This window comes from Calonectris borealis, chromosome 15 (genome assembly GCF_964195595.1).
Source record: "Calonectris borealis chromosome 15, bCalBor7.hap1.2, whole genome shotgun sequence".
In the NCBI taxonomy this organism is placed as follows: Eukaryota; Metazoa; Chordata; class Aves; order Procellariiformes; family Procellariidae; genus Calonectris; species Calonectris borealis.
In genome coordinates, this window is record NC_134326.1 from 23,504,668 (window position 1) to 23,564,478 (window position 59,811).

A 59,811-nucleotide genomic window follows, 5' to 3' on the forward strand; every position below is an offset into this window, starting at 1 on the left:
AAATCATGCAGGGGGGTGATCCTGGTGAAGCCGAGCAGTTTTCCAGGCTGTAATTAAGGGTTGCCCCCCCCTGCAGGGAGGGGTACTGGGGCAGAGAGGCTGCTTGCTGCCGCATCCAGCCCCTTGGAACAGACACCACGCCCTGGAGCCGAGCACGGGGCCGAGCTCCCAGCTGCTGAGAGCACTTGAAGCATATAGGTGGTTAATGCCTTCAGCATGTATGAAATATCCCATATGCTGGGAAACAAAAGGGGCTCTGTGCTATTAAAGTTTCATTTCCCCACTCCCCTCCTCCCGCCCCTCTCCCCCCTGTTCACCCTGCCCTGCACAACGCGGCTGGAGGAGAGCAGGCAAGGAGACCCAGGCGCTGCCGGCCCCCAGCTCCTGGTACCCTGGGGTCCAGGCACGGCGGGGGGAGCACGGGCTTGACGCCCCTGGGCTCAGCTGGAGCACATGGAGAGCAGAGAGCTTTGCTTCCCCACGGGAGAAAAGGGAAGGGGATAGAGGTGAGCGTGACGAGTACGAGCATCTCTGAGCTTACCGGAGTTGCCCTGGCTCCGTGTCTGTCCCAGCGGGATGCTGGCCAGGGATGGCTCTCAGTGCCTGTGGGGACAGAGCGGTGTCACAGGACATGCTTCTCTGGCGTGAGATCGGCAAACTCCAAGATGGAGGGGCCTCCCAGAAGAGCGGAGGGTGGAGGTGGGCTTCCCTGAGACCCTGGCATGTTTTCCCCATGACGGGGGCTCTCTTGGCTCCTCAGTCCTCCTTCCGATGGGGTGTGCCCCTGCCAACATCCAGCCTGCCCTTGGCTGGGGTGGGCTGGGGATTTGGAGGGGGGAGCAGCCCTTTTCCCAGGACCCCCCGGAGCTGCTGGGGAGAGGATGAGCTGCCGTGGGACTGCGCTGGAAGGGAGAGAGAGGCGGGGGAAGAAGAGGGAAAGCAGCACCAGGCAGGGGGCTTGGTGCCAGCAGAGCCAGCCCAGGGAGGCAGCCCTGTGCCCTGGGGGGACCCAGGCACCCCATCAGTGTCCCCTCACAGGGCAGCCCTTCCTCGTCGCCGGATTCCCGGGGGGTCTGTGGGGTTTGGCTCCAGCAGCTGCCAGGGCTGCCGGCACTGGTCGCCCGGGCTACCGAATGGGTTAAGAGAGAAGAGGAAAAGCGGAGAAAGAAAACAGAGGATTGGGAGAGAGCGACTCAGTGAGGGGCTGTTTGCACTGGCTTGGATGTGTCCTCAGCGTGTTTATTCCTACTGCATAAGCACTTTTGCCAGAACGAAAGCCAGACTTCTGAGCACGCTGCACACACACACACACACTGCTTCTGTAGTTCATGCATGCACAGCCCCATCCTAAAAGGATTCCCAGTCGCACCCTTCCTCTTCCACCTCCTGCCCATTTCTCCCTGTGTTACAAATTGCACGGGGAGCCCTCCAAGTAGCAATGGCTGGTGGCTGTGCCCCAGGCTCGGCAACTCCCAGAGCCCATCTGAGCGGCAGGGCTGCTCTCCTGCCTTGCCTGCCCCCACCCTGCCTGTCCTAGCTGGGCTCGCAGCCTTGGGTGAGCCGGATGGGAGAAAACCTCGTGTCCCAAGGCCATAAGCCAGCTGTGCCACTGGGGCCAAGGCCTGGGAACGGGCATGTGCTGGATTTGGCTGCTTTCCTGGGCTGGAAAGAAAACACCCCCTCTCCGGGATGCTCTTTGTTTCCCATGGACCATTCCCGAGTGCTGCCTGTGGGGCTCGGAGGGGCCAGACCCTGCGCTCGGGTGCACTCAGTCCCTGTCTTCTCACTGCGCTGCTAAAATGTCCTTTGATCCTGATCCTGGCGGTCCCCAGGCTGTGTGCATCCCTTTCTCCTCTCAGGTCCCATCCTGCCTCTCTGGGATCAGAGCTGGGGACCAAGGGACTGGCCAGGGCTGCGGGTGCCTGAGCTGGCGGGGAGCTGGTCCCCCTCTCTTAGCAGCACAGTCCTGTTCCCCATCCACCTCCTCCAGGCTTTAGGGCTTCAGGGATGCCTGGTGGGGGTTCACAGCAGGGAGGACAGGGCTGCCGGGGCTTCGCAAACCTTGGCCGAGCCGCCGGCTCTGCCATTGACCTTGCATCTAAGCATGGGCAGGTTGCATGCCGTGATCCTGGCAGCCCCGGGTCATGGCCTCCGTTTGTCTGTTCGGGGGAGCTGGAGGGGCTGCAACAGTGGCAAACACGGCTGTGAAATCAGGCAGTGGCTCATGCTGCGCCAGCCCCTGCCATGGCCCAGGAAGCTCTGCAGCCCCTGGACCCCGGGGGGCAGAGATGCTCCAGCTGTCAGTCGTCCCAGCTCAGGCGGCCCCGAATGCACAGAGGTTGCTTAAACTGGCTTTTCGAGCCCCTGTGGGTTTTTCTGCTTAGTTAATGGGTCGTGTTTTATCTCTGCTGAGGCTGAGCTCCCTGGGGCCGACGTGGCTGCCGGATGAGTCCTAACCCCGCTGCAGGGCGAGCCCCAACACTGGTGCAGAAGGCTGCCCTGCCCTCCCCACCCGGGCAGGTTTTTGGCACAACCGCTAACAGGTGCCCCGACAGCCGGGAGTGACCTGATCCCCACTGTGCTCGCCTCCAGGAGTGGGATTTTTTTTAATTAGTGAGCATTCGTCATCACCCCCTAGCAAATGTTTGGTGGTATCGCACAGTCGTGCCAGCCCTCCCTCCAGCATCTGCTGCAGGAGCTCTGTGGGGAAATTTGGGTGTGGGACCTGTTGTGCCGGTGAGCTGGTAGCTGCACAGCCGGGTCCGTTCCCGCATGATGGATAATGAAGCTGCTTGTACCCGGCTCACCAAGCTGGCTCACTCCAGCATGGCTTGGGTCTTCTTTGCAGCAGTGGCAGTGCCAGCTGTGCGGAGAGCCGTGCTGTGCTACCAGCTGGACTGCTGGTCCCCAACCAGTGTGACCCTCCCTGGCCTGCCTCCTCCCGGGTGGCTGCCTCGGCTCCATGTGTCTCAGGGGCTGGACGGAGCCCCTGGTTCATCACGCAGCCCTGAGAGGGTTTATAGCAGCGGGGCTGGGCTTCCCCACCCGGGCTGCCACCAGCCCAGAGCTTGGTCTTGAAGGTCATCTTCTCCCTCGGACCTCCCTGTTTTTTGCATTTCGTTTGAGCTTTGAAAAGGCCGAGCTCCAGTTTCATCCCTGGCTTCCCACAGCGATCTGCTGGGGCTCCAGCTGACTGCCCTATTCCCCAAGCAGCGGTGGCCAGGGGGGTCCCTGGGGATGCCCATCCACCTCGGTGGCACCTTGGGTTTGCACTGGGCTGCAGCTGGTGGGACCTGGGGTCTGCAGCACTCAGCAAACCTGGTGCTTTGCTCCCCAAAACTGCGCCAAGAAGAGCCCAGGGCAGCTGTGGCAGCCGGGCCAGGGCTGTCCTCATCCCCAGGGACGCAGCAGCTGAAGCTGAAGTCAGGGTCCAAGATAAGCAAAGGGCAGGACAGGCTGCGACCTGCCCTGCGTGGGGCTGCGCCATGCAGCCGGGATGCAGATGGCTCCTGGGATGCTCCACATGGGACCCTCAGGTCAGACGGCCCTGTTGGAATGATGTGGGGAGGTAGATTGACTTCTGGACCTAGCCAGGAGGGCTGAGCAAGGTCAGTGTCACTCTAGTGGAGTGCACAGGCTGAAGTTCAATGGATGTAAATCCCCATGGAGCATCGGGGTTTGCTGAAGCCCCCCACCAGCCTGGGGCTGGGAGGTGGTTTGAACGGTGGGAGGAAGGGAGCAGGTTTGCTGAGTGCCGTAACGTGACAAAAAGCACACCTAAGAGCCAGGGCAGTGGAGTGGGTGCAAACACTTACCGGGCCTTGGTATGGGATGTTTGTGCTGGGGTACAAAATGCATTTCACCCCAAGTCCAGCCCAGCCTGCATTGTGCTGTCCTCCAAGGGACGGGCATCCCCCCTCAGCCCGCTGTCCTCCGCCCCAGCCCACTCTCAGCCTCCTCGGTGCCTGGGAGCAGACAGGTGAGCTGCCCAGGGTGTCCTGGAGGGACAAGCCCGGGGCCTGCGTGAGGAATCATGCAGCAGCGCAAGGGGATGCAGAGCAGCCCCTGCAGCCACGTCGAGCCCTTGCTTCCGGCATGGGGTGGAGGAGGGAGGGGACATGGTCCAACTGTTCAAGATGCCACTGTCCTCCTCTTCCCTTGCTCTGCTCACTGCTTAATAAGGACAATTCCTCTCGTGCCCTTCAGCCCCTGTGCTGTCTCCAGGCATTTCTCCTGCTGCTTCTCCCTGCCAGCTGTGGGCAGGGGATGAGGGTGCAGCTCGGCACGGGCACCCACGTGCGGGACTGGCAGCCCCATGTCCCCACAGGCAGGCTGGGGCGTTGGGGACCGCGGCGGTTACACGGGGACAGGCACTCAGGAATGTTGGTTTTTCCATCCTGGTTTCTGTCAAGGTAGTAAATCAGTACTGCAAAAGGCTTTTGTTTTCCCCAGCACGCTGCCTGCTGCTGTGCCTGCCAGCCCCTGCCTCGCCTACAGGAGCCAGGATGCGGCCATCCTTGCCCACACTCCCAGGGCTCCCTCCAGGGACAGGGTCTGTCCTGGCCTGGCGAGGCTGGGGATCTGTCATGCCAGGAACTTGGCATCTCCTCTCTCATCCTGACAGGGATTTCCAGGGAAGCAATCACATCACATCCCAGTTCCCTTGCACCCCTTCCCTGGGTGCTGGGCCCCCGCAAAGAGCCCTTGGCCCCTGCAGAGAAGGTTTTTCTCCATCCATTCTGCACAGCCTGGCCGTGTCCCTCCTGTTGCCACCCCCTCCCTGCTGGGAGCCGTCCTGGTCTCCCATGGAAGGCTGTCGGGGTGGCACGGGGTGGCATGTGGTGACACTGAGCTGGCCCCAGCCCTGCAAGGCTTTGCGGTTTAGCGGTGGGGTCCTCATGCAGAGGGGTCGCCCCGCAGGCAGCTCGGCCGTGCCTCCCCCCAAGCACACGGCTCGGCTGCACGCCCTGGCCAGGTACCTGGGGAGCCGGGGGGCGATATTGGATTGCAGCAGATGGGAGAGCGTCTGGGCATAGGGTGACCCAGGCACAGCTCCAAATGCTGCTGGGTGACAGCTACACAGCAAAGACGACTCCTGTTTCAGCTGCAGGGGCAGCACCCCTTTAAAGAAACACGGGGCCCCCCAGGGATGACCCAGGCTCCTTGCCCCATGCGGTGCCAAGGGGGGGAAGGTGCCCAGCTCCCCCAAGGCGACATTCAGCTGCTGGCACAGGAAAGGTGTGAAGATCCCCAGATGTATACGTTGCGGCTGAGCTATTTTGGAAAGGGACAGAGCTGATCTTGTGACTGGAGCTGGGGACTGCAAGTCTGGACAGCAGGGTCCTGCCTGAATGACAGCGACCCACTGCCTGACCTCAGGGAAACCTGAGAGCCCCTGCTGTGCTGGAGACAGCTTTCACACCCCTTCCCGCCCCGTCCTGACTTGTTTAATGGTGATGAAAACCAAGTGTTGGGCAGCGGTGGGGCTGGGGACAACATAGGAAACCAGGGACAGAGCACAGGCCTGGTTGCACATCCGACCCCCACTCTATGGCATCCCTGTCAGGCCACCCGCAGTCCCCAGGGCTGTCCTGGAGGTGCACCCCATTTTTTTACAGCTGTGCCCCTTTCTGCCCCTGTGCTGTGGCTGGGACAGGACCAGCCCAGGCCACTGCAGTCTCCCAGGTCCCCCAGGTGGGTGCCGGGAGCAGACGGAGACGAAGACTTTCTGCAGGTCCCGTTTCCCTCGGGCTCGGCAGCCTGAATGCCAGCAACGCCTGCCAAAAATATTTGTGTGGGAGGTGGAAAGTTAACTTTAGTTTTCCTTTTTTCAATGGCGGGTGGGTGGCAGGGTATGAGAAAGGCAGGCAGGAGGGCTGTGCATCACCCGTCACTGAGTGGGCAGGGAAAGATAGCAGAGCAAAAGGTCTCCCTGCCACCAGATTTCAGCACTTTGTGAATTGAAAGATTTTTTTTTTTTTTATTTTTCCCTCCCCTGGCACCATTTTGCAGCTTCTCGTAGGGCCTTGCTGCTGCCGGGGAGCACGAGGTGCTTCCCCAGGGGGGCACGGCCGGGCACAGAGGCTTGTTGGGGCTGTGAGCTGGGCACCAGTGCCTGACTCGAGCATCCCTTGCTCCCCAGTTTGGTGCTGCGCCCCTGAAATGGTCCCCAAAATGACCCTCACACCCCTTTACAGCCACATTCTGCAGGCGGGGTCTGCACAGGCAGGCCGCTGTTATCTCAGCCTAGTTTTGTGGATGTGGCTGGCGATGCTGCTTCTCTTTGCTGGTGCAATGACACACTTGGGGGATATATACCCATCCTACCTGGCCGGTCTTTGAGCAGACAGGATCAGTTCCACAGCATCTGCTAAAGATGCACGTTACCCATAAATATTCCCTTCCCATGCTGCTTGCAGGGCCCAAGAGCCGTGTCCTGGGGGGAAGGCGGCTACTCTGTCAAGAGCTCCACCAAGAGCTCCACCACCATTCCCCTGCCGTGGCGTTGGGCTCAGACTGGCCCCCAGCAAGGCAGCAGACGCATGACTTGGTATTTCGGCAGCATGGGCGGCCCCGGCCCCACAGTGTGTTCTTGGGGAACGCCACCACTTGGGTCTCGCCAAGGAGAGGTTTGCCTGGGGAACACCAGGATTGTGGGTGCCCGTCCCCAGGATACGCCCATCTGCAGGAAGCGCTTCCGAAATAGGAGGGGGCAGTACAGGCTTGCCCAGCAAGCTGTCAAGGCAGCTCCAGTGTAGGATGGGCGGGAATCATGCCTCCCAAGAAACCTTCTCCCTACAGATGGGGCGAGGGGGTGGGAGCACAGAGGCGGCAGAGCCACTCCGAGATGATCTCTGCTGACCTGGGCTGGGCTGGGGCTATTTTCAGCAGCTTTCTCTTTGTCCTCGTTTGAGACAAGCCAGCATACTCCAGCTCCCACAACTTGCCATGTTTCCAAGGAAAGATGTGGGTGGCTTCCCGCAACTACCAGGGCCTCGAATTACATAAAGAGCAGGGTGAGATTCCTTTTTCAGAGAAAAACATTGAAATTTTCCCCCCAGAATCTCTTTGCAAAGCTGTGTGGAATACTTGCAACAGAGCAAGGCAGGAGGAAGGATTTCAGGAAGGGCAGAAGATTTCCTTTAGGCATTCTCAAAATAATGCAGCCTTGCATTTGGGAAATGCCCGAGTGCCTGTTCGGCAGCAAAGCTTTCACTGGCTGTTTTCAAATCTGCCTTCGTTTCCAAAATAACCTTGTTAAGGACGGGAAGAGTTTTGCAGACAAGCTGTGCGAGCCCCAGATGAAGCTGCAGGGTGTATTCCTGCCTGAGCTCAACCCCAGCGTTGACCTAGTGCATTTTCTTATTTCACTGAAAAATCTTGCAATAACTCAGGGAGGGTTTTGGGTCGAACAGAAATCTCTTTTCCTCCTCGGCCGGCTGTTAGGCTGGGAAATCCCTCATGGTCCGTGTGCCGTGCGCTCTGTGGGTCTCCCTGCAGCAGCGGTGCCTGACAGGCGCTTCCCTGGGACCCAGCCTTGCAGCGAGCACGGCTGGGCGATGCTGTGCTGAGCAGCTGCAGAGGACTCACGGCACAGGAATTTCCCTGTATGCTGTAACCCGTATCCTGCCCCAGGAGCGATGACATCCCCCTCTCCCAGCTGATACCTCACCTCTCGGCTGTGTCGGTGCGTGCGTTTGTCATTCAGCAGGATTTATGCTCGGCCAAAGGGAAGTGGGTCTGCCTGCGCTTGTCCCAGCACCGTCTGAGTCACTCAATGGTTAAACACAGCTTTGTTAGCTGGATGCTGGGAATTTCACTTTCCAGCAGGATGGAGGTGGGAGCCAGAGCTCCTGCTAACCCTGTCCTCAGGGAACGGGCTTCTTCCCTGATCGCTCCCACCGGCTGAGCAGCAACTGTCCCCTAGCACTGGCCACAAATGGAGTGTCCGCAGCCACATCTGGGCTACTAAAGCAAAGGGAGTCGAGCACCATGCTCCGGCTCTGAGTGCTGCCCCCAGGTTGAGGATGGATGGGCTGAGGGTGCTGGGGTGGTGAGCGTGGCATTGGGGGAGCTGCTGGGGTGGGGGCATTTCCAAATGAGCTGTTAGGAATTGTTTGCATCTTGGGGGGTCCTTCCTCGTGGAGAGCGGTGCTGGGGCTGGAGCCCAGGCTGGGGACACCGGGAGCCGCCCCACTGTCTGCGGCCAGAGGAAATCAGTGCATGCACAAGCATCCCCAACACTCCCCCTTCCCTTCACACAGGTCTTTGGATGCTGCTCCTCTGCCCGCCTGGACAAGAGAAATTCCTGCAAAATCCTCCTTGGCGACCTGTGTCCTCCAGGCAAATCCCTGTGGCTGGGTCTCTGAAAGCTGTCCACTCCTGTGGTGCCGTGTGTGGTCCTCCTGTCTGCAAGAGGAGTAAAGCTGGGCTTGTGTCCAGCACGTTGCCATCTTCTCTCTCGGATGCTGCCGGTGCTCCGAGGGATGCTGCCGGGGAAGAGCCAGCCCCTCGGCCATGCGAAGTGGATTTGAAAGGCTGTGGAGTGCCAGTGAAGGAAAGTGGCAAAGATGCTGAAGGCAACGCTCCGGCAGCCCTGCCTGCAAACCCAGACTGGCTGCCCCACACCCAGGGAGGCTGTGCAAAACCTGTGTGTCTGCGGGACGGCCAAGGGAGACACCGAGGGGGACACCGGCTGTTGGCAGGAGAGGGGGAGCAGAGTGGGGCAGAGGTGCCGTCAGCTCCAGGATGCTCCTGCTTCTGAGCTGGTCAAGCAGAAGGGATGGACTGGGCCACTGGGAGGGAAGGCAAGCGGGAGCTGCCAGTGGGAGCCCAGGGGGTTCAACAGGGACCCGCAAGGTCCCACGTTGGATGGCAGCAGCCTGGCCTTGGCGGCTGAGCCCGCAGCCCCCCCAAAATGCCCTGGCTGTGCCCCGGAGCTGCCCCTGATAGCAGCCAGCCCTGCGGCCGACCGCAGCCAGGAGTGGAAAGTGGTGAAGATCCAACGGGTCCTCATCAACCCTGCCGGCGAGCTGAGGAAAGTGGGTAAGAGGAACTCCTTCTGGCCACCATCCCGCACACCGAAAAGCACTGCTATGCTCCTAGGACCAGGGCTGCCGCTGCCCAGCACAGCGATGGGAACGCCTGGCTCTTCCCAGGGCAGGACCTCCACCGGGTTAGAGGTCCCAAGCTCCCGGCCAAGCCACTGGGACTTTTTTAGCTTGAGATGATCTTTCTGGCCTTAAAAATAAGGAGGAATCCATGGCTTTTCTCGAGAGGGGGGTGGGAAGGCAGCGGGCAGGTTCCCGTGGTCTTCAAGTGCTCAACCAAACCCCTAGTGCGGCACAAGCGGGGTGGGCTTCCTGACCTTCACCCTGGTCCCGGGGCTCGGCGGGACCCTGCCAAAAGGGAGGTGATCAGGGCCAGCTCCTGGGGCGCTGCCTGGGACAGGGACACCTCTCCCTGGTCGGTCAGGGCAGGGATGGCAAGCATTCGCTACGTGGCTTGGGGCCATCTCTCTTTCAGCTCCTAGTTTAAAAATTAAGCGCTTTATTTCAGGCCGGTTGGTTCCTACAATGCTCTCTGCCCTCGCCTCGCTTCACAGCTCTGTTTCACAGCCGTTCCTCTCTGTGACTGTCCCTTCAGCCACAGTGACACAAATACAGGCGCATATCTAGGGTTACCACAGCCACTCCCATGCCTGGACCTCCCCACCCCGGGGAGATGCTCCCACAAGATTAGACCCATCCTCTTACAGGCATCGGACCCATTTTTAAACCCCGCTTCCACCCTTCTTTCTATTTTGCTCCTGCCCAGCTGTTATCTCAGCTGCCATGCGGCGCCGGGGCAGGTGTGTCGCTGTCCCCATGGGATGGCGTTATCGGCTGCTGCTGCTCTGCTCAGAGCCTGGTTTTCCCAAAGCAGCCCCCAGGATGGGGAGGGATGGGAGCAGCTGGGGATGCTCAACATGAACCTGGTGTCCAGAATCCATCCCCCGCCTTGTCGGGGTGTCAGACATCCTCAAAACCAGTGGCTGTCCAGACGGGATGAGGACTGGGAAGCTCAGCTAAGTCCTTTGGCTCACTGCTGCCCCAGCAGCTCCCCCGGCCATATGGGCGTCGTCTTTCAGGGCTCAGCACACAGACCAGATGGACCCAAATAGTCTTCCCGTTTCTCACTCTGCTCTGGGATGGCAGATTGCGGCAGGGAAAGGTCAGGCCTGACTCTGTCCAGGCTCAGCATTTTCCTTACCCGTGCCGCCATCCAGCACTTTTGCTGCCAGCCTGGAATTTTAAAGTAACTCAACAGGTTTGTTGGAAAGAGTTTGTCTGTCCCGTTTCCTCCCCCTCCAAGTGAGATCACCACCAGCCGCTGCCTGCAGGACCCATCAGACTTTCCAGAGCCTCCAGGCAGGATGTCTCTGAGGGTCCTGAGTGCCGGCAGCAGCTCCAGGACCTTGCAAAAAACCTGCAGGTTTGCGAAGGAGAGGTTTGGTTCAGAGCAGGGACAGCAGCCGAGGAGGGAGGGAAGGGCAGGTCCCCCCTCAAGTGGCAACAGAGCTGCCTCTGCAGCAGGGTGTTTGCAGGAGCATCCCTGGGAGGTGTCGGGCATTTGCTCCTCTTCTCCTTAGCTGGCTGGGGGTAAAATACATCCCCCCCCTCCCTTTGCAGCTCCTGCAAGAGAAAGGGGTGCATCCACTCACACCCAAAATCATGCAGGGGTGGTCCTATGAGCTGGGAGCCAAGCAGGTGCCCCCCCCAAGCGGTGCAAACCCACCCAGGCAGATCCCAGGTGCCCTTTTGGTTCCCGTCCAGCAGCCCAAGGCCTGCACCCAAATATCCGGCTCAGCGGCCCGAGCTGGTTGGCACCTTTTGGGGCAGGCTGGGGAGCGCAGGAGCCCCAGGTAGAGGCAGCGGCTTGGAGATGCAGGAGGCAGGACTGGTTTCCCTGTCTGGTGTGCAAATAAACGGAAGGTTTCCCTCCCTGGGGGCTGCCGAGCCAGCACCAGTCTCCCTCAAAAACCAGAAAAGCACAAAAAAGCAAAGAGAGACAGGAAGAAAGGAAATTAGAAAGGCAAAAAATAAGGCCAAGAGCTCATCCTGCGGCGTGGACAGACGCGGGAAGGGGGTAAGGCTGGTCCCACAGTGGTGCCAAGGAGCTCTGCAGCCCCAGCGGGAGCGGGGTCGTGGAGGTGGGAGGTGATGCTGGCTCCTCGGGAATCATCTTGCCCAGGGCTGTAGTCCCCCCGTCACTGGGAACAGAGCACCGCTGGCAGAAGGCTTTCGGTGCTCTTCCCAGGGGCTCTCCAGGGCAGTGACACTGGTGCTGGATTTTTGCCCGGTTCCAAGTGCCCCAACTCTTTCTGCATGGGGGAAACCGGCAGCAAGGGGAGGCCCTGCTTCCCCGCCAGGTAAGGTGCTGCAGGTCCCCAGCAGTGCTGGGAGGAGGGAAAGGGGGTGAGGGATGGGTAGGGGGGATGCTCAAGGCTGGGGTAAGGGGATGCACAGAGCTGGATAAGGGGGATGTGCAGGGCTGGGAAAGGGGGATGCCCCGGGCTGGGTAAGGGGATGCCCCGGCTGCTCTCACCCCGGCAGCGGGCTCAGGGCAGACCCAGCCGGGACGGGAAGCGGCGAGGCAGGGCCGCCGGGGGCAGCCGCGGCGGCGAGGCGGCTGCCGGTGCCGCCGGGGAGGGGGACCCGTCCCGTCCGGTCGGTCGGGCAGGGCGGGCAGGGGCAGGGCCGGCGGGACCCGCCACCCCCCGGCCCCGGCCCCCGCCCGCTGCCCCCCCGGGCCCGCTTCGAGGGCGGAGCTGCCGCAACTTTCCTGCCCGCCGCCTCCTCCCCGGTGCAGTCGGGCTGCGAGGGGCGGCGGCGGCACCGGCACCGGCACCGGCACCGGCACCGCGGGTAGGACCGGGGCTGGGGAGTCAGTGGCTGCCCCCGGGCGGGGCTGCGGGGCTTGGAGTGCCGGGGGAGCGGGGAGCAGCCGGCCGAGGGGGCCGGGGCAGGGACCGGGGGGTGCCAGTGCAGAAGCGGAAGGGTGGGTGGGAGCGCAGAGGGGGGTGACTGGGATCTGGGGATGTCCAGGGGTGCTGGGGGGCTGGCAGCGCACGAGGGGGGCCGGGGATGCATGGGGATGCGGGGGCGCACGCCCAGGACCCCCGGTGGGGTGCTGATGGTGGGCAAAGGGCAGGCGAGTGGAGCCGCACACAGCCCGGGGGGGAGACGAGGGCTGAGCGGGGTTTCTCTCTCAGCAAATTAGCCGAGCGCGCGTCGGTTCCCTCTGCCCACACCCGAGGGTCTGGCATGGGGCGTGGGAGGTACAGCGGCACGTGGGGGTCCCCCCGGCGCTCGGCAGTGTCACACCTCCCAGATCTGCAGAGCGTTTTCCCAGGCAATGTCCCGTGTTCCCTCCCCTGGCCATGCCACCCTGCAGTGGAGACACGAGGTCTGTCCCTCCGGCTTGGCAGCCGGCGGGATGGATCCCTTATGGGTTGTGCAAGGGACAGGCGAAGGCCCCATTTCATCCCGCTCCCCTCCCTGCTCCGTCCATCCAACAGGGGCGAGCTGAACCAGACGACCTTCTCTCGCCAGGCCAGTGCCTCCAGCTCATGGCACCAGCCTGGTGGGGCTGTCACCGGGGCCCCAGCAGCCCAGGATGTGTCGCGGCGAGTCCGAGCACCGGTGGGCATAGCAGGGGCTGAGACTCATCTGCCAGGCGGGATGGGGTCCCCGTGGCACCTGGCCATGGGATGGGCTGGCTCTGCTGCGTGCCAGGCAGATGGGTGGCAGGGCAGCCCAGAGGAGGTCTGCCCAGCTCTAGCCTCCTTTTGCAAAGCTAAAAGCTTGATTTTGGCCTCCGCTTTTGCGGAAGCAGCAGCCTCTTCTTCTCCAGCGTGGATGCACGCAGGGCTGGGGCTGCTTGCTGCAACCCCTCGGCTTGGCGTGCTCCAGGAAAGTGGGGCTGGGGCAGGGGCAACCAGTCCCTATTAAAGAGCAAAACCCCCCCGAGCCCCTTTTCCTCCTCCCCCCCAGGTGGCAGATGTGAGCCCCAGGGCTTCGTGCTTGGAGTCTGCGAGGCTATTTTCGGCAGGATTTGGGTGCTGAGCACCAGGCAAGGCTGGGACACGGCTACGAGCCAGGAGGAACGTTGGGAGGCAAACAGTTCCAAATCCAGCAAAGCCCTTGTGAACAGAGCGCAGGGAAAACTTGCAAGCACATCGAATTTTCTCGCTGTGCCAGATTTTGTCACTGGCAAAGGCACCCGAGAGGAGAGGCCCAGCACGGTGTGCCCTGCCAGTCAGGTGAGGTTGCTCCCACCACAGCACCCACTGCTTGAGCCAGGGCTTTTTGGGTCTGCAGGGCCAGAATGGATAAAAACTTCATGGAGGTTTTATATCTGGGGTATAGGAGGGTTGGAAGCTGGAAACGAGGCAGAAAATTGTTGTATTTTTATCCCTGTTTGAATCATATCTGTTTCTAGCTAGCTCGACTGCCTGTCTGTGCTACCCTCCTTGTTTTCCTAGCAGCAGATTATTTGGGATAACTCTGGGAGCTGGAGGGAAGCGCAAACTTAAATGTGTGCGAATTAGTGCGCATTGCAAAAAATCCTGCACAGCTGTAGTTGGGGCAAAAGGCCAGTTGACTTCTCTGCCAGAAAACCTGCTTACAGGTGTCCAAAGCCCTCAGTGTTCAGGTGAAAACACTGGATTCCCCCTCCCCAGCACTGCCTGGCTGTAGATGTGCGTTCAGGTTTACGGCATGGTGGAGGCGTGTGTCCCTTTGGAGATGGGGTTTGTCTCAGTTTAATTCTTGGGTTTGCTGGTGGGATTTTGCCAGCAAGAGGCACCGTTTGGGTTGACCCACAGCAGCCCAAGAAATGTTCAGAAAGGGGGGGAAGTGCCTGCTGGTTATGGATGGTGGCTGCTGCGCAGTGTGAAGGTGGATTTGGAGTTTCTGGTCCATGCTCTGCCTGGCCCTGGACAGCCCTGGGGCTGGTAGGTGGTCAGGTGGGACATCCTGAGCATCCTCCTGTGAGCTGGCCAAGGTGGGCTGCAGCATTGGGATGGCCGAGCATCCAAACCAGGAGCAGGCTAGGGATAGATTTTGGAGTCACCTGCCAGCCTTGGGTCCAAGATTTCACATGGCCTGTTGCATCTCGCCAGCCCCACCAGGACTCCGATACCTCTTGACTTCTCTGCACAAGGACCGTCATGCGCGGCGCTCGCAGCCACTCAGACCTGCAAGGTGGCAGCTTCCAAGTCGCTTGTTTTCTTCATGTGACATCCCAGCCACATCAAGACCAGCAACTTCCACTGAACCTGTCGGCTCAGAGAGCCCTGGGGTATTTCCCCTCCCTGCAATTTGGGGCCAAATTCTCATCTCATTCCAGCTTTTGGAGTTGATGTCAGGGCAGGGCGGGCCACAAGCAGATTCTGATACATCCTTCACCATCATTTGGGGTCAGATGGTGACTCCAGCCTTTGCTGGCTGGACTTCAGATGCTCTGCAGTAGCACTGTGCAGGGGGACCCATCCTTTGCACAGAAAGCTGAGCTGGAAGGAAATTTTTTTTCCCATCTGGCCAGGAGAGGAGAGCAACAAAAATGCCTTTCATCACCCTCGTCATCCTCGCTCTGGAGGAGAGAGCACAGTACATGCTGCGGTAAGGATGACTGACAACTCGATAAGAAGCTGTTAGGCCCTGCACTTGGGGGATGTTGCTGGAAGTAACCCCTGGAGCAATGGAAACTATGGAGCAAGTGCCTATATAAATATATCGATAGAGATCTATAGGCTCCTCTGGCTGGAGCTGAAGTGATTGCACCGAAATAGCACTCGGGGGCTGTTGGCCAGCATGCACCGGGAGTCCAACCATCCTATGGGGCACAGGGAGCACCCCTGGACCCCAGGGCTGGGGACTGCCAGGAGACCCCCCCAACACGGGGACGCGGCAGCAGAGAGGGCTGGTGGGGCTGGATTCATTGTTCTTGGGAGAAGCAGGGACATTTGGAGAGGGGAGACGTTTCCTTCCCGAAGGGCAGCATGGTGGTGAGCCGGTGCGTGGCGTGGGAAGGAAGGAAGGAAGGAAGACTGGAAGAGCGTGAGAAGAGCCGGTCACCCTTCGGATTTTGGACTGGACTCCTGTTAATGGGCGGAAGCTGATTTCCAGTGCCGCGCGAGCCCCGGGCACCCTCGGTCGCACATAGTTTTGCTTTCACCTCATCCCCGCGCCGCTCAGGCTGCCTTCAGCCCTGCACCCCTCCTCCTTCTCCCCAGCACCTGGACATTTTCAGCACATTGAGTTGCCTCCCACCTGCCTGGGACCAGGGGGAAGCACCCAGCCAGAGCCTGCCCTGGGCTCCCCGGCTGACAGGGGATGGCAGCGAAGGATGAAGGAATGTCCCCTGTGGCCGGGAGGGGAGTGAGGGGTGCAGGACCTGCCCTGGGTCATGAGGGTCCCTCCAGCCACCACGGCAGACAGCTAAAGGCTCTTGCACTGGGTCCAATAACCTCATCCTACAGCTCAGGCTGGAGGGGAAGAGGGAGGGAGGTGGTCCGTGCCCTTTGGCTGGGGATGGGATGTCATGTTGAGAGAAGATGAGCCACATTTGCAGCAGTGCCTGCAGAGTTGGGTTGCAGGGCTGCAGGGTAAGTTTGTCCATCCTTCCATTCGCTGGACTGTGTGCAGCTGTGCAAGCAGGGCGGTGTACAGGGTTGTTCTCTGCAATTTCCTCTGGCCTGCCAGAGGCTTCAGTGCTCTCCATCCGTGCGATAAAAATTGGATGTGAAGAGCAACCCATCCCCATTAGTGGGCTCGTGTGGAATCCTGAGGGATTCATTTCCAGTGGGCTCAGGTGGAGCCGCCCAGGAATGGCAGGTACCAGGTGGGGAGGGGCAGAAGAGCTGCTGGAAGCACGTAGAGGATGGGGGGCTGCAAGGCGATGATGGGAGCAGATGCCAGGCGGGGGATTTCAGGCCCGGAGGGATGCCTGTGCCCAGGGTGGCAGCAAGGAATGGGGGTACCTGGGGGCAAAATCCCGGGACACAAATCCTGGAGCTGGTCCCGGCTATGCGGGAGTGTATCCGGTGGCTAGTCCAAGCAGGAATGGGCTGGCCAAGAGCTGAGTCATCCCTCCAGCGCAGAGGAGATCCCCCAAGGCCCCTCGGTTGCTGTTAAAAGGCAGTAGCAGGAGCGAGAGGCTGCGAAATGGCTCCGTCGAGAGCTCAGCTTCTTAGGCGGCCTTGGCCTCCAAGGAAGCATGGATGCTCAGAGCACAAATTTCACAGACATCTGGAGCCGGTGGCTTATTTCTCAATGGCTCCTTGGCCGTATTTCTCCTTCGTTTCAGAGATAAAGGCGACGAGGGCGACCCCGTGGAGCGGGAGCCACAGCGCTGGCCGCCCTCCAGCCAGCCCAGCCGGAGGAAACCGCGGCCCCACTCTGTGCCGCCGCCAAAGCAAATAGAAATAGGGCGTTAAACAATGCCGGGTGCTAACCGGGAGAGATGTTGGCCGCCGGCGTCACCACTGTGGACGGGCTTCTCATCTCCAGGAGAGAGTTTCCACTGGCATCTCTGCCTCCTCTCCCCTGTGCCCAGCCAAAACCCTTCTTTCAGGCAGCCCGAAGGCTTCATCCACCCTCCTCCTCCTTTCTGGCCCCTCCAGGGAGGCAGGGCCATCCTGCACGCCTTGACGGTGCTGGGGCCAGGGCAGGGACTTACTGGGTGCTGAAGGAGGCGGGAGGGGTGAAGGGTGAGGAAGAGGAGATGCCCAGCTCTCAGCAGCCCTCTTGCTTCTCTGTGGGTTCGCTGGAAGTATTTGGCTTAGTCATTCATCCCTTCCCTCGCTGGTAGGCTGAGCCACTGCTGAAAATATACTGGAAGGCTCCCAAGCGGCACAGAAGGCAAGCAAATGAGAAACACATGAAGGAAGGGAAGGGAAGGGCAGGGAAGGCAAGGGAAGGCAAGGCAAGGCAAGGGATGGGGAGCGGGTGCTGTCGGCGCCTGGAGGAGTGGGGCTTGGGGCAGGTGGCCCTGGCCACCCACCTCCCTGCCGGGGCTGGAGCGGGGACACCCCATCACAGCTATCCCAGCAGTGCCCTTGGGGAAGGGACTTCACCCTTGGTGGGTGCTGGGGTGATGCTGATGCTCCGCACTGGTGTCTGTCCCTGAGCCGTGGCCTCAGCGTGGCCAGGGACACTGCCCTTCCCATAGGCGCTTCAGGGCGCACTCATAGGAAATTGCTCACCCCGAGAAAATGCGTTCCCAGCAGCTCCACATCCTTTTGGCCTTCGGGAAGGGCTGGCGTCCTGACCTTTTGGCCAACACACAAGAAGCTCAGCGGCACTCCGGCCACTCACTGCAGGGCTTTCGCCAGGCTTTTAGCACTTTGCTTTTAGCATTTGCGTAGGCATGAGGTTGGTGCCTTGCTGAGGGCTGTGTCTGTGTCCGGCGGGTCGGGATCTGCACAGCTTTTGTCGGCTGCTGCCATCTCGTGTTGCTCCATAAATCAGTCCCCAGATGGGGCTGGCCACCAGCCTTGCCATGAGGTTCTGGCGGGCTGGCATCAAACCCCGCTGGGTTTGCTTTCCTGCCGCTCAGGGCTGAGCGTGCTGGGATTTGGGGCAAGGGGCTGGGGGACACGTGCTGGCCCCTTCCTTGCCCACTGCCTCTTCGAGCTGGGAGCCAAAACCATGTAAGCTGCAACCTGAGACCTGCCGAAGCCCTTGGAGAAATTCCTTTCCCATATGGTCACCGTGACGGGACAGGAGGAAAGGTCCTGAGTGCCCCTGGGTGTCCCCTGGGCTTTGCCATCTGTCCCCTCAGCGTGCAGAGCTGCAGCTCAGCGTCTCAGCGGGGGCTGCGCTTGGTCCCCATCACCCCTGGACTACAATATCCCTGCCACGTACTCCAGCCCCGGAGCATCCCTCCTGCCTTGCTGCAGCTTCTGGGGAAGGGGTTGGGATGCTGAGGGATACCTGGAGGAAGGGCTACCAGTCCTGGACAGGGAGGGCTGGGATCCTACGTCCCCGCTGAGCCCCCCTAACCACCCTCTCCCCTCTGCCCAGGTCTCTCCCGCAGCACCAGCCTCTCCGAGAAGGAGCTGAAGGAGGCGAAGGCACGGAGCCAGAGGATTGCGGCACAGCTCACCACGGCGCCCGGACCCAGCTCCAAGGGCGTCCTGCTCTTCAACCGCCGAAAGCAGCGCATCGACGGGCTCGCCAGGGCCAGGCATGGCGGGGGGCTGCCACTGAGCCCTGCGCCCCAGCCTCAGCAAGCAGCCATGGAAGAGGGCAAGGGGCAGGGGACAAAGCCAGAGCCCAGCCAGCCTGGCACCCCAGGAGAGGAACTGCAGGCAAATGCCTCCCCGTGTCCGGAGCTGCCTGCTGAGGCCCAGCAGGTCCCGCTTAGCATCTACCTGAAGGAGAACATGGCATCGGCTGCCACCAATGGCATGCAGGAGGGGGTTGCTGGTGGGATGGAGGGTGGGGCGGGGGTGCTCAGGGATGCGGGAGCCTCTGTGGGGCCAAGCACAGCAGCTCTTGCCCTGCCACAGAGCCCCGAGGAGGGGAAGAACGGCGAGGTGCCTGGCGGGGTGCCCAGCGCACTGGCAGGAATGGCCACAGGGACGGCATCCCTGGCCAGCCAGGAGCAGAATGGGGCACGGGGCCAGCAGTACTATGAGGTCCATCTCACCCTGGCCAAGCCCAAGACTGTGAAGAACCGGACGGCCAGACCCTTTGGCACCCAGATGTCCCCCGCCAGCGGCCAGCCTGCGGAGGGACCCCCGACTGCCGAGCTGCCCCCGCCGCCCACCTATGCGGAGACTCTGAGCAGCCCCCCGCCACTCACCCGTGTCCGCTCGCCCCCTGCCTACTCAGCCCTGTACCCGCCCCGGGAGCAGAAGATGCTGCCAGGTCCTGCCCTGGGTTGCAGGGTGAGTGGACCAAACCCCTTGCCCAAAACGGGGATCCTGGAGGAGTCGGCCACCCGGAGAGCCGGCAAAAAGTCCATGTTCACCTTCGTCGAGAAGCCGAAGCTGGGCCCCAACCCCGATCTGCTGGACCTGGTCCAGAGTGCGGACAGCAGGAAGAAGCAGAAGGAGCAGGGGGAGCCTGGTGCTGAGGACGAGCCCTTCGCCCTCGGGGCTGAAGCCGCCAACTTTGTCCCCAACAGCGCGGCCAGGAGCAGGCAGCACCTCCTGCCGGCTGATGATGCTCCAGCGTGGTCCTCCTGCCTCAAGTCCCCCACCATCCAGCCCAAGCCGAAGCCACAGCCCAGCCACAACCTCAGTGAAGCGAGAGGGAAGGGGGCCGAGCTCTTTGCCCGCCGGCAGTCCAGGATGGAGAAATTCATCATCGAGGCTCCCTCCCAGCCCGAGCTGTTGCGGTCCCCGTCGCCCACCATGTCCCTGCCTCCCTCCTGGAAGTACGACGCCAACGCTTGCCTGTCACCCATGGTCTCCAGACACCCCTCCAAAAGTTCCTCCAGGCCCTCCAAAACCCCCCCAGCACCTCTGTACAGCGGCAACCTGATGGAGAATGAGGTCTCCCAGAAGGAGCTAGAGATCTCCAAGCACCAGCCCTACCAGCTCCAGTCTTCGCTCTTCATCCTCTCCCCATCCAAGGGGCCAGCGAGGTCCATGCCCCAGGAGGTGCCTCCACCCAGACCCTCTCTTCCCAACACCTACCCCTACCCCCATCAAACCGCCTGCCCGACCTCTTCCTTGCCTCCTTCCCCCGTTTGGCACCCCCCCACTGTGGCCAGCACTGGCCAGACCACCTCCAGCCCCTTCCCCGGTGCCGCCGGGGCTCTGCCCCTGACTCACAGCAGCCGTGCCGGTCCCGGAGCCCCGACCGAGGTGCTGCTGGCCTCCCCGTGCCGCTTGCTGCCACCCCGAGCGAAGGGGGGCTTCCAGGCACCCCGGCCCTCCTACTCCACCAGGAACGCCGGCATCGAGCCACAGGTGTGGAAACCTTCTTTTTACTACAAGTAGCGGTCGCAGAGAGAAAAACATGGGGGTTTTAGGCTTCCTTCCGCCGGGCAAGTCCTCCCTAACTGCTCACGGCTGTGCCAAAAGCCAAACCAACCACAAAAAAGGGGGAAAAAAGAAAAGGACATAGAAAAAAGAAGTAGCTGGGAGGCTGCAGTGGCGGAACCGTGGGTGAGACAGGTGCTGCTGACCCCGAGTGTAACGGGAGCTGAAGGGTCTCGGGGAGGCGGCAGGAGTCAGGGGCATAGAGCCCGCAGGATCCCAAAGAGCCGTCAGGAGCCTGCCCATCCCACAGGACTGCCGGCACTTTCTCTCTTCTCTCACCTGGAAACTGTATGGAGCATCGTGTCTCTGGCTCCGTCCTTTCCTCGCCTCCTGCCTTTCCAGCTCTCGTAGCCGGCAGCTGCTGGCTCTTCCCACTCACCTGCAGCCCCTCTGTCCTGCCAGCTCCTATCGGCCTTCTACCAAAGCAAACCCGGAGGCAACACACCGCCTTTCCGCTGCACTGTGCCTGCTCCTGTCTCTTTTGCTGCTCTTTCAGGATTTGTCCTCGTTTGCTTCCACACTGTGGAGGAAAGCCACATCCCCGGGGGAACGGCAGAGCCGCATGGTGCCGGGACCGGGGACACCATGGGGTCCCTGTCCCTCCCCACGCTTGGTGCTGGAGCTGGTGACGGGCAGCGCTGCTTGGCAGGGCCAGGAGCGAGGGATGTGCCGGGCAGAGGAGAGCAGGCAAGGGCAGGGCCAGCTCAGTGATGCTCAGCCTGATGCTCCTGGTCCAGCTGTGCCTCTGCCTGTCCCTTGCTCCTGCCACTCTCCCCACGGTAACGAGTTGCCTTTTGACTGTGCTTTTATTTCTCCTGCGTTTTTCTTTTTTTTCCCCTCTTTCTGAATACACTCTCTGCACTGTCAGACCTGGCTCTTCTCTTTCCTGCTGGCTGGGGAACAGCTGCCGGGTGATGGACCCCCGGGGCGGCACAGGGGGGGTCTCCGTACATCACGTGGAGGGAGGCTTTAGGAAGCTGCAGGTAGTGAGAGGTCCTGGGTCATATTTTGGGCAAGGATGATTAATTGCAGGCTCAGCCTGCCTCAGCCTCCTTGGCTGGTGAGGGGGTGCAGAGGCAAATGCATTTTTGGGGAGCCCTTACAGGGGGCTGCAATGCAAGAGGATGCCTCTCCAGTTCCCGCAGGGCTGAGCGAGCACGGAGCTTGCCCCAGCACCAATCCTGCCCCAGCACCAATCCTGCCCCTGTCTCTCTGCTCTGCTCCCTTCATCCCACTGAGTGGTGCCAGCACTAACCCACTCTCTGTCCCCCTCCAGGAAAGGCGGCCATCCCTCCCCCCCTCGCCTCACCTCGCCCACCTGCCTGGCCCAGGCAGCCTGGATGGCTGGGCCAGCCCGGCATCGGTGCCCGAGCTGGAGGAGGGACCCCCCATGTCCCCTCCGTGGAGCGAAAGGTCCCTGTCCCCGCTGCGGCAGGACGTGGACCCCCAGGCCAGCCGGCAGATGCAAGTGCGGCTCGCCAGGAACATCATCAACGCTGCCCGGAGGAAGAGCTCCTCTCCCAAAGCTGTGGGGCCGGAGGGCTCCCGGCCCTTCACCCCCATCCCTGCCAGCCCCACCAGCTTGCCCCAGTCCCCCCAGCTGGCGCGGCCAGAGAGCTCCAGAGCCCCAGCACTGCAGGCTGCCAGCAGCATGCTGGGGAGCCTGGGCAGCCCTTCGCCCACCCACAAAAGCCCCCTGCGATCACCCCGGGCAGACGGTCCCCAATTTTGTGCCTCCGCTGGGATGCCCCGAGCTGCCTGGGCAGAGGGTCGCCGGCTCCTACTGCCACCTGGTGTGTCCTCCTGCCCCGTCCCTGGGCTGTCCCTCAGCCCCAAGAGCCCCCTGCCATCCCCCATGGTGGGCGGCCGGTCCTCGGCCAAGCGCTGCACCTCCCGGTCCCCGACAGACTCAGACATCTCCCTTGACTCTGAAGACTCGGGGGCCAAGAGCCCGGGCATCCACAGCTTCAACCTGTGTCCCCGGGGCTGGACCGGCAGCCTGCGGCTGAAGCCAGGGGGGCTGCCCTCGGGGGCCCACTGCACCTCCTAGACAAGCCAGCTCTGGCCAGGCCACCCTCCCCCTGGGCCTGCCAGCCCCGGCAATGCCGCCCACTGACCCGCCACCATGAACACCCCAACCCTTGGGGCAGAGGTCCCCAAAAACTGGTGTCCCCGCTCCCCAGCAGAGCTGCCACGGCCTCTCAGCTTGCCGGCAGGATCAGGTGCCTCCCGCCTGCCTGCCATCCCATGGCCCCGCTCTATTTTTACCACCCTAACCTTTCAGGGCAGGACTGCGTGGTCAGCATGCAGAGCAGGCAGCGGGAGGGTCCCAGCCCCCAGCACGGCCCCCTCCTTCTGCAGCCCTGCACCATGGAGCAGGGATGGGGACGGACCCAGTGGTCCCCTCCTAGCCCCCTGTCCCCTGTGCCGGGGTGTCACAGACCCCGGCACCACGCAGCTCTGCTTTCCCGGGTGGCATGGCTGGTGCCGCTGCCCGCGGGGTCATGGCGCACCCGGCAGGGGTGGGCAGTGCCGAGCAGGTGCCGCTGCCATGGGACCTTCTCCCAGCCTCCAGATCTGGCTGGTTTCAACTGAAACCATATTTTGGGGAGGAAAAGTTAATTTTTTACCCCAATCCCCCAGTACTTCATTGCCTTTTTTTTTTAACTTTTGACCCCTTTTCAAAGAAATTCCCCCAAATTGTCTCCCGGTGACCAAAAAGAGAGCCAAAGTTATTTATTGCCATGTCAAGGGGAGCATTGCCTTGCCCAAGCAAAGAGGAACAGCCCCATCCTGTACGCTGTCACTGTCCCCATCCCCAGGCTCACCCCATCCCCGTCTCCACCCCTGTGAGATGGAGGCACACAGGGGGACCAACGGGAGCTGTGGCAGCCAGGGCGGATGGGAGAAGGTGGGAGGTTGGGGGGGGGCATCGAAGGAAGTGGTACAGGTTGCAGAGGGTTTGAAGGAGGTGTCAGTGCAGGAGGCAATGCTGAGAGTGTCTCGGGGACGAGGTGGTGTCCCCACGAGGAGTCCTGCAAGGGGCTGGAGTGGGGGGGGCCCCAAGGTCCCCCAAGGGCAGCAGTGTCAGAGGAAGGCTCGAGGGAGTGATGGGGAGAGGAGCGTGTCAGGGTGGACACAGTTATGTGGCAGAGCCTGGGGAGAGTAGTGGGTGCCCAGGAGGGCGATGGGTCCCCAAAGCACTTGTCCCCACCCAGGGGTGAGCGGGAGCCGGCTGGGGTGCCAGGAGATGTTATGGCAGTGACCGCAGCCACCCACCCATGGGATGCAGCCTTGGTACCGGTAAGACCAGCACCGAGAAAGGAGGATACATTTGAGCTGTCGGGATTCTGGCACGTTCCCCATTCAGGGCGTCCCTGTCATGCCTTTCCTTTCCCCGGGACACGCTGTAGGAGCCAGCCCATCCCTGTCCCTCAGGATCCCCCCACTCCACAGCCTGCCCTTCCCAGGACACAGCCCCCTCCCTCACTCCATCAGCCACCACGACCTGCCTTCGTCACACAGTTGTATACCCTGCTCAGAAATAAACTGCCGTTATCCCACCCGGCCTGGCCTGCCGATCCGTCCCCAAGGTGACCTGGGCAATCGTGGTACCTGGCCACCTCCTGCTGCTGCTGCACAGCCACCATCCCGGTCCCCAAGGGTCAGCCCTGCTCGATGCCAAGGTGACGGCATCCTGGTCCCCAAGGGTCAGACCTGCTCCGCCCCCTTTCTCAGCCAGAAATAACTGCTGTCCCGTGGCTGGACCTTGGCATCTGGGCTGGAGCCCAGCACCGGTTGGGGCAAGTGACAGGGAGCCCGGGGGTGCTGCAAAGGGCCAGCAGGGGCCATCGGGTGCTGGTAGCTGCAGCTTGGCTTCAGCTTCATCCCCAGCACAGCAGGAGAGCATCTTCGGTCCCCAGCGTCTGGGGCGTACCCCGGTCAGGTAGGGGAGGCGAGGTCCCACACTGGGGTCAGCAGGTGGGTGCATGGGGCTTGGGGACGTCCCAGCCTTGGTGGTGGGGACATCGCCACCGTGGGGGTCAGGGTATGGTCTCCCCAGAGGGGGAGTGAGGGAAGCATGGGGCACAGGTCCCATGCTTGCGGTGCGGATGGTTAATATTGTGCTCAGAGCTGGCAGGGAGCTGCATGCCAGGCAGTCATGGCTGTGGCCCTGTGGGGACCCCCTACTCTCCAGGGCTCTTAGGGGAAGCTGCACAGCATCAGCCCAAGCTGAGGGATGCCAGATGCACCAAACAGGGCTGAGCCGCTGCCCCGCTCCTTGCACTTGCTGAGCTGAACGCCCCGGCCGCGCGGGAGGGTGCTGCTGCAGGTGGGCAGCCCCGGGCGCTCAGACCAGGGCTGGTCTCCAGCTGCCTCCCTGCAAAGAAGCAACGCAGCCCCGCGCCCCGTCTTGCTGCTGGCCAGGCTTGCCGGCTCCCCAGCAGGGTCAGGGTTGTCTCCTGCACCCTCGGAGCCAGTGGCTGAAAATAGCTCTGCTGAGGCAGAGGTATTGGTGGGGGGGGGAAGCCAGGGCTCCTGCTTGCCCGGCAGGCTGTGGGCAGCAGGTGCTGCTCCGAGGGTACTCAGGACACAGGCTTGCTGTGGGCAAGGACAGAACTGGGCCTAAAGATTTTCTGGCCTAAAGAAAGGCAGAGGGGAAAGACGACAAGCAGGGGCTGAAGGGTGGCATGCTTTGCACATTTCCCTACATCTAGTGAAGGGAATGGAGAGTAGTGTGGGGATGATGCTGGCCAGCGGAGGTGTTCAGGGATGATGCTGTCTGGGGGAGGTGCTCAGCCGAAGCCTGGCCTGTCCCCGTGGCACGCCTGGGGCTGATCCGTCCCCATGCTTGGCGTCACGGCGGGGCTGCCTCTCTCTTCCAGCCGTGCAGAATCCATCCCCCTCCCGCAGAGCTGCCCCAGGAGCACGGCAGCAAGTGATGACCATCATGAGATCGGGCCCTGAAGACGGTAAGGGGGGCCAGGGGTGCTGCCGGTCCCAGGGAAGTGCTGCCAGCCCTGCCTAGAGGCCAGACGCAGTTCTGGTTGAAGCCACTGGCCATGCTTCCCAGGGCCTCCGTGCCTGCTTTCTTGCACTACAGCCCCAAGGGGTGGCAATTGTGTGTCGAAGGTTGAAGGGATCCCTGCACAGGGGCAGAAGAGGCTGTTTGAGCCTCTGGAGCTGAGCAAACTCCCCAACAGTTCCCCCCACCAAGGAAACGCCAGTACCTGGCGCAGCTCCCAGCATGGGCGCGTGGCTGAGCCACATGACAGGGACCCCAGCAAGGGGACACACTGTCCTTGCACAAGGCACAGGGGTTCCCAGCGCTGCAGCAGCCTCAGCTGTGGCTGTGCTCTCCCCCAGCCTCCCCAGTGTGCCAGCTGGACTTGGGCAAGAAGGTGAGCACACCACAGGACCTGATGATCGAAGAGCTCTCCCTGCAGAACAACCGCGGCTCCCAGCTCTTCCAGGAGCGCCAGAGGCGGATGCAGCGCTTCGTCTTTGAGCATCCCAGCGGCTACAGGGAGGTGGGTCTGCGGCTCATCCCCTGGCTCCAAGCAGGACAGCCCTTCCCCGGCTCTCACAGCGTTTGCAGGGAAGTGATTCCTCATGGGACTGGGGATCTTTCAGCAGGGTGGCCATGCTCAGCTGCCCCCTATGCCGAGACAAAGGGAGAGCAGAGATGGCTTGGTGGGCTGGGCATGGAGATGGGCAAACATCAGGTTCAGCATCCACCGAAGAGCAAGGGTGCCGGTATCCCTCTGCACCCACTAACCCCTCTCCTCGCCTCCTGCAGCTCCCAGGGCTGGGGGTGGGTGGCTCACACCGTACCAAGAAAGGCGACCCGGAGGGAATGGCAAACGAGTGGATGGTGAGTAGGTGGAGGAAGCTCCAAGGTGCTTTCGACAGCCTCCTGAGTCCCAACCCTGGCAGGGAGAGCTCCCCACTGACTGTCCCCTCCACAGGCAGAGGAGGACGCCGGGGGCCAGCAGAGTTATCACTCCGAGCTCCACATGGCAGCACTGCCCCAGGGTGGCCCCCCCAAAGTGCCCAAGAAGACAGAGAAAGTCTTGCAGATGAGCAAAGTCCTCAACCCCGATGCTCTGGCCCCAGGTAAATGCCACCTACACACCAAAGCCAACACTGTTGTAATCTCAGTAATGTGGGGCTGGAGGCAGCAAGCTGCTGCCTGCTGAGGGGTCCTCCCCAGAACCTCCCCCAGAGTTTTTATGTATAAAAATATATAACATATATTTACGTTATATACATGGAATCCTGCCCCCAACAGGTCCTCTGCGGCCATGTGAAGGCAGGGCTGTTCCCAGCCCCCTCTCCCCTGGTTGGGATGTTGTTCCAGCCCACCTGTGGCCACAGCAGCCCACACTGTCTCTCCCCCTATGCAGGATACTCAGGCCCCCTCAAAGAAGTCCCCCCGGAGAAGTTCAACATCACCGCCATCCCCAAGGGCTATCACTCCCCGTGGCAGAAGCTCCTCCGTGACAAGAACAACATTGTGCATGGTGAGAACCAGCCGCCTGTGAGACCCCCTCCGTGGGACTTCAGGAGCTTCAACAGGTAATGCTGGCGGAGGTGCAGGCACCACCAGCCTGTCCATCCCTTGGCCAAGCCCTTCAGCTTCAAGAAGCACCTACCATCCTGCCAGGGAAACGCCGTGGTCCATGTCCTCTTTATACACCACAGGAGAGCAGCAAGGGCTCAGATTGCTCTTTTCCTGCTCAGGAGCTCCTCCGTGGCTTCTCTGCAAAGGTCCCTGCCTCCAGCAGCTTCCCAGATCTCATCTCAGCTCCACCACTGGGCTTGCACAGCCTTAAGCAGCTTGGTCTCACAGGGTAACCTCGGGGATGACAGCTGAAATTTGGGAGGACTAATTCTCACGCAGGTGGTCCTGGAGAAGGAATTGCTTCTATTCCCAGCTGGGCTCAGCTCCGGGCTGGGTGGAGAAATGGCACAGACATTGCCAAGTCTCTCTCCTAATTTCCTTAAGGTATCCAAGCAGCTGCTGGAAGTGGTGAGGGTATAAGGTTAATCTTCTCACAAGGTGCTAAGAGGTCACCATATTCCTCCCAAACACCTGCTTGAGATTGAAGTCTCCAGGCCCGTTTCTGGTGGCTCAGCCTGGCAAGCTCCAAGCCCTGCGCCTCCTGTGCACCTCCAGATTACATTGGGGTCAAGGTTGGGAGCAGAGACCGCCAAGGAAAATCTCCACTCTGGAAAGGTGTTTGATGGGGATTCAGGAGATGGAGATCTGGTGGTAGCAAAGCACCAGCAGCCCAAGGTAGAATAATGAGAACTGAATTTTTAAGCTGAACATCATCCCAGGGAATCTAGAAATCTCCTGGCTCTCCTCCTCACTGAAAGCTTCTTCATGAGGATGAAAGTATGTTAGCCTCGGTGGCCTGGCCAAAGACACCGTCCAGTAGGCAAGCTCCCACTGGAGCTCCCTACCAGGATACAGCACTGTTCCCCATCAGACCATCTGCCATGGTGCTGGGCCTCTGCAGATGGCAGCTTTCCTGAGCCCGCACCAGGGTTGGATTTGAGTCACGGGGGAGATGACTGATGCATTTTGAATGATTGGCAGAAGGGGCTGCGGGGAACTACAAACCGTCTGCATAGGAACCACATCCCAAAGGGCAGAGATCAGCCTGACTGCCACAGAGCTGAGATGATGCTGCCACCGTCCTTCTGCTGCTCTCCTCTCTCTCAGCCCTGGGGCTTTGCTGTGGGGCCTGGCGAGGTGCACAGCACAAGGCTGCTGCACACTCAGACCCCCTGTGTTTCCCCTTCCACACCAGTGAAAGCGTGGCAGCACACTGGTTTGCACTGGAGTGGAGCTGAGCGAGACAAGGTTAAAAGAACCCATGGGCAGCAAAAGGGCTGTGTTAGCTATTCCCTCTGGGACTCCTTCCCAGTTACTCAGCCATCCTGAGCTTTCCTGGAGCAGTAACATCCGAGGAGGTGCCGTAGGGGGAGAACAAGGAGCTGCTGCAGATACTTGGCTCTTTTCTTTCAACATTTAGCCATGTTCCTGCCTCAGTATTTATTTATGGACAGGGACTGAAGCAAGGGCATGTTTCTGAATAATGCATTACCCTGTACCATTTCTCCCCTCTCACATGCTGCCTTTCTATTTAAAGTCTTGAACTGTTATTTAATACAGATGGATGCTAATTTAACATCAAGCCTCTCGTCACCTCCTCTAATTCTTCACTGAGGCATGAAGATTCAGAGAGCCAATCTGATTTTAACTGGACTTTTCATGATCTTCCAAGCCGTTGGTTTTTAAATCACTTCTCAGTTCATCAAATACCAAACTGCAGAAAAACAACTTTTTTGGAACAAATCAGCTAGCAAGAAGCCAGTGGTCTTGCTTAAAGCTAGGTGAATCCCAGCACAGCTCACATGGGTCACAGGGCAAGGGAAAGGGCAAATTCACCATCTCAACAGCAACTGCATTAAAGCATATTGATTTATTCCCAACTTTAAACATTCAGGCTGTGATGCAAAGACCTTCGGCCAAATTGCTAAGGTGTGCTGCTTTAAGAGAGAGTGAAAGCCAAGCTCTGAAAAGGACTGTCTTTTCCCAAAAAGGGCAAAAGTTCCTGGAACAAACCTCTCTCATTTACCTTCTCCCCCTTATTTCTCCCTAGGACACTGTTGCAAAACAGTGCCACGTTACTCACGTTCAAGCAGCACTTCCCAAAGCAAACATTCCCAGCTATGCCTCATTGATAGCTCAGCCTCCATGTGCTGCTCCAAAACCAACATTCTTGGCTTTTTCGGGGCTGGCACTCTCTTCCCCAGTCCCTTTCCCCATTTCTCCAGAAAGGGATAACAGCTCTTGCCCCCGCACTGCTCCTCCTGTTAGTCATAGTTCAAGAGAAGCTGTCCCAAAAGGCAGACTGGAGCCAGGGCCAAGAGAAAGACATTTGCCTGCACATGTGCTAGAGCAATCAGGAGGCAGCACTATCAGCTTCGGCCCTCTGCAGAACACATTAGCTGCGGATGAGCCACCTTCTAAAGATCAGGGGGTTTGTCACTGTCACCTGCGCTCTTTATCTAACCCCTTTCACATGCAAAACATCTCTGCTGCTGTTGGCAGAGCCCATCAAGAGAGACTATGGCAAAGGTAGGAACATGCTTCCTCCCTCCCCTGCACAGCCACTGATGCTCAGGCACCAAACCCCACTCTCCAGGCCAGCCAAAGCTTAAGTTGAAGTTGGCTCTGTACAAGAGAAGAACCTTGCTGAGCTAGCAGAGACTCCAACAGCATCCTGGGGAGGAAGAGGAGGGTTGTCATTTGCTGCAGGCATTGCTAGGTTGCTGCTGGGCTCAGAGTTAGTAAATCCAGACCTGCTTTTTCCATCACCTTTACCATATGCACAATCTGTCCTTGTGACATGCTAAGTCTGCTTTTTCTCGTGCCGCAGAACTCCCACACCATTTGACAGAGCACTGTTCAGCAACCTGTTCTCTATGCCTGCCGCGGAGCTGGATAACCTGAGCGCTCTGCAGGTGATTTCCCACAGACCCAACTTCAACAGAGTGCCGCAAGCTTGGGTGCGGATTCTACCAGAGAGCGATGAGCTGTAGTACACATGCTCCCTTCCCTGTCACCGCCGATGCTTTTATTGCTAGACTCAAACATACTTTGCACGGTAGGGGAGAGGGGAATAAGTATTCTTCATGAAAGCTAAGCTAGTGGTCTTGGGTTGTCATCTTCTTCAATGGGATTTGAACAAGCTCGAGTCTGGGACCATTCTGAATTCCCCTCGTGCCAGCCATTGTCACAAGGGCGTTTAGTGCTAACAGCCAAGTTCTTTCTCATCGTTAATGCAAGCAGATCCCCATAAGCTCTTGTACAAAACATCCCGTACAGCCTGTCCTCTTCCCTGCCTCGTGGAAAATGGCAGGACCACCAACTGCAACACACCAAGCTGTCTCACTGCTTCTTCACTGACACACAAGACCTGCTCCGACAGCTGGTGCCTTTGCAGAGAAATTCCATCTTTGGGACAACTCTCTATCTGTCATTCCGGTCAGGACAGCAAGAGGAGGTGATAATTGAAGAACGCCAGCAAAACAAGTTACCGGAGGCATTGGCATGTTAAAAGCAATTACCTTGGGCTTGGCTGGACAACAAAATCAGATGAGGAACTGGGCATCTGCCTGTTTATCAACACATGTACAGCACAGCCAGGATAGATGGGAGGGGAACACTGGGAGTTGGAAACTGGTGCCCATTTTCCACAAGCTACTGGCTAGCACTTGGCAGCTTTTATTTTCCCCTTCCTACTGCTATTTGCATGCCTTGCTTAAACACCTAAGCCCTTTGATTGACTTACACCAGATTTGCTTCATATAGTTTGTCAATAAGAATCAGGCCCTGCCTGGACCGGCTACACTGCAAAATTGCACCAGTCTGAAAGATACTGCCAGGGTATTCTGGCAACTTCAGCATCAGTGGGAAGGAAAAGCAGCACAGCTGTGACTCCAGAGCAAGCACGGGCTTGAAAATCAGCAGTGAGGATTCACCTATACAAATGTTTTCAGCAGTGACACACAGTGGGACATGCAGCTAACAACAGGCTATAGGACAGTCATCAGAACATCTGGAAAACCTTGCTAACCACTAACAAAAAATGTCTAACTTCATACAGGCTTTCTACAATTGCTTTTGTCAGGTTCTTAATGTTACCCTTATTTAATCTTGCAAAAGCAGGAGCATCAGGATAAGTTTCTTTTTCCACCACTGTGGTTAAACCAGGCAAGTAAATTTTGTGGTAAAAATGCAGTTAACAGCTGCTTCACTTGTGAAGTGTATTTATAATGCTGTGCAGACAGATGCGCAGATGAAATCCCACACAAGGATTCTGCTGCCACAACACACCATTCAGGCAGGAAACTTTCATTGCTCTATTCTTCCCACAAAAGCAGGAGGGGACAAGCAAATGGAAAGAAAAAAGGTCCATTCCTTAAACATTAAAAGTTTATGATGCTCAACTGCTGTCCTGTTCCAAACCCATGCCTCTCCTCTTGGTCCATCAGCTGAAGAACCCATGTACACCTGGGGAACTGGCTGGAAATAATAAATAAATTGCAATAACATAAAGCCTGCTTGCATTCCAGATCTGTCTGCACAGCACTCATGGGCCCCAACTGCAGAGACTTGGAGCCAGAGCAGTGGTAAACACTGCAGCCCTCCCCGATCCACCAGCAGGCCTCTGCCCATCTTCCAACACTGCCCTGGGATGGCTCTTACCTGACAAAAACTAAGCTAACTACCTGCACCCAAAGCCCAGCTCTTTCTCCAAAGAAAGCCAGCCTGCCTGCCAGCCGTGCCCCTGGTGTCACGTGTGCTATGCCACCTCCAACAGCCTGGCAGCATCACACGTGCCTTCGGTGGGACCCTGTGGCATGGTACAGGATGGCACATAGAACTAGAAGTGGACCCACTGTCATTGCCCACTCTGCATCTTGTCTTTGGCAGCAGCCAAATAAAAATCGAAGTCCTCAGACACTATGCTCCAGGAAGCGGGGTCTAAGCAAAGTGTTGAAAAATTCAAGTATTTTAACTTTTTTTTTTTAAACAAGCAAATGAGGCTTCAGAACAGGTCCCATCATATTTTGCTTAACAGAAAGACGCCCACAGATCCATTACGTGAAAGCAGCTAACATACAGATAAACTTAAAATCCTCCAGCCACATGTACATACATCTTATTCAATGGAAGGCTCCATGCAGGACACGGTTGCTCCTGGACAAACATGCTAGCTAGAGCACAGGAAGAGAAGTTTCATGTCCTATCAGCGCAGGACAAAGTGGGATCCATCTCACAGTTTAAGAGGAGACGGTATCCACAGGCCTCGAAAGCCCTAATCATGCTCCCAACATACCCAGGACAAGCTTGCAGCTGCACCGTCGTCCTCCTCCTGCAGCTGTCAGCAACACAAGCCCAGCCTCTGGGGGCCACCAAGGGGGCCTTCACCAGGCTAAAACAGGCAACTGCTAACCTGTCACTCCATGTCAAGCCTGCACTACACGGCGGCTGCTTGCATTACCTAACACTTATCTTACTCAGGACGTGCAGGATTAGAAGTGAAGCATCAAAAAAAGGTTTTGGGTTTTAGTGTTTTTTTTAAGCAAGAAGTCAGGAAAAAGGAGGGAGGAAAATTCTGTGGCAATAGTAAGACAAAGCCATGGGTTTGGCACATCTGATAAGCTTGTTTTTCAGCTCTTATTCAGTCCTGGTTTAATACCTCATTAGAATAAGTCATTAGTTACCTGACAGAGAAGAGTCTCTGGTTACATTTAAATAGTCCACAGTGTTCAGACTGAGGATATCAAATGGGCTTGAAAAGGGTTTGGTTTTGTTTTTCCAGAAGTTTATTTCAAAAGTGTGCAAACGGGATACACAGATAGCACTGTAGTTCTGGTACACCTGATCCACAGACACCCCCCCCACCCCCCAACACTAAATGAAAGATCTGGGATGTATCAATGATCCGATTAGCTAGCGGAGACACGGAGCTCAGCTTGCCCAGCATCTGCAAGCAGGGAAATACGGCTTCTCTAGCTCACCCACAGCTCAACATATGGCGCTACCATGGTAACTAGAAAATAGCATTTACTTAAAACGATGAGGGTGGCACAATGTGCTAGGGGCTGCTGTGCTTTCCCGAGTGGGCACCCATCCTCTGGGGATCTTGAGATGGGTAGTGAATGGGGCCTGGGGCTCTCATGAAGGGAGGCGGGGGCCCCATGGCGTGGAACATGTGTGGTCCAAAACCTGCAGAAACAAAGTTGGCAGCTTCAGACAAAGCAAGAGAACAACCAATGCAGACATACTACTGCTTGAAACTACCGACAGAAAACAGCTGGCTTACAGCTGTGCCTTAGGAAGGATTCTTCAAATCCCCAAACTCTTTCCCCTCTTCCCACTACAAATGGGGGCAATCCTTACCCAACACACATCCTTACTCACAGACAAAAGCTGGTGGGGGACTGGACAGGTGTCTGTAATGCCAATCTAAATGCCTTCTACTCAACCACAGAGCAAACCAAACAGATCGACAAGAGTCTGACATCCCATTAAAAGAGGGTCTCCAGATAGATATATACACACAGCCAAACACAGGCTGGCATTCAACCAGCTGCAGAATTACCCTTTGAAGTTCAGGTTAATGTAGCATTTACACAGCCAGCAAAAGCATTGAGTAGGTCTCAGTACCAGTAACAGGAATCTCTGACATGCCTGAGAATTCGCAAGTGAATACATACCACAACAGGCAGCTCAGTTTAATTAAACTGCGCTGACAGCTCATTTTAGATCATTGGTTTACATTGTATGATCAGGGATGAGGAAAATCAACTTGAGGCATGCATCAGTGCTACAGTGCAGCTGAGCAAGTAGGACTAGATCGTCTAACACCAAGTTAGACACCCCCACTTGAAGGGGAAACACAAATACCTGGAGGTGGTGGTGGAGCAATGCCAGGAGGAGGTGGCAAGGCAATGTTAACCACGGCTGGAGGGCCACTTGGAGGTAGGTTGAAGTAATTTGCAGAAGCCTCCTCTTCTGCAGCTGGAGGAGGTGGGAGAGCTGCAGAAAAAGTACACAGTGGTTACGGAAAAATCTCTCAGTCAAGATACGCAGAGGTATCTGCGTTCAGAGAGGCGGCACAATCAGTTCTTCCGCAAGGGCAAACTGCTGCCACTATTGCACATCTGAACTGGAGCGAGAAGCAGGACCACACTGAAACTCCGGAACAGTCACGATTTTTCTTCACCCAAAACCAGCTTTCCTTTTTCCATCATACAACATTCAGATTAGGAAAACATTAACCAAGCCTTGAAAAGTGTGTGTTGCCAGTATCTCGGACCTAAATAACTTTAATTCAGCTTTAACTTTTCACTCATCACATAAAGAACTCTCTTTTCATCAAGAATTTGCTTCTAAACAAAGCTTGCCTCCCATCCTAGTTGGATCTGCCACAAACCTACTGTAACTGCCTGCTCTGGGCTCACCAGTGCCTCTACCATCCTGACCTCTGTTACTGCTCTCAGAGGTTTAACATCAGCCTCCCCCATGGAAGCAGGTCAGCATTAAGTGTTTCAGAGATGAAAACAACACCCTTACCTCCGGGAAGACCTGGAACTGGCTCCAGCTTTATCCCGGATTCTGTAGTACCTTCCTTGTCCTTTTCTTTTCCTCTTGCTGCCTGGGACCTAAAACACAGTCAAAAGTTTGAGGACAAGGATGAGAAAAGGCAGCGTAAGCAGATATTCACACTAGATAATCTAGACCCATTGCTTCAGGCCAAAGATGAAAAATTCACAGAATGTCAGAGACAGCTGCTACGAAGTGTGCAAACAGTGTTTACGATAGCTGGATTAGAAGTAAAACTACAGAAATTCATCCATAACCCTCAACCAGGAAATCCCTTACACAATTTGTGTAATTTGTGTAATCTCCAACCTAGATCCCACTGCTGAAAGAAAAACAAACCATAACAGGACCCCAAATATTTATCAACTCAGTATCTACTCCAACTTAATATCCAACCCCGTTCATCAAGACTGCATAAACTGAATGAAGAACCTTGTGGCTTCCTCCCCCAAAACTCACCTTCCCCATTTGACATTGAGCCTGCGACCGTTGACAATGAGTTTGTTGAAGGATTTCTCAGCAGCCACTTCCGCAGCTTGCCGGGTGGCAAACTGGATGAAAGCACACTGTTGCCTCTGTACTACGGTTATTGTCCGAATCTCCCCAAACTGGTAGAAGTGATTTCTGTGGGAGAGGGAAAAAAATGATTATGAAACCCCACTCCTCCTAGCTGCAGGGTACCTAGCAGAGTAGGATCTCATCATGTGCAGAGATAGATATGCTCAGATCCTTTCTTTTCTCCATCACCAGTTCAGATTGATCATTAGAAATCAAGTCTCTTGCCCCTCTGTGCAGTTATGGATCAGTAAAAACTCTCAGCAGCTTTTCTCAGCAGCTAGCTAGAGAGACAGTATGGGTCTTTCTTGTAAAAAATGTAACACAGTATCCCCAACAGCTCAGAAGGATGACTCATCTTTGAAGAGAGAAATATTAATCAAAGCATTTGAAATGTGCCCATTTATCTGTTCTCCAACAAGCTGGCACTCCTCTGCACTTGCCCAACAACCAGTTTCCCATTAAGGAAAACTGAAAAATAGATTTTTTTTTTTTTTTCTTTTTCCTTGCATGAGACATTTCCTCACTTGAAGATGAGCAGTAATCAAAGCATCAAAAAAAAGGCAAGGGCAATACAAATTCACCAACACACCTGAGATCTGATTCAGTGATAGTATCTCCAAGCCCTCCAACATACAGCGTAGTAATAGTCTTGTCATCAGGGGGGTCTAAACGAGGCATGGTTGATGCTCGTTTCAGAAGTTTATCAGCCACAGGATCATTAATTCCATAGTAACGATCTTTGATGTTCTGATCAGCTAGAGGATCATCTGGATCTGTAGGTTTCTCATGTCTAAGGTTCAGCAAACAAAGCATTTCATAACATCACCACAGCTGCATCAGATTAACATGACTATAACTGCTACCTTCCCTTCTAAAGGCCTCTAGTCACTTATATGCTTAAGCCTGTTCACATGAACATGCCAAAATGGAATAAAAAGCCCCGAGAACTTAAACTGAAGCCAGGACTGCCTCAAGTTCTGAATGAACGGCACTTCTGACAGCTCAGCATTCAACGCTACAAAACACAAGAGCTAGATTTCAAATGGCCTCTTGTACAAATACAAAGATCTCTGATTGAGGGGACTGATGCCACGAAGGTCAAAAATGAACTATGCAAGAGAAGAGCCGCAGTCACTGCTTCGGCAAAACACTACAAGACTATGCAGCTAATTCCTCACGAACGAAGTTGCCACAACAAAGATTGATTCACTGGCGCTGCACGCCAACTGAATTCAAGTTTCGCGCTGACCCCTATTAGTGTTCCGTCTCCTGTCCATTGCAGCATTTCCTGTTCTTTGAACCCCAAGGGGAGCTGTATCTGACCACGGTGAACAGATTAACTATTTAAGCTATATCTGTACCTGTAGGGACACTCCTCTCCTCTCTTGCATTCTCCTTTTACCCAGAAGGAACAGATGTGAGGACGGTTACGTTTATAGTAAGGAGTGGTCCGAGCCAGCTTCAGCAGCATGTCGCTGGTAGAAGTAGCTTTTCCTAGCGCACCAACTGGTCTAGTGCCATCAGAATTGGATATCTAAACAGTAGTTAAAACGCAAATAATTATGTATATATCACCACTGAAAACTAATGTATAGAATCAGAGAAAGCTAATGATTTTAAGATAAGATAGGTCATTCCTCCCCTTTCCTTCCCTATACACATCCACATACAGACAGCATGATTATAACTACACTTTCTTACCTCTCGTTCCATGTTCTGGGTGTAGTACTCTTTATTGACGTCAGACTTAGGCATTTCATCCTTAAGGGAGAGTCCTGCATCCCGGACTTGAATAGGCAAACCTAGAACAAAAAAAACAAAAAAAAAAAAACAAAAAAAAAACAAAAAAAACCAAAACAAAAAAAAAAAACAACAAAAACCACACAACAATCAGCAAATCTGTATGAAGCACAAGCTGAAGGAGCAGAAATAATTATTGCAACCTGCATTAGCCAGAGATAACTCATCTACTGCTCAGGTATACTATGCTGCCCCTGAACCTCAGAAGAGATGTGATCATCAAGACTTGTTCTTCTCAAAGACTGTCCAGAGACAACTGTGCCAATTACATGCACACATTTAAAGACATTTCACCAACTTTCATTTCAGAGGCAAGCAGACCAGCTTCTTCTCTGTGTTTACATTTTTTGGTACACACCATATTCCAGGTCAAGCAGGCAGGTTTGACAGACGTTCTTCAGCTTGCTGCATGTCTGGCATACTTCTGTTTTCTTGAAACGCATACGAACACCAGGGCACCAGCGAAATACTGTAAAAGGCCTTGCACAAATCTGAAAGACAGAAAGTTGACACTTGTATCACTATCACACAGCAATGAAGTTACCATTCTGGTTCCTGTACAGAAACTTAAAGTCCAAACACATCTAATCTCTTTAAACTGTAAATACAACTTCTTCATCTTAGTGTTAAAATTCAGACCTCAAGAAATGCTTGTTTCTATTTGGTGCCTTTGACAGGAGAAAGTTTTAGGAAGGTTTTTTTTCTTGTTGTCTTTTTGATTTATTACAATAACCTGAACGCTGAAAGCAAATCTACTCAAAGGAAAAAGAAATTCTCCAATTCTCCTTCATTCCAGGAGATGTCACTATAGAGCAATTACAGGTAAATTACCAATTATTTGTAAATCAGTCACCAGCACAGCAGCAAGCCCAGTGAGAGGTTATGAGACTTTTGGTCCAGAAGACGACTACTGCTCTGTATCTTACCCAGTGGAATGATGCATCTGCTTCTGCTGCATGTACGGTTTGAGGATGGGAAACAAGATTTCAACACATACCTTCTCCCTACCTCAGATGACAACTGATAAAAGGGGCAAAAAACCTCTTTAATTTCCCTCGGTCAAGACAACACTAAATATTTCTTGCTCTCTCAGAAATACACATAGCTTATTTTTCAGACAGCTAACACAAATCACCACCTAGCCACAAATAACATATTCATAGCAAAACCTAAACTTCGGTTATTTATGCACCACTTACGAGTAAAAACAAAATTGCAAGAGAAAATATGAGATCATTTAAAATGCTGAAATACCTTCAAATATAGTACAACAATATTAGTAAAACCTGATTCTGATAAACATGAGCAAATCCTAAGTCTTAAATAATTTTACTACTTTAAGACTGACTTTGTCTAACAAAGCGCACAGTAGACTGACCTAAAAATTTATGCAGTTACATAAACATTTTAAGTTAACTCAGATAAGCAATTTTCTGAAGCCAACAGGATTTTTTTAACATTAAAATTTAATACTCCTAGATGTGCGCCAGTTTAGATGTTTGTTCTTCAAAAGAAAACAAACATACCTTGCATTCTTTTCCATATTTTTCTTTGGTCTGAAATGTAATCAGAAACAATAAAAGAAAATATGAAATATCATTAATTCAACATAAAATGTGAAACATAATTGATGTTATAGCACAGTGGTTTTTTCCTAATTATGCTGCATTTAGACTCACCCACTCCTATGTTTTGGGCTCACACCTTGGCAGGTCAATAGGACAAAAAAAAAAACCTAACAAACTCTCCACCCATTTTTGTTTTAGAAACGTTCATTAAAACACAGTATTATAAGCCCCACCTCGTGTACCGATGAAAGGCGAGAATGAAATGGAACATTAATAACTATTTTTAAGCACAGATAATAGCGTTATGTGAAATAAGTACATGAAAATAAGCAGGTTTTGAAATATCACCTATACTGGCAGTAGGGTTACGTTTCACAAAAATATCATAATCTCTCTCAGCAAACTTGGTGGAATGGAAATGTGAAGGGAAGATAATGTAAATGTAGGTTGTACACAACCGGACTGAGCACAGAGAAAAGCAGCATAAATGGACTGACTCACCCTGCACAGAGGAAACCAAGGTAAACAAGAAAGGATTTAAACTACCGTCAGGCAGCCTTCATGAGACAGTTTTAACTTATTTTCACAGGCACATATCCTGCACGTTTTAGAAATTGTGCTAAGCTATTTAATATTTCAGCAGTTGTTTTGCTATTCTCCATGTCACACGATTTACCAGTACCAAAGCTTTGTTTTCTAGTATTTCCTGCACTCTAGACATTAGACTTTATCATCTTGCTCTCCTTTTTGACTGATTTATTCTTAAATCACATACCTAGTGCCATGACATCACATACCAACAATGGCCAGAACCAAATCCCGTTGTGCAGAACCAACTAATTAGGAATGCATGTGCACCTCAGCATCTCCTCCTGTAGCCAGGCTTATTTTAGTCCCCAAAACGCAACCGTTCTAGGTCAACACAGAGGAAAGGACTGCACGGTCAAACAGGCACATACCATTCGAATATACGGGTTTTCTCCAAGACACGTCTGGCACAGAATAGGGAAGTCCTAAATTGTGCACGAAGAAAGAAAATCAGGAGTTTGCAACAAACTCTCATCACAACAGCATTCAAATCACACTCTGAACTAACGCTACTGAGTTAAACTAATCAGACCGTTTGAAAGATGCAAAAAGACTCATTCAAAAAGAGTCATCGGGAGAGCGGCAAGCCATGACCCAAAGCCCATATTATGAAAGAACCACGACCTGCTAGCTATTCCAGTTTGAAGTAAAACTTAAACAAACAAAAAGCATATTCTTGAAACCTTAGCTATTGAGTGTCCTGATTCCAGCAGACGACACCACCCCAACATCCCTCAGCATCTATTGCTTGCAGTGCGCCCACCCAGGAAAGGCCTCAGCTCTAAAGATCGCGGCCACGGGCACACGACGGGCCCAGCTCAGCGCCCCCCAGCTGCCACGAGACCTCCCCAGCGACCAGACACCCCAAACCCCGGCGCGGGGGACGGGGGCGCGGGGGACAGCCCAGAGCAGCACGCTCCCTCTTCCAGCCTGCACTGCCCCTAAGGAGGGCCTGGGTAACCGTGGCAGCCCCTTCCCGGACGGAGGGGACGGAGGGACCGCAGGGACGCAGGTCCCCCGGGCAGGTCCCCGCGCTGCCCGCGGCCCAGCCCTCAGGACCGCCTCACCGCGCACCCCTCGCCCTACGGCCTTGCCCCCCCCTCCCCACCGCCCCCTCACGGCAGCGGAGGGCCCCGCCGGCCAAGGGCCGCCCCACCTCTCCCCCGTCGACCCCCGGGCTCACCGCGTCCTCCCAGTTCTGCCGGTTGTAAGTGTTGGAGCCCAGCGATGTCGACATGGCGGCGGGGCCCCACTCCGCTGCCCTCAGCCGCCGGAAGCCCCCTCGCCGCTCCGCCTCGATCGCGGCAGGCGGCGGGAGCCGGAAGTGACACCACTTCCGCTAGCGACGTGCCGCGGAGGGGAAAAGCGACGCGAGGCCGTGAGGTCACCAGCGCGTCGCGGGGGCGGAAGGCGCTCTAGGCACCGCGAACCATAGAGCTCAGATAAAGGGGCGGGAACGGCCCGGGCGGGCGAAACCCCCCAGAACAGGGGGATGGGTGGCGCGGGGCGAGACCACTGGGAGCGGCGGGGTGGGCCTTAGCTTTTTTTTTTTTTAATAATAATTATTATTTTTTAAATGAACCGTAGCATAAGAACCAGCCCAAAGAATCCGAGAGCCACGTTTGCTTTATTTTTATTTAAGGTCACTACACGACGTCAAGCAGTAAGGCAACAGTCACCTGTCGGGAAGGGGCGAGTGCTCCAGGGAGCACGGACTGACGCAGGGACACACCGACACCTTTCTTACCGCCTACAAGCACCTACGGGGAGGGAAAAAACTCACCGAGCTAATTAGACCCCTCAAAATATCATAAATCAATGCACCTTTTTGTTTTCAGTGAGAAAGGCGCAGGTCGTGTTCGCCTGCAGCAAACACCAGCCCAGTGCCAGGGGGATGGCAGCTACCAGCCCCAGCGGGACCCTGGGCGCCAGCTCGTCCCCAGAAGGCTCTTTTCCGTATCTGTGTCACAAATGTAGCAGCTATTTCAGCTACTGAAGAGGAGAAATCACGGCCAAAGGTTAAATGCTTTGTTATCTGGACAGGTAAAGCCGCAGCAGGAGCTAGCACTATACATTAACTATGAATTACAAGTCTTAAACTCATGCTGAACATCTGTGTGCAACCCATGCGAAGTTGTAAACGTGATGCCTTGCCGCTTTGAGACCCGCTGCAGGATCTAGGCTGTAAGGCTGCGCGCGGCCGCCCAGGCACACGAAGGCAGGTTTCTCACGTACAGGAGATGTTTTCAGGTGTTGCACCACCACCTCCCCCGGAGAGCAGGCAGCCTCATCCTGCCCTCCGGTGCAGAGGATTTGCAGCTCCAAGCTGACAGAACCATGCCACAAGTGTCTCGAGCAACATGGCAGTAGCTGGCTGGTATTCAAGCCTTTCCCAGCACAGCAAAGCCCATCAGAAATGTTTGTTTAACGAAGGTCAATGTCTGAACTGGGAATGCAACTGAAGTCTCTGCAGGAAGAGCGATCTCACCGACTTGCACTAAGCTACTGCAGTTACTGGTAATTCAGTATCCTGGATACACTGCTCGTAATTACCGGGTTTATCCTGGACTACAGCCAAATTACACCGCAGATAAATTACCTCATGGTACAGTGTATGTTAGTTAACGTAGAACTGTCTTTCCACCTTTACACCTCCCTCCCACCCACCTTAACTGGAAAAAGACAAGAGTATGAACTCGAACAGCCTCTGGAGTTTTATGTATACCAGATCTAATCTTAACTCTCTCAGCTTCATAGTCTGATCGCTACCCCTATTAACACACATTAATTGATCTGAAAACTGCCAGGCAGCCTCTCCGGAGCATCCCTCCCTTAGTCAAGAGCTGTACCAGAACCTGAATTCCCAGCTCACAGAGCATCATGCTACCACATCCACCTGCAACAGAGTGGGCTGACAGCAGGCTAGGTTGCCAGTCATATCCATGAACACTACAGTACACTTCGTTTTGAGTTTGAAGGCAAACCGATCATTTCCTTTGTGAAAACAGATCTATCACCTTGGCTAAGCAAGCTACATATACCAGAGTGGTAGGGTTGTATGTCCCAATTCCCCACACCTGAGGTATCCTACGAGGAAGCAGAAAACCAAGAAAAGAAAACATTGTGCTGCTGCCAATAACTTGCCAATAATGCAGCAGACATGGCCACCTCCTAAAATGTTTGTTCGGGAAGGGCATAGCTCTGTGTGAGAAAGAATTTGTTCACTATTGAGTATGTAACATCAAGTTTGTGGGCTGACATGAAGAAAAACAATATGGGTTCTTTTCTGTTGACAAAACCAAGTTCAGCCAGTAGTAGTGCAAATATGGAGAAAGCGAGATCTTTCTCTTTGCTGAAACACGTGCTGCAAGTTAAACTAGCCTGTGGCGGTGTGGGGAAGCAGAGCGGTAGTTAGTGGGCACTACGACAAGAGGAGAGTGAACAAACCACCCCAAACCATGGCACCCTCAGCCACCTCCTCGCGGCCCTGCTGGGGCCCGTGGCACACACCCACACATCACAAAGGAGCTCTTGCAGAACGTTTCACCAGGTGCTTTCTTCACTGTGACAGTCCGTCATGCGGCCAGCCGTCGGGGTGCAAGCGTTGGGAGCATTTATGGGAGCACTGGACCGAGGCTGAGCTCCACGTGATGGGTGAGCCAGATGACCTCAGAGGTATGATCGCCTTCCTCGCTGGGCCGGATTGGAGCAGCGAGGTTTTTAAACTCGTGCTTCATCTTGAAACTCATGGTCACGTCGCCCTCTTCTTTCTGTGGGGTGACCTTGATGAAAACTCCTACCTTGTTGGCTTTTCTGAAGGCAACAACGCTGCAAGGCAGAAAAAAAAAGAACGTGGGGTCAGCCAAGTTCTCAAACAATTGTTCTGAGAGATTTATTCTGACACCATGTAAGAGAGATGCTCCGTTTACAGCCCGTGGGCTGAATATGCCTGCTAGAACAGCTGCCCTGGTTTGTAGCTTACTCCCCGCTGCTCTTTTTGCAGGGAGCCCACAGCCCCTCCTGCCTCATGATAAGAACATGGGTACCCCCCTTTATGCTGACAGCTGCTGGCACATCCATCAAACAGAACGTGCCTGCTTTGGCCATGGGAGTTACGTATCCACCTGTGCAACAGGAAAGGGCCACAGTATACAGCTCAAGTCACCCTGCAAGGGACTGCAGAACGCATTCCATTTTGAAGGCTGGAGGCAACTCTGTTGCACACCCTACTGTGTAGTTCTCACAGCTACCATGAACCCGCTGCTTGCAAAGGAAAGGATTACACAGAGTATTCTTGGAGTGAATTGGTACCACCACCACCTATAACTCAAATGCTGTAACAGCACACCTTGCCTCAAAGGGAATAAATGTCTCCTGAACAGTCCAAACCACAAGCAGAAAGATTTGCATTGCTGATCTCTGACTCCCCCAAAAAAACACCACACCACACCGTCCCCAAAAAAAAACAAAACATGCTGAAGACAGAGAGGAGAGCGAGTTAATTGGTTGAAGTGCCAAGTTTTTAAGGGGCAGGATCCCCACAGGACAGACAACACTCACTCAGGGTCATCCTGGAAGTCCTGAGGCTCTGCCAGCTCATCATATTCTGCGGCAGCATCTTTTCCAGCCAGAATAAGCTCCTTGGGAGGAACTGCCACCTGAAACAGAACATGAAGAGAAGAAGCCTTTCAGCACTGATCACCACCTACACTGCGAGCAGGAGAGAGCCCTTCCTTTCTGAGGGCTGCTTTACTATGGTTTAACAGAAAAGTGATTCATCCTCGGCTTTCCTCCACTCCGGTACCACCTGGTTACCACTTAACCAGTGAAATCATGTATTTCTCCCTTGGGTTCTGGATCTCAATGAACAGACACAATTTCAAAATACTTTATAATCTGATGTTTACACTGGTCATTTAAGCGCCAAGGAGGAAAATGCAACACAGCCAGCAGGGACTGAAGGACGTATGAAAAGTGTAACCTGTGGAAGGGTAAGTGGCAGTCGAAAGCCTTGGAAGACGATTGGGCTCGCACAGCAGGAGGGTACAATACCTTGGCAGTGTTGTTGACATTGTCAGGGTCTCCCTCCTCACACTCCAGCAGTGTGACATGTGTGATGTTCTCCACTGGATTGGTTAGAGTCAGAAGGACTTGGCTCTCCTGGGGAGATTCAGGAATCACAGTTCAAGAAGCAATTACTCTAAAATTCATTGTTACTGTTAGCACCTCCATCTTCTGTAACTGATCAACACCTTCAAAAATTGCATCACATATCCATCCCACCGTGGGATGGATAACAAACACCCCCAGTCCGTAAGAAAGGTGTCAATGCCAGGCAGCACTCTTTCTTAATAGAAGAAACACACATCTTTGGAATGTAGCCAAGATCTCAACTCCACACCTTTTATTCTTCAGATATTGGCGTGTGCTTGTGATGCCAGACATCATGCTGCATGGTAATCTACCCCTGCATAGTGACAAGTACATGCAATGTTATTCTGACCACTCCCTTAAACCCTGCACCCTCTCTAAATGGAGCGAAGCCGCCAGGGAACAGTCATCACACCACTGTCATCTTCCAAAAAGATCCCACATCCACACCTCCCGGCTGTGTCTCAACCTAAGACGTTTCTGGAAAAAACTACTGACCTTCATGTAGCGCAGGTTAGGAATAGACATGATTCTCACTTCAGGGATATAATTACTACAACAAGAACAAAACAAATGACCATGATGGATTGTGTTGCTGTCTATAACCCACCTCTTGAAGTAGAGGGATGTATTCACAGACATCCATCTAACTCATTCAATGCTATTAGAGCTTAGCTTACATTAAAAAGAAAAATGAAGTGCTCGTTTGCTGTATAAGCCTAATCCTACAAACTCCTGCTACTGTGTGGGGCTGGCATAGCACGCAGTGCCTTTTTCAAACTGCTAAAATCTTCAGCAAACTTTTTAGTAGATCAGGAAGCAAACCTATTACAAATAAGCTAAATATATTTAAAAAGGTGATTACATCATCCTAAGAGATGACACAACCATACAAGAGGTCAAATCAAGACTACAAGAGACATGAAAATAGAAAGCATTAACTAAGTATTGATAGGCACTGTTCTCCCCAATCCCCGTATCTTACTTACACAGCAACCAGCTGGATCTTGAATTTGATAGATGTTGGATTGAATTCTGGTTTGCTCAGGTTATGTTCACATCTCTAGACACAAAGATATTTTAGTCAGCACCAAAAGACAGTGTCCAGTCACACACCGCAGAATGAGAGCTGCAAGCACAGTGCCACTAGCCACAACGCTCCTGGCTTCTAGCACAGCGCACATAAAAACTACTTTGGGATGCGTGTAGCCATAGCTGTGTCAAGTTATTGATACTCCGAAAATGTCATATCCAGCACTATCAGTGCAATCTCAGAAACATGAGATTTGGAACCAAGCTTAAAAACACTTGGACGCTCGCTGACTGCAGCAGGAAGAAGGCACAAATACCTGCAAGCCGCTTTAGAATCCATTAAAAAACCAAACAGCTGGAACTCAAGACTGATCTCCTCATAAGCTACTCTTCAAACACAGGCTCAGCCTGACATTACTTATTTCTGAGAAAATATACTGCATTTGCAGAGCATTCTGCATCTTAAATACTTACAAGATTATTGGTCTATTACTCTGGGAACTAGATAAATATCACTGAGTTTCACTGAGAAAGCAAGCAGCTTTTTAAAGACCATCTAGTAAGCCAACAGCAGAACTTGGATTTAATTCTTGCCAATCTTTACTTCCCAGCTCTCTGCTTTTCTTCTCTGAAATACTTCTTTCTGCCTTCACTCTAAGGACATCTTCAGTATTCTGCACTGCCTCTCATTAATGTTTCCTGACTTGATTTTTGTCTTTAGTAATAGCAGAAATTTTTTAATTCCAACTGTACTGGCAGCCTTCTATGATTCCTTGGCTAGGTAGAGAGCACAGACCCTTACGCAAACCCACCTTTGTATGCATCTCTGACAATGTTGTCTCTCTTTCACAATCTTCATCACGTCAGAGATGCAACAGCCTCCCTCATCTCCTAATGCTGTTACCAGTAATTAAGTTGAGAACTTTCAACAACCAGAAGCATTTGAGCACATTCTTTTAAGAAGAAATACACAACCCATTTCCCACAATCCAAGTTCTGTGAGCCTAGAAAAAGTACTTTTTTGTATCTAATTACCTACCCGACAGCGCAGCGAACGTTTGATCAGGAGGTGCTTATGACGTGGGTAGAGCTGGGAAGCACAGATCGGCTGGAAGTCAGGCTGCAGCAGACGCTGACGCAGAGTCGTCACTGGGTGCACAACAGAAAGCAAGACCAAATTAATGTCTCACTCAGGCACTGAAACTTGAGCTAGATTGTACACATGCACTGGCCTAAGAGCAAGTATACCGCACACTGTGTGCAGACATGCTACAATCTCTGAGAAACTTAATTTCACCTGCACCCAATAATTCAGAAGCCACTGTCAAGTATCACTGTTTCTAGCAGTGAATGAATGGAAAATAAGAGTTGTAGAAAGGGCTGCCCTGACTGGGCATGGTAACACTAGAGCAACATCAGTGCCAGCCCAGGAGAAACAAGGGACCCTGATCTCTATTCAAAGCTCAGCTGTGGTGGAAACAGAATTTTGTAATCACCTATTAAATAAGTTCTTTCCCCGCCACGGGCAAATCAGTTTTTATAGCTTTGTTACCCTCACAGCTGGGTGCTGCACGAGTACAATATACAGCTTCTCAGCAAGGAGTCTGCATAACTCAGATTCATGCATACAATTAGTGACTACATAGTTCCCAAGGCAAGGAACTCCAGCAGCCAAACTTCCCACGGGTTTCTCCCAAAAAAGAGGCTCCTCACTGTTCCCAGTGTCTAACAGGCAGTGAGCCACCTGGCAGCCTTTCCCTCACTGCGGGGAACCACAGAAGTTGTCTTCTTTACCAGCATCATACTCTCACAATGCTGACAGTCTCATGAGAAAAGGAGACCAAGATGATCTACCCCTTTCCATAAACCTTTCATGAATTAATTAATATTGGCCGACTTTGTAGGCCTGCAGGACTACTGAGAACATCTGTCCTACGTAGAGCCACTTCAGCAGGAAGTCCACATTGCTTCTCATATCTGCTGTTTTATCCCATTCGCTCTCAAGTTTTGTTGACCAATTTACAATATTTGCTGATTAAATCATGAGCCAGCTAAATAACTGGCAAGTGTACGCAAGCTGTTCCAAGCTGATGTCAAAGTAATGGGCAATTGTTACTTAACAGGTCAGCTGAGGTTCCAACTCCCCAGCAGCCCAGCTACTTCCTTATTTCATGCTATTATTTGAAAGAGGATTTCAGCTCTTTTCTCCACCCCAAAGTTGACACTTCACATGCAGAGAAATTAAGGTCAGCAAGAAAATGAAACAACCATTAAGAGGCCTGACGTATTTGGCTCTGAGTTTTCCATGTACAACATGAAGCTGAGACTGCATTCAAAGTTACCATTTAAAAAGTCACAAATTTCCCACCATTTCAATCCCAGCATAAAAATTACTAAAACCTCAGGCTGTTAGGAACCCCATGGATAAGTTTCCAGGCACTGCCCATGTTATAAAATGTAAGGGCAAAAAGTGACAGAATATTAAGGTGTTACCTTCTGTCAGATTGATTGGTCTTGTGTAGTAATCCTCAGGAAGAGGTTCCACTTCTTCCACTGCATCAGCTGGCTCAATCTTGATCTCCTTCTGGTCCTCTCCTTCTTTCAACCTGAAGCAAAGTGAGGGACAACTCGGTCATAAAATACGGCATGTGTGCTCTGACAGACAGCAACAGCAGTAACTGCACTGTAACACAGAAGGCAGCAAGAGCTGAGATTGCAAGACAATAGTAACTGCATAAGAACATGAGCAGTCACTTGTTTCTATTAGGTGAAAGCAAAACACCTGGAGCTGCTGCACAGAGATGCCCGAGGATTTGACATCTCTCTAATGCTCCAGAGAAGAAAGCTCCTTTCACTGCTATCTGTTAGTATGTTCACCATCTTTCTGAAATTGCTTTACTGTTCTGCAGGAGGTTGCCTACACCTCCTATCCTTCCCACAAATGTAACCCCAACCCCGAGACTCACGAGAGTCCAGCGAGGGCACTGATCGGTGCTCCAGGCCTCTGGCGTTGAAGCCTGGTTCCCAAGCCGTATTTGTCCTACAAGGAAAAAAGGAACTGTCAGCTTCTGGTCTGCTTCCTGCCAGGACAAAAAGACCTACTGCAAACTCATCCTTTGAGCTGCATGACAAGCATAGGGAAAGAAGCAAAGGAAAGCAAAAAGGGAAAGGTATTCAATGCTTCCCAAGATTTTTTTTTCTGCTCAAACTGTTAGTAAGGAGAAAACAATTACCACCGTACTGCAGATGGAGAAAGACAGATGTAGCCACTGCTTATAAAGCTTTTGCTCTTTCCTTAAATCACCAGCCTGCACTACTGACACATTTTTCCCTTGATCTTCTCTTCAGAGCAACTGCGTGTCAAGTAGAAGAGAATGAGAGCTCAGCTGCCCAAAAAACTGGGTCAACATGGGTATACATCCATCTGAAATGCTCTGTAGCACTACTAGAAGCACCTGGAAAGTCCAACCTACAACAAGCCTCATTACCTACAGGTTTCTCTTGCCAGGCACCACCAACTGGAAGAAATAGCTGAGCTACTCCTTCAGCTTTCCACAGCTGAACTGTACACAAGGTGCTTGGAGGCAGAAATCTTCCTTCTGGGCAGGACTGAAAACCTGAATTCTCACCAAACGGGAAATCTGAGCATCAGCCTATCCTGGTGACTTTTCAAGGATCAGAAGATTAATGTTCATGGCATTTGCCTCAGGCAGGCAGCCACCTGTGTCTCAGCCAAGCTTTGTGAAGGACTGCTTTTCAACGTTACTTACCCAAAGACACTGCCCTTTTTGTAAGCTAACAAAAAATATTTTTCTTGGTAACAAATGTTACCCTCTAACTAGTTAGCCTTCAGGTGCATTTGTTCTAGGCACATCCAAGTCAGAGGCCCTGAGGCAAGGTGAAGAGTAGGATCTGCTACTGCCCTTCAGTTGGTACCATGAGAGCTTTAAGACCAGCAGAAACCATGAAAAGACTTACCACTACGTGTATAGTGTGTTGCTGTGGAGAGCCCCCAAAATAGCAGCAGGTAGCAACGGAGACAAAAAACGCAGCCATAAGACACAAGCAAGGGCACAGAGCAAGCACAGTTAATTGAGAAGTAGCAAGCATATGCAGAGTCACCCAGCTAAACAAAGTAAGCATTTACCTGCCAGTTACAATAAACAAGTCATTCAGGCCACAACCAAATCTTAAGGTTAATTTCAGTTGAGACTTCACGCAGAAAAGTGCCAGACAATCCTGATCTAACTGTTGCTGAGCTGTGGTATGCAACTGTCCTGAGAAAGAGCTACCACTGGTATTGTGACTGTGGTTGCACTGCACTTCACTGCTGGGTAACATACTCCTTTGCATGGCAAGTATAAACCCTTCTGGCATTATCAGAAAGGACTATTAGAGAGAGAGGCAATGTAATGCATAATAATGCATGTAAAACTATGAGTCCCCAAAGAAACCCACATGCCCTAGCATGTTTTCTTCATGTTGTTCTCAATAAAAAAAAGCCGAATAGCCCTATTGTGCTACCAACTGTCTAACTTTCCAAGCTGAGGTTGCTGTGCATCACTCTTCCTGCTCCGAGAGCACTATACTCCCAGCTCACCGAAAAGGCCAGGGGCATGTAGTTTCGGCGCCGCACCAGCTTCTTCCGATCCCGCTCAATCTTCTCTTTCTGAGCCAACTGCTGGTAGTACTCAACCAGTTTGTTAATCTGGAGGGATGAAAAGGAACAGATATCCAGTGTAAGGGGAACAAATGCCAGATCAGCTGCTATTTGCTTGTGAATAAGCTGGGGTTCCTGCTACTTGTTCCACTCTGTTCCTAGCACTACACATTAAAGAAGCCTGTGTGTCTTAACGCCCACTGCAGGTGACAAACTGACCCTTCTTTAGGAATGACATCTATCGGAGAGCAGTGTCCAATTTTCACTTTGCAGTTAGGCAACTGAGACTTTGGTGACACATTTTCCATGACTGGACAGAGCAATGTCATGTGGCCAAAAATAAGCAATTTGGATTAGCGGAGCAAACAACATCTTTCCCCTCCCCGAGGCTGATCACATTTAGTGTAGAGCCCTAACTGGTGACAGGGAAGGGTAGTAGAGGTGCAGCTCTGTTTTCCGGAACCTAAACACACTCTTGATCGGAAAACTGCTTTTTTTCACATACATACGCAGCATATACATTGGTGTCGTTTTAACAGCACTATTAGATATGACGTTTTCAACTGAGTTTCTTCTGAAAAGGAGATTTTATACTGCGATATCCACAGGAGAGCCTCTAAGAGGCCTTCCTTCCATTGAATTCAATCAAGGTGGAGATTAGGAACTGGAACTGGTATCTGAAGGATTATATAGATGCAGAAAAAGTGTTTGAGAGGGCCTGGTGTCTCTAACAGCTCTTTCTAGCTGATGCGTCTCAGCCTAAGCATGGCCTTCCCCCTCACTCACCCTCTGTGTGTGAGGATTCTCCGGCTCCTGCCAGCCACCACTAGCTGCATGAGAAAGAGAAAAAACAAAGTCCTCAGGAGAAGATCTCCAGACTCCACACAGAAATCACATCTAACACCCAACTCTCTCGGTCTTACTTATGAAATATGACATTCCCTATTTTTGCTACACTCACTATTGCAATTCTTTAAGTTCACACCTGCACAAATATACACCTTCACAGGCAGGGTTGGGCTGAAAGAGCTTCACCAGCTTTTATACTCTGTTTTTAAACAACTGCTGTTTGAGAGTCACTCAGAACAGCACCTAGGAGTCACTTTAGCAGCAGGTACGTGAGTTTATAAGAACAGTCTCTTATTACTGGCTGCCCACGCCCCTGCATCTTCAGCTCCCAGTCTTCACTCACATGAACAATGGAAGTCAGAGGATCTGCTTGGTCTACTCAGCCCCATTTTTTGCATGTCTTATGAAAGAAACAGATGAAAGCTTTGTTCCAGTGCTGTCATGAAGAGAAAAACCAAGTACAAACACTGACTAGCAGCTCTGGAATAAGCCTAAGTGAACACAAGTGACAGAAAATAAATCAGATGTTTATGCTGTCAGATTGAGCGGCTTCAAAGTCTCTGAAGGTACACAAACAAGACCTCAACTGTGGGGAGAGCGCACCAACTAAAAAAGCCCCTCATTTGACTCCTTTCTCGCTAGTCAGGTAACACAAGCATGGACGTGGATCACATGTTCCACTAACTCATCTCAGCTCTTCAGATGAGACTTCAGCAACAAACCGTTCTCCTGTGAATTTCCAACTGTGACTCAAAACCTAGACAGATATTACTTACATCATATAGCCAGAAACGAATTTGATTATCTGTTACCTTCAAAACACATACTGGGCTCCTGCTGTTACTCAGTTTTCTGACTTTGACTGTCACTTACCGACAGACTTGTCTGCCATGCCAACATCCCGGGAAGTCCAGCGGCAAAATCCACAGGCCAAGTAATATGCTTTCTTCATGGTAGTCTTGGCCGGGTCGTCAGGGAGCGGAGCTGGAACACTCGTGGCCCGGGTGGAAAGTGTGTGCATGCAGCAGGGGCAGTCAAAGCAGTTAGCACACCTGTAAAGAGGAAGGCTTATAAAACAGTGCTCTGACAAGGATCCCAGACCGAGGAAAACGCTCTCAACAAGCAAATCAAGATGAAACCAACAGACCTTTTCATCTTATGCAACAGAGTTAGGGAAAAAGGGCAACAGAGCCATCAAGAGAAACAGGAGGGGTTCAGAGTCAACATAAGAATGGCGACAGTGAGAAATACTGGGCAATACTAAAAAACCCTTTGTATTATGAGAGTAGGTCATCAAAAAACTAGAACATGAAGAGCGCATGATACATCATGGAAAGACACTTATTGCCCAAAACAGACTAAAAGGTAACAAGAAGCAATGTAATTTTCGAAGGGAGTTTCAGATACGTGTGATCAGGTGTTGATTAAGGAAGGAGCCACTTAAAATAGTGAGTCTTGATGAAAAAAGCCAAAGCAACTTTACCTATTCTTTTTCAGCTTGGCTTCGGCTGAAGGCATGTTTTCCAGGCAGCTGGGGCAGTAGTGAGAGTCCACCTGATGAACAAGACAGTCACATCACACATCCTGGCACGCATTTGTCTAGATAGCATGCTGGCAGCAGCCTGAAACTCTGCTGTGCAATTTAACAGGGCTTTGTGTCTGGTAACGGCCGGGTGAAGTCAGTGAAGACTTGAGACATTTTTTGGTATCTGAAATCTTAGCCCATCTCGGACAAATTCTGATCTTTAATAAAGTAAGTCAGAAGGTTTCTTAAGTCAGGATAGATTAAACTACTCCGCCTAGTAAATGGGAAAAGGACAACTGGGTATTACCTTTTGCAGTTATTAGAATTTCATTTTTCACCTTGAACAGCAGGTTTTAACACACTATTTTCCATTTATGTCTAAATTTATTCTGCCCTTGTAGTTACACTGGTCAGAAATACAGAAATACATTTCAGAAAACGTTTTGTATCTGTCTGCTGTCACAAACTAGTTTTGTTAACTAAAACAACAGTAGCAAGAAGGGAGTCCCCTTCCTGCAGAGGAAAACAAACTTATCGTTAAACACGGAAATGCACAATGACTGCACTCATCACACTATGGAGAACTCATGATAGATGCAGCCTGGTGACAAATCTACTTTCTACTCTTCAGAGGCTTTGATATTTCCAAAGAGATACCTCTTCTGAGATCTGGGTTGCATAGTCATTCTTTTAAGGCTTTTCAAAAGTACCGTAATTTCTTAATTCACCCAGACTTCCACAAAATCAATTTTATTATGATGACCTGAGAAGTCACATGAGCAGCCCCAGGATCAAGGCTTGCCCGTGTTCTGCTCTGCACAAAAGCAGTGCTCCTGGTAGGCACCCGCACACCAGCAGACTATCACCCCAGCTTGATGACAACCTACAGCTTAAGGCTCCAGCCATTCCTGAACAAAGAACAAACCCTCCACAGCAGAAAACCCATCATATAACGCCAAGAAAAAGCTTGTCCAGGTGGAAATAAATTCACACCAAATACTCTCAACCCCGACTTCATTCTCAAAACAAGTACGACACTCTCGGGCCTCAGCACGCTGAAGGCGCGGGTTTTGTTACTTTGACAGCAAGGGCTGCAAACGCCACCACATCCAGCAAATCTCGTCAAGCCCTGAGGGCCGTCCGAGACCAGCTCTCCCCCTGTGAGACAGCACCAGCCCACGCCCGGGAACGCTGCGGGAGCTCCCGGCCCTGCTCGGTCTTCCCCCCAAGCCGGGCCACATGGAGGGGTGTGGGTCGGTGGGTGTCCCTGCCCCCCCCCCAGCCGCGCCGTATGGGGATGTGTGCGTGGGAGGGGGCCCTTGTCCCCACCGGCCGGGCCCCGTGGAGGGGCCGCTCCCACCCAGCCGGGCCCTATGTGGTAGGGCACATCCCCTACGAGGGGAAGCCGCCTCTCGCGGCAGCCCCCACCCCTGGTACGCGCGCCTCAGCCAATCACAGACCGAACTCCGCCGACGGAGAGGCGTGCAGAGCCAATCCAATGCAAGGCACCACCCCTTCCTTCATCCGCTGCCAATCACCCCGCTCCATGAACACACCGCTGTGCCCACCCCTTAGCCACGCCACCAACCAATGGCATAGCAGTCGGTGAGTGAGCGGCAAGAGAGCCACCCAATCGGTGCGCGCAGAGAGGGCAACGTCCCCGTCCCACACGGGCTGCGGGCGCGGCGCGGCTGGGCCGCCATTACCTCATGTGAGACGCACTCCAGGGAGCGGAGCTCGCTGCAGTACCGACAGAAGTACAGCTGCGACAGCGGCGCCCGCATCTCCTTCTCACCGCGCACCAGGTACAGCACCCGCTCCGACTGCAGCAGCGACGCCATCTTGGGAGGGGGCCGGCCGCCGCCGTGCCGCCGCCGTCAGACGTCACCGCGCCGCCCCGCCCACGTGACCCCTGCGGGATGGGGCGGTGGCTGCAGCGCGTCCCGCCCGCCTCCTGCAGCGCGTAATGGCCGTGTGTCAGCTGCGGGCCACGGGCAGTGCGGGGGAGGGCTGTGGCTGGTGCGTGCAGCTGAGCTCTCGGCACCGCCTGGAGCGTGTCCCTGCTGGAGCGGTACCCGACGGTGCTGGTGGCCGTGCTTCGCCCTGCAGGGCTTCCCCTGGGCTGCCGCAGGACCATGCATTGCCCGTGGCGGGGAGGAAGAGCAGCCGTGTCCCCGCTCCCCGCCGTGTCCCCGTGCAAGGCTGTACGCTCGGGCACAGGGCACCCATGTGCTCCCCCGTTCCTCTGGGCTGCAAGGGGGAGCGACTGGGCGACTGAGGCCAGCCTGGCCGCTTCACACATCCCAGGGCTGTTGTAACACGTTCTCCTGTGCTCTTCCTAATTCCTTTCCTGGAGCCTTTGTTCACGCTTGCTTTGCTGCCCACATTCCCCTCGGAACCCACAAGGTGCCAGACTTAATACCCCAAAGATGGTTTCTCTTTAGTCTCACAGTCGCTAAGACAGGATCCCGACAAAAACAAACATCCCTGTGTTGTCGGATCTGCAGAAAAGCATGAGGTCTCTGGATACCGTGCTGTGCTGTATGTCCAGAGGGCAGAGTCTGCATGAGCAAACCACGTCTGGTTTCTTCCTAGGCACGCTGCCCAAGCATCCCTCACAGCCTGGCCTGTGGTGGCGTTCCCTGATATGCCTGTCCCCATGCAGCGCCTGGTGTCAGCCCCTGGCCTCTGCCCACGCAGCTCCAGAGGAAACGCCTGCCCGTGAGGATCCGCCACTGCTTGCAATAAAAACCTCACGTGCTTTTTATCCAACAGCAGCAGCTGGAGGGGGACACACTGTTGGGAAGGCAGGGAGGAGCCAGCCAGCGGGCAGGCAGGCACGAGAAAGGGCAATGCCGGCATCAGGCGGATGCAAGAAGGGGCAATGCCAGTGACAGGCAGGCGCAAGAAGGGGCAATGCCGCTGACAGCGCAAGAAGGGGCATTTTCACCAGATTTGCTGTATAGTGTGTAAATTGCTGAGACCATCTCTCTTAATAGGACTGATGGTGATATTATCTGGCAGGGGTTAGGGTGAGCATCTTATGTGCGTCTGTATATAGAGTTTTAGCATTACTCAGTAAAGCAGCGGGGACGTAAGGCATAGTGTCTTTCAGGGTATGGGACAGCTCATTGCCTTTCCCAATCGCCCACAGAGTACCATATTGTCCCTAGAACCTTTGCAGCTTGCGGCAGGCCTCTCATAGATTATAAGCATCAGGACTTCACTTAATTTGTGGGCCTGTAGCAGAGTTCAGAATCTGTGGGAAGATGGAAGATAGGAGGTGCCCACAGAATGCAGGGCACAGCTTGGAAGAGCAGCTCCCGAGGAGTGGCCGACGCAGGGGGTTCAGGGGTGCAAATACAGGGCAGGAGCTGTCGGGAAGGAGTGGGGTTCCTTCCCTGATAGTTCAGGAGAAGAGAAAGGGTTTCTAAAGTTTTGGGACCAGGGGATAGTTGGGAAAGGTAGGAGGGTTCATCAGCCTTTCTCAGATGGGTTTTGTGGTTGGATTTGGGCGTCAATGAGGTCAGTTCTGTTTTAGTCTCTCTACAGCTGACAGGAGGTACAACAAAGTCACAAGAGATGCAACGTAAACCATCCAGGCCTCTGCATCACAACATACAGGGCTGAATGTCAGACGAGTCTCATTTTGTAAAGCATGAGTTACATTAAAATACACCTTCCAGAACTCTGAGGTCTCCGCTCCGCCATGCCTTTTACTTACTTCATTCCCTGACTTAATTTTTGCATCCATTCCTTCACCGACCATCTGGATGTCACAGTCATTGTTACTTAGAGGCATTGACTAGGCACTTATTTTCAGTGCAGGCTTGTGTCACTGTCTTCCCTGGAATTTCTTGGAGAAGAGGATGTGTATTATTTGTGCTCATAACAATCTCCAGCCAGGGGTCTTTTATCGCAGTCCCTGGCACACAAGCTTTTTCTATTACTCCAGTTTTGCCTTTTTCCTTAAGTGTCCCATGACATTTGCTCTAGTATCAGTCATGGCAGTTATGTTGTCTTGTTCTTGTTTATCTATTGTGTTTTTAGCACCAGTTTCTGTAGTTGTAAGGTGTCCATTTTAGATCTTTGAGTCACCATGTCACACCATCGTGGTTTTTCCATCGGCCGACCGCCTCTGTAATTCCCTAGGGGCTTCACAGGTAAGGAGGTAGTTTGTTTGTGTCGTTTGTTTTCTGTGTACTATACCATATACTACTCAGGTCTTGATGTTCCCATGGGTTTTTTTGTGCTAGGTGTGGACATCGGTAGCCATACAGAGGGTCTTGTGCGCCTCAACTCATCAGCATAATGCTAACTGAGCGCTTCCTTTCTTGCCTTAGAAGCTCAATGCACAGATCTGTCTTGCGTGTCTTGTGACTGGGAAGTTTACGGATGGTCTTCTCTCGCAGCAGTGATCCAGGATGTGTCAGCATATCCTCTGTTGAGTGACCTGTTTTCACGGAGCCCTTTTCTGGGACTACTTCTCTGTGTCCTTTTGGTCTTAGGTCTTAGAGCCTGGATTCTCATGCATCCATCGTCGCAGTTGCAGCCATATCTTTTTGTCATGGGCTGTGGCATTTGACTTCTGGGGCAGCTGTAGATTCTTCCTTGCAGCCCCCTAGGGCTTCTCACCTAAAGGTGTCTTCCCTCTGGGAGTAATTCTTCTTGCTGAGAGTGTTTTTATGTCTCTGGATCAAGTAATTTGTCTTATTTGTGTGCAGTGTCGGTCTGCACATGTGTCTGGGTTGAAGCTGCTCTGCCTGGGGGCATAGCAATGTTAGTCAGGGGAAGAATAACCGTAAGAGTCTATAGTTAATGTTGATATGCCTAGACTGTTTAGTTACAGTCCACCTCAGAGGAAGTAGCCCTCAGCAGCCGGCGAGGATGTCAAGGGGATGACTGGAACTATCTGGGAGAGGCTGCTGGAGTGGTAGTTGAACAGATTGAATCTCAAAGGTGTTAAGGCTTATATGTGTGGGGGTTAATGTTATTTTGTTTTTGTTTTTTTTTTTAATGGCAGGCTGTTGTTGGAATCTAGATGGTATTCCTAAATGGAAACAAGACCTTTGGATTTGTTAAGCTATTGATCAGCATCCGGGTGGCTTGTTCGATATTGTTTTTGCAGAGGGATGAGCCGTGCGCCAAAGGGCGACAGAGGAGGGGTGAGCCGAGCACCGTAAGAAGGTGGGTTGGTGCGTGGCATCGGAGGGAAAATGCAACTATTGCTATATGACTAGGTTTTTTTTTATATATATATATATATATATATATATGTTTTGGGTTGGTTTTTTTTTTATTTTGAAGATGCGAAGCAATAAGCAAAGCAGGATATCGGCACTGGAAGTGACTTGGGCAAGGTGAGCAATGATAGCGGGCTGAAGTAGCAGTTATTTTTCAGGTGTCGTATTGTTGGTGAATTTATAAGCATCCCTTGTTGGTTCTGTTTTACAGGTGGTACCCGAGCCTCAAAGTGGCAACCTGTAAACAGCAGAGGCAGGGCAGGCAAGCGGACAAGGTGAAGGAGTGGGAGACTGGAATCGGTGTGCACAGGCTGTGGTTTTGGGCAGTATCTCAGCATGTGCTATTTGCTTTGATGTCTGCAGTTGACGCACATAGCCTTGGAGTGGTGAAGCAGCATGCAGAGAAGTGGTCCGAGCAGGTGAGGCAGTTGTCAACCAGGTTGGTGTCTAAGAGGAGAGAATCATGTGGCAGCTCGGTTAAGCGTTTCCCTTTGGTGTTGCAGGTGCTGTGTGGGCCGCGGTTGGAATTGCATGAGCATTTGAGGTGAGCTGGAGTAGTAGTGAGGAGGAGCATGGGGCTGGGGATTTCTCACAAGTGCAGCGGTAATTCTGTGTCTCTTGGTATCTTAGGTACCACAAGAGATGATGGCCGCAGCGTTCGACTCTGGAATGAGCAGGCGAGCAGAACGCCACAGTGCTTCTGAGGAGAGGGGTGTTGTGAAAGAGGTGGGCATTGGCTGATGTGATGCTTACTGCTGGCACTGTTTGTGGATTGGTTTTTTTTTGCAGATGACGAAGAGGAACGTGGCGACTGCACAAAGAGCCCACTTAGCTGATGTGGGTTTTTTTGTCAAGGATGGCTTCAGGCCACTGGCCGTCTGAAAGCTAAGTTGAGGGACGATGGCTGGGGAGGGACTGGGAGGAGGGGACAAGGTTGGGAAACGCAGGGAGGGGTTTTAAAGTTAGTGTAGGGGAGAAGGTTGTCCAAGAACAGTCCCTATTGCCTACCAACGGAATGTGCCAACAGCACCCACCGACAGCGCCCGCCGATGGAGCCTGCCAGCGGCAACTGCCAGTGGTGCTTGCTGGTGGCACCTACCGGCAGCACCTGCTAACGGCTCCTGCCAACGGCTCCTGCTGACGGTGTCCAGCAGCGCCTGCTGATGGCGCCTGCCGATGGTGCCTGCCAACAGCATCCGGCAGCAGCTGCCGGTAACTGCTCAAGGCACCTGCCAACGGTGTCCAGCGGCACCTGCTGATGGCCACTGCTGACAGTGTCCACTGGCATCCAATGGCGGCACCTGCCAACAGTGCCTGCCTATGGTGCCTGCCGACGGCACCTGCCAATGGCATCCAGCGGCGCCTGCCGACAGCGTGTTGGCATGAGCCAACAGCATCCGATGGTACCTGCCGATGGTACAGGCTGACCGCGTCCGCCGATGGTGCCTGCCGATGGCACTAGCTGATGGCGTCCAGCGGGACCTGATGACGGCATGAGCCGACGGCAACAGAAGGTAACTGCCGACTGTACCTGCCGACCGTGTCCGCTGGTGGAGCCTACCGACGGCACCTGCCGACGGCGTCCTGCTGGCACCCAGCGACCAGAGTTGGGTACTGCAGGTCGGGAGCCGCGCATGCGCGGTGGCGCGCTTTTCTTTGCTCGCTGCTGCCACCGAGCGACCAAAACCGGGTACTGCAGGTCTTGAACCGCGCATGCGCGGTGGTGCGCTTTTCTTTCCTCGCTGCTGCGACCGAGCGACCAGAATTCGGTACTGCAGCGCGGGCGCGACGCATGCGCGCTGGCGCGCTTTTCTTTGCTCGCTGCTGCCACCGGGCGACCAAAATTTCGTACTGCAGGTCTTGAGCCGCGCATGCGCGCTGGCGCGCTTTTCTTTGCTCTCTGCGGCCACCGAGCGACCAAAATTTGGTACTGCAGCTCTTGAGCCGCGCATGCGCGCTGGCGCGCTTTTCTTTGCTCGCTGCTGCCACCGGGCGACCAGAATTCGGTACTGCCGCGTGGGAACCGCGCATGCGCGTTGGCGCGCTATTCTTTGCTCGCTGCTGCCACCGGGCGACCAAAATTTCGTACTGCAGGTCTTGAGCCGCGCATGCGCGCTGGCGCGCTTTTCTTTGCTCGCTGCTGCCACCGAGCGACCAAAACTCGGTACTGCAGGTACGGGTATCGATGTAGAGGCAGCCGCGCTGCACGAGGCGCCGTGCGCATGCGCACTCCGGAGGCGGGGACTACAACTCCCGGCGTGCCCCGCGCGGGCGGTCCGGTGGAGCCGCGCGCTGATTGGTTGCGGAGGGTATTTCAACGGGGCGCGCGGCGGGGTGTGCACCGAAGCGGCGGCGCAGCGTGAGTGTGAGGGGCCGCGGGCTCGGGGAGCCGAGGAGTGGGGCTGTGGCGGGGGGGGCGGTCCTGCAGGCTCCGCGGAGGGGGGCTGGGGGGGGGCTCCAGGCGGAGGAGGGGCTGTGAGCATCTGGGGAGTGGGGCTGGGGGGGGGGCTGTGTGCCCTAGGGGGGCCGCGCAGTGGGGCCGGGGGGGGAGGGGCGGCGGCGGCGCTGTGTGCAAACAGGCCCCCCTGCGAGTTCCTACTGTAGC

At 54.2% G+C, this 59,811-nt stretch overlaps 4 protein-coding genes across 6 annotated transcripts; 2 read left to right on the forward strand and 2 right to left on the reverse strand.

The window, feature by feature from the left end:
* The first annotated feature begins 8,570 nt into the window (after positions 1-8,570).
* Positions 8,571-23,634, forward strand: SYNPO (synaptopodin). The gene is made up of 3 exons (XM_075164781.1): positions 8,571-9,045; positions 18,069-19,966; positions 21,315-23,634. Exons 1-3 carry the CDS (start codon positions 8,571-8,573, stop codon positions 22,086-22,088), a joined length of 3,147 nt encoding a protein of 1,048 aa, XP_075020882.1. The 3' UTR covers positions 22,089-23,634.
* Positions 23,635-24,829: 1,195 nt separating this feature from the next.
* Positions 24,830-31,171, forward strand: MYOZ3 (myozenin 3). Its single transcript, XM_075164787.1, has 6 exons — positions 24,830-25,011; positions 25,406-25,569; positions 25,839-25,913; positions 26,008-26,155; positions 26,446-26,617; positions 29,494-31,171. The coding sequence occupies exons 1-6, from the start codon at positions 24,981-24,983 to the stop codon at positions 29,654-29,656; spliced, it is 753 nt and encodes a 250-aa protein (XP_075020888.1). The 5' UTR covers positions 24,830-24,980; the 3' UTR covers positions 29,657-31,171.
* On the reverse strand, positions 28,515-40,146 carry RBM22 (RNA binding motif protein 22). 2 transcript variants are annotated; one of them, XM_075164785.1, is made up of 11 exons: positions 39,930-40,146; positions 39,118-39,171; positions 38,117-38,146; positions 36,949-37,081; positions 36,492-36,592; positions 36,152-36,324; positions 35,380-35,580; positions 34,692-34,856; positions 34,203-34,291; positions 33,534-33,665; positions 28,515-32,852 (listed from the first exon to the last, which is right to left on the reverse strand). In XM_075164785.1, exons 1-11 carry the CDS (start codon positions 39,981-39,983, stop codon positions 32,722-32,724), a joined length of 1,263 nt encoding a protein of 420 aa, XP_075020886.1. In that variant the 5' UTR covers positions 39,984-40,146; the 3' UTR covers positions 28,515-32,721. The 2 variants fall into 2 exon arrangements, with proteins under 2 accessions (XP_075020886.1, XP_075020887.1); XM_075164786.1 differs by lacking the exon at positions 38,117-38,146.
* Positions 40,147-40,363: 217 nt separating this feature from the next.
* Positions 40,364-53,861, reverse strand: DCTN4 (dynactin subunit 4). 2 transcript variants are annotated; one of them, XM_075164783.1, is made up of 13 exons: positions 53,670-53,861; positions 51,922-51,992; positions 51,312-51,490; positions 50,376-50,419; positions 49,530-49,637; positions 47,896-47,969; positions 47,423-47,535; positions 45,969-46,078; positions 44,887-44,960; positions 44,396-44,450; positions 43,799-43,906; positions 43,307-43,404; positions 40,364-42,574 (listed from the first exon to the last, which is right to left on the reverse strand). In XM_075164783.1, exons 1-13 carry the CDS (start codon positions 53,802-53,804, stop codon positions 42,361-42,363), a joined length of 1,383 nt encoding a protein of 460 aa, XP_075020884.1. In that variant the 5' UTR covers positions 53,805-53,861; the 3' UTR covers positions 40,364-42,360. The 2 variants fall into 2 exon arrangements, with proteins under 2 accessions (XP_075020884.1, XP_075020885.1); XM_075164784.1 differs by lacking the exon at positions 53,670-53,861 and adding an exon at positions 53,407-53,496.
* Positions 53,862-59,811: the final 5,950 nt, after the last annotated feature.

What these genes read in the sequence shown, in the direction of transcription:
- MYOZ3 (XM_075164787.1), top strand. Translation starts at nt 24,981, where the DNA reads ATGACCATCATGAGATCGGGCCCTGAAGACG. An exon ending in ATCCCAGCGGCTACAGGGAG is followed by an intron (nt 25,570 to 25,838) that starts GTGGGTCTGCGG and finishes CGCCTCCTGCAG; the next exon opens with CTCCCAGGGCTGGGGGTGGG. An exon ending in GACTTCAGGAGCTTCAACAG is followed by an intron (nt 26,618 to 29,493) that starts GTAATGCTGGCG and finishes CTCGTGCCGCAG; the next exon opens with AACTCCCACACCATTTGACA.
- DCTN4 (XM_075164783.1), bottom strand. Translation starts at nt 53,804, where the DNA reads ATGGCGTCGCTGCTGCAGTCGGAGCGGGTGCTGTACCTGGTGCGCGGT. An exon ending in AGTGCCCTCGCTGGACTCTC is followed by an intron (nt 47,536 to 47,895) that starts GTGAGTCTCGGG and finishes ACTTTGCTTCAG; the next exon opens with GTTGAAAGAAGGAGAGGACC. An exon ending in ATGTCAACAACACTGCCAAG is followed by an intron (nt 43,405 to 43,798) that starts GTATTGTACCCT and finishes GTTCTGTTTCAG; the next exon opens with GTGGCAGTTCCTCCCAAGGA.
- SYNPO (XM_075164781.1), top strand. Translation starts at nt 8,571, where the DNA reads ATGCTGAAGGCAACGCTCCGGCAGCCCTGCCTGCAAACCCAGACTGGC. An exon ending in CGGCGAGCTGAGGAAAGTGG is followed by an intron (nt 9,046 to 18,068) that starts GTAAGAGGAACT and finishes CCCTCTGCCCAG; the next exon opens with GTCTCTCCCGCAGCACCAGC. An exon ending in ACGCCGGCATCGAGCCACAG is followed by an intron (nt 19,967 to 21,314) that starts GTGTGGAAACCT and finishes GTCCCCCTCCAG; the next exon opens with GAAAGGCGGCCATCCCTCCC.
- RBM22 (XM_075164785.1), bottom strand. Translation starts at nt 39,983, where the DNA reads ATGTCGACATCGCTGGGCTCCAACACTTACAACCGGCAGAACTGGGAG. An exon ending in GGCAGAACTGGGAGGACGCG is followed by an intron (nt 39,172 to 39,929) that starts GTGAGCCCGGGG and finishes TGCACAATTTAG; the next exon opens with GACTTCCCTATTCTGTGCCA. An exon ending in AAAACCCGTATATTCGAATG is followed by an intron (nt 38,147 to 39,117) that starts GTATGTGCCTGT and finishes ATTACATTTCAG; the next exon opens with ACCAAAGAAAAATATGGAAA.